Raw genomic sequence first — 72089 nt, forward strand, 5'->3', positions numbered from 1 at the left:
ATCATCTGCCTCATTGCATAATGCGGTCGAAAATTTACAAACGCAAGAAAGTGTACTGTTAAACTAGGTATAAAAATTGCTAAAAACTGAAAGCGCCTCAGAAATTTACAGGTTAAATCGAACAAAACGGTAAAAATAGAAATAACCATCGTAATTATAAAAACATATTATTATGTCTAGACGCATACAAAATTATCCTTGATTTATATATAAACAAAATTCGTTAATTAAAATCAAATATTCATTAAAATCTAGCAAAAAACTGCCAAACATTATGTTTCAAAAAATGGCTGAACCATGGCGTTCTTTCATTAATGGCGGATTTGACTCGCGACCTAAATTGCACTACATTTTAACTGATTTGGACAAGGACACCCCCTGCCGACCTTTAGTATAACCTATTTTTACCTTGCACACCTCGAATTTACCTATTGGTATACCTAATACGTCCTAAAGTAAGCGCACTAGTCTTGACGACAGACTCCCGACGACCAGTCGTCGTCGTGAACACGTCTTAATCTGGTGGATATATGTTAATATGGTGGATCTGGTTCAATAAATTGTTATTGTTAATATACTGTTTATAGAAAAACTAGAAAAACCAAGTGTAAAAAAGTAAGGTTATGTTATGCAATGTAATATCTGTCATATTATAGTCATATAAGTCAAGATGAGTCAACTCAGATAAGCACTAATCAGCAAATTTTTACGTCGTTTTGTAGTTGGAAACTAAACAACCAATTGTCGAAAATTTACTTTACGACGTTGGATAGTCGTCAACGTTTTTTAGTAAATTACAGGTATCTTATAAAAAAAAACTTTGACGTCAGGTTAACGTATACAACTTTACTTAAGTACTACGTTGTTATTACCTACGTTGTATTGTCGTTCTCACCCTCCCGCAAGTACACGCAGCAATCTACCATATACCTACTGAGAAAACACCCGACGTCTCCTGAACGTTGGGTTCGATACTAATAAATACTCTGTAATCCCCGACATTGAGCAGTCGTTAAATGTCTTCCAGTAAATTACATTTTAGTATACAGGGTATTTCATTAATAATTGTCCATATAGTAACTGAAGAAACCTTAGCACAAAATACTAAGATTTAACCTAAAACATTTAAATAAAATGTGGTTCCTTACTGAGTTACAGGGTGTTTTATCTAAAAATTCAAAAATTATTTTTGCTCAGAATTTTAAAACTATTCGACGTATCCTTTTTATACTTGGCAGGAAGTATAGGTATAGTACAGACTACTAAATTATGTTAAACAGACGTTTCTGGCTATTACCAGAGGCGTACGACGGAGGAAAGTGAATGGTTGACCCTTTCCAAAGTCTACGCCACTGGCGAAATTGCTATTTTAGTTCAATTCTTGGATTCTCCAATACTTTCTATGAAAATAATATACCCTTCATTCGTAACGATAAAGTCATTAATTTTCGAGATATTTGAAGTTAAAAATGAAACGACACGGTTATTTTCATTAATGTATTGTGTCGCTTCATTTTTAATTTCAAAAATCTCGAAAAATAATCATTTTATCGTTACGAATGAAGAGTATAATATTTATATAAAAAGTATTGGAAAATAAAAAGATTACACTAAAATAGCAATTTCGTCAGTGGCGTAGAATTTGGGAAGGGCCAACCAGCCACTATCCCCTGTCGTAAGCCTCTGGAAGTAGCTAGAAACGTTTGTTTATCTTAATTTAGTAGGGTGTACAGTACCTACACTTTCTGCCAAGTATGATAAGGATACGCCACCTGGTTTTAAAGTACTGGGTACAAATAATTTTTAAATTTTAATCATATGAATCATATCGTAAATTAATCAAAATAACTGGACCGTTTCATATTTAACTTCAAATATCTCGAAAACTAATGACTTTATCGTTAGGAATGAAGAGTATATTATGTACGTAGAAAGTATTGGAGAATCTGAAAATGGCAATAAAATAGTAATTACTCCAGTAGCGTAGAATTTGAGAAGGGTCAACCATTCACTATCCCCTGTCGTACGCCTCTGGTAGTAGCTATGAACATTTGTTTATCATAATTTAGTAGGGTGTATAGTAGTCGCACTTTTTGCCAAGTATGAAAAGGATACGTCAAATAGTTTTAAAATGCTGAGCAAAAATATTTTTTAAATTTTTAGATAAAACACCCTGTAACTCAGTAAGGAACCATATTTTATTTAAGCGTTTTAGGTTAAATCTTCGTATTTTGTGCTAAGGTTTCTCCAGTTACTATATGGACAATTATTAATGAAACACCCTGTATAGAGGTTATACCCGACGTCAGCTTAACGTTAAACCTTAACCTAATAATTAACGTTGGTATTCTCAACGTTGGATTGTCGTTGTCGTCTTCCCGAAAAATAGGTCTACCATACTCGATAAAACACCAACGTCCTCTGAACGTTGGCACCTATCCTAAAAAATACGTTGTAATTCCCGACGTTGAGTAGTCGTTGATGTATGCCACTTAATTGCACTTATACTACAGATAGGTTAAGACCGACGTCAGCTTAACGTCAAACCTTATCCTAATAATTGACGTCGTTATTCCCGATGTCGGTTAGTCATCAGATTATATTACTTATTAGCAGCAACGTTGGTCCATAGGAAAAACAGACGTTGTCCTTGGTTAAGGCTTATTGTGAACCAATTTTGTCCTTAAATTTAACGTCCCATTAGGACAAAATTGGTTGCAGGTCGTAAAATTGCTACTTGGGCAGATGCATTATTTTAAATGCGGCGTTCACCAAAATTAAGAGTAGGATACTAAGCTCTAGGCTAGGATACGATGCGATGGTCTCCGTAGTGAACAAATCCTTAACTTCCGACCACCGACAATGAGTTCCGATGAAGATGTGTTAATGTCTTGGCTGTTGTTGGAAAGCAACGTTTTTAAAAGACGTAGAAGAAAACGTAGATGGATGCATAAATTTAATAAAGACCGATCTTTAGGAGAATTTAATATAAACAAAAATCTACATAACTATCATGATAAATTTAAGATCCTATTTTTTCGTCACAAGAATGTAAAATAATTCATAAGAAAAGCAAAAATACATTGCTTTATTACAAACTAGCCTTGTGTTGGCACGCATTAAAAAATATTCTCATATAAAAAGACATAGTAACACATAATAGGTAGTATAATAATTATACTTCCAGTTTTATCACAAATTGAGCAGTAATAAACTTCGGTTCTCTTTGTGAGGTTTTATACGGTTTTATCCAAGATTAATTTGACAATTTCAAAGACACGTAGTACCCGTTAGAATTTTATAACCAAGGTGAAATTGACCATCCCAATAAAACTATTTACCTAGAGGGACAGAATAGGAAACAATAATTGTTTCCTATTTTGTGCTAGAGGTATTAAATTTTATACCTATAAATAAAGAGATTTTGTAACCCTTATATTAAAGACAACATTATAAAATATCTATCTTGTAGAGACACATATTACAAAATTAAATATTAAGATTTGGAAGCTATTTATTGTTTATTCATTTCAAGAAATAGTTAAAACAAAAAATTAAATTACTTATATGCAAAAACCGGAATGAAACCAAACACTTCTCGATCTGAAAAGGAGAAGCTACTCCCGACGTCGGCCGATATCGGATCGGAGATAGACGGATCCAATGTAGGTGCCGTCATTTAATACCATGAGTTTATTTTTTAATCCGACGTCGGCCGACGTCGGATCTGATTTGATCTGATCGGATCGGAGAAAAACGAATCCAATGTAGGCACCGCCATTTAATACTCTGGGTTTATTTTTTAATCAGACGTCGGCCGACGTCGGATCGGAGAAAAACGGATCCAATGTAGGTGCGGCCTAAGTTATACCTACTATAATTTTATTTCTCACCCAATCTCAAGCTTTGAAAATGCAAAATGTTTTTTCTAAAGTGCATATATAAATGCATATTGCATAAAATATAATGAAGACATATTTGGTAAATTTTTAAGTGCATGTTGCATGCATATTTTAACCATTTCTTAATGCATATAATCCAGGCTCTGGTTATAGCCTTATTCTTTAACAATATCGCTGTAATAATATAGTTTCTAAACAGGTACATTATCATTGTATACCGGGTGTACCAATCAATATGTGCTTTTTTTGTTAAAGTTCACCACACCCTGTGGAATATTCTAGCATTTATAAAATACTGAAATTAAAACCAACTATAGCCTCAGGTTTTCTTAATATTCTGTGTTTTAGATCGTTTTCTCCCTTGAGATACGCAAATGAAATTTGGTGGGTTTTAAGAGGAAGTTATTGCGCATTTTTTGATATACAATTAAGAATTTTATATTTACCTTTGGCGTTCATACAGGTAATATGACCTGTAGACGCGCCAATGGAGAATATAAAATTCTTAATTATTGTACGTCAAAAAATGCGTACTAACTACATCCTAAAACTTACCATATTTCAATTGCATATCTCAACCGGTTTTAGTGCAAAAAATATATCGTCAGTTTGTAAGAAAAATTTCAACATCCCGTACATCAGAAACGAAGCATTTGCGGACATATGTTTATAAAGCAAACTGATATTATTTTTCCATGCAGAATTACCCCTTAAAGTTTGTCGCACATATTTAGAAACACCCTGTATTGATGAAGAACATGGCTAGTTGTTAAATTACCTAACTTTTTTATTATCCAACATAAGCGAATTAATAAAAAAACAAAATGTTAAGAAAACCTGAGGCTATAGTTTGGTTTTAATTTCAGTATTTTATAAATGCTAGAATATTCCACAGGGTCACGCGAACATTGACAACAAATGGTTTACATTTGATTGGTACATTTGATTGGTACATTTAAAATTTATATTGATTATATTTATTTAGTTTTCTATTATGTTTCGAATGATCCACAGTGAGAAAAGCGGACGATGCGTCCATTGTCAAATTGTGTTCATGTAAATAAATTAAAATAAGTGCAAAATAAAAACTAAATAAAATAGGTGTAAAATTATTAACAAATTATAAAGTAAAATTATTACAATATCTATGGAAAATTTTTCTTTAAATTTAAACAATTTATAGGTGTCGAAAAAAAAATTTAAAAGTCCTTTTTTGTACCAATTACATATTTTTAATATCACAGAACCCAACTTCTATCAAAATATTTATTTTTTTTTTGTGATTTTCAGATAGTTTTATCATTAAAATAAGTTGAACTGAAAGTATATTATTTGTTACAGAGATGAAAGCCCAATAGGGCCAAGGGTCCAAGCATGAGTAGTCAAGATGAAACTGCAAGCCTATTGGTAGGCCAGCCATCATTGACGAGTGCTTCTTCCCCTGCAAATTGTTCCAAACCAGTGCTGATGCGCCAGGAATGCACAACGTTTCTAGTGTCTTCGCATCATCCTCAGCTGTCGGTCTTTTCTGACAGTGAGGAGGACGGATCTCTTTGTCTGGAAGAGAACAGTACCAGATCTGTGCCTGACATTGAACTGCACTGCAGGTAAGTAAAATATGAACAAAAAAATACATATTTGTTTGTTTTTAATTGGTATGAAATATACTAACGTCAAATTAACAGTGTATTGATATTAGTCTAAGATACGACATAAGGTCGATCTTCACCTACCTGTTTATCGGATAAAAATTATTGGATATGTAATTTAGCATGTTAATAATTACAAAAAACAAGGGGTGCCCGATCTAATGTTGATCAAACTATAATTAATTAATAATTAAAAAATTACAATTTTTTTATAAATTGAAAAAAAAATTTGACCCGGGCAGATATTATTTCAGATTTTTTTATCATTCTAAACAAAAAATGTCTTTCGTAATTTTTCTCTAAAATTGATCGTTTTTGAGTTATTAATAATTTAAAACTGAAAAAATAACAAAAGATGACGATTTTCAAGGCTCAAAAACATAACTAAAAAATATTCTTTTTGAAATTAAGAAGTACCTAAATTCAAGCTCAAAAATTATTTTATTAGTTTCTGATAAGTAGGGAGCGGATTTATATGCGATCAATTTTGATGAAATATGTGCATTTATATGCAGTAAAAAATTACGAAATATGCGCAAGATATGCACAAAAATTCAAAAAATGCGCATTTCGAGAACCCACAAATTTTCTGTTCTATTCTATTCTAGGGGGTTCTTTTACAGGGGGGGCGGCAATCTTATTTATTATCTTTCAAATTAAATCGTTATTTTTTATACAATGCAATTTATTCACATTTTTTACAAAAACTGATACCAATAGTCAGGGTCGTGTCGTGCTATGATGCGGTGAGGCAGCCGCATCAGGCGGCATCACAAGGGGGGCGGCATAATCAGTAAAATCTAATATAATAATAGATAATACAACATTATTGGAGAGAAGTTTTGAAAATAATTAGACTTTTGGCCTCACAATGTTTAGCTTTTCGTGGAACAACTGATCATTTGTTTCTACATAATAATGGAAACTTTTTTAAGTTAGTATAATTGCTCTCGGAGTTTGATCCAGTAATGGAAGAACATATCAGTATAGTTCAAAGAGAGTCTGATACATGGTTTGTGACTTATTTAAGTAACAGTAGGCAAGATGAATTGATAAGTTTAATGACTAATATCTTAAACAAAATTGTCGAAATAACAAAAATCGCCAAATATTTTTCGATAATCGCCGATTGTATCCCAGACGTAAGTCATATTGAACAGCTCGTATTGACGATAACAGTTGTCGCTTTTAATTATTGTTAGGAAAAATTGGGAAAAGTTAGATATTGATGAATTAGAATGGCTTAGAGGACAAGGCTATGATAACGGGACCGATATGAAAGGAATAAGAAAGGGTGTGCAAAATAGAATACCTACTTAAAAAATATCCGAGGCGCTTTAGGTGCCCTGCGCACGCCACTCTTTAAAATTAGTCATAATTAACGCAGCGTCTTCTTCTATAGAAACAAGAACCTTTTTTGTATTAGATAAATATACAAGAACTCTTGTAGATGCACTTTTTTTCTGGTTCTACAAAGCATTGGAAAGTTCTGAAAAAACATGTTTCAAACTAACTCTAAAACCGTTGAGTGTTACTAGATGGTCAAGTCGAATAGATGCACTGAAATCTTTAAGATTTAAATTTTGTAAAATATAGGTATGATGCCTTATTCGAAACAATAGAAGACATCAAGAAAGATCCAGAAACTAAAGTCAAAGCACGAGGATTAGCAAAAACTACTTATTAAAAAATAATAAATTTATATTATGTGGTGTTGTTCTTTGGCATTTGGCTATTTCATATAAATTCAGTCTCGAAGATGTTGTAACATGTAACTATAAATTTGTCAGATTGTGTAAAAATGTTGTCAGAAACTACAGAAAAAATGAAAAGTTACAGACAATCTGGCTAAGACCAAATGAAAATTATTGTTAATGGAATTGCAGAAAATCTTGAAATAAGTTCCGAATTTCCAGCTGAAAATGAAATTCGAGCCAGGAGAAAAAACCGCAAATTTGATTACGAAAAATCTGTGGATGCGTTCTTAGCGGAGGAAGATAAATTTAAAATAAATAATGTTTCATCTATAGTTTAGACATTGCCATTAATTAACTTTTTGAATGGCCGATTTTCGCTTCTAGAAACTCATAATAAAAATTTTAAATTTTTAAATGATATTTTTAATGGAGGAAAATAGATGATAAAACACTAGAAAAATATTGTATGAATCTTCATCCGATACTTTCAATAGAAAAAGAATAAGAATCATATAGAGTCAAATGATATTCTAGAAAAATTGCGTGATATATCTCTAATGATTCCTTACTCCATGAAAACTTTTTTTAAGGTTTGGAGATTTTGAACTGTTTGTGCCACAATAACCTATGTAAGTTCCTTATACCCAAATATAGTTGTACCACTAAGAATTTTATTAACACCCCCTGTCTCGGTAGCTAGTGGGTAAAGAAGTTTTTCAAAATTAAAAATGATTAAAAACTATTTTCTAAAGTCCATAAGACAAACAAAACTAAAAAATATAGCACTCATTTCAATCGAGTCCTCACTAGCTGCTACTTTAACCAATGTGATTGACGAGTTTGCCAAAATTAAAGTCAGTAAAGAAGGGCAAAATTGTAATTTTTGTAAATGTTATTTAATGTTAATACATACAGTGGAACTTGGTTATAGCGTCATTGAAGGGTCCAGTAAAAAATGACCCTATATCAGGGTGACGTTATAAAAGAGGTAGAAAAAAATGAAATTTTAACCAGGCAAAATTTTATTACGGCATTATTCGCACTATTTTATTACAGCAGAAGATTTGACTCTTTATGATGGCACTGACAAATAATAAGAAATCATAAACTGCCAGGGTCACATAACTGTACACAAAAGGATAATGGGCCTTTCTCACATTCTTGGAAGAAGCAATGTCGCAAAGCTGGAAACGCATTGCACTTTATTCTTCAGAAAATGAAAAAACAACAACCTACTGCAAAATTTCATGACGCTATAGGCGAGGGTTACTTTATTTTTACCGCTAAAACCGGGTTTTTAATAATGTAATCGAATAGTTTTTGGCCGGACCTATTAAAAATTGACGTTACAACCGAGGTGACGTAACTACCGAGGCCGTAATATCCAAGTTCCACTGTATTTCATTTAATTTAAAGTAGGTTTTGTCTTTAAAATATAAGTTGTCCTTCATTTTGTGTAGGTTCATTTAATAAAAATAAAAGTTAAGTTTCAATCATACTTAAGGGGCGGCATTTCAAAGACTTGCATCATATTGAAAATATGTACCGCACGGCTCTGCCAATAGTTACCTATTTAAAATAAAACAACAATATCACTATATATATCTTCGATTATAATTCACTACAATGTGTTTTCCAAATTTTTCACGAGGAAACATTTTCTTTGATCAGATAAAATATTTTTATAACTTGAAAAACTCCTTTCAATATCAACAGAAGTAATTGGGGCGCATTAAAATAACTTGAAGACGAAAATTCTGCACCAAAATCAATTTCAAAATTTCCATTAAAAATTTCGCATATATGTCCTCCAAAGTTTTAAAGCCGTTTAAAGACGGGATCCGATCTAAAGCATGAATATTTCAATTTCCGTTAGAAAATCGTAAATCTATGGTTAAATGTGTCAATTCTCTTAACAATAGGGGATTTAAAGAATCACCAGAATTATAGGTACCTACTACATTGGGATACAAATTGTACTAAATATAATAAAAGTAAATAAAATTCGGATTTCCCGGTAAACCATCCTTCATCATTTTAACATCCTACAATCATTTTATAACGGCGTTCTATAAGCACTATAAGTACTTTGCGTAAAGATCGGGTATTTTCTAAGAAAAAATGAAAGACAGTGAATGAACCGTCTCTCTTCAAGTAGTTCTCGAATTAATAGATACGACAGCCTGTGCGGTTAAATATTTTGTGTCGAATTAAAAAATAAAATTTTATTTTTTGACTTAAATGTTTTTAAATATGCACAAAATCATGTTTCTTTAAAAACATGCAAAATTTAGTAAAATGCTCAAATATGCGAAATATGCATGCAATATGCATTTAGCATAAAATCCGCTCCCTACTGATAAGTATTTTTGACTTTTTTATTTTGAAACATTGTTTTTAGTTGTTAATGCCCGTCTCCCTATAAGAAACCTTCCTAATTAACAATTTAAAAAAATGTGTTTTAGAATAAAACATGGCTAAAATTCTTATCGGGACCTGATAGTAGAAGGTTTGAACTTGAATTTAGGTACTTGATGATTACAAAAAATGATATTTTTACTGGTGTTTTTTACCCTTGAAATTTTTTTCAGTTTTAAATTATTTATAACTCGAAAACGATCAGCTTTAGAGAAAAATTACAAAATACCATTTGTGTTTAGAATGATCCAAAAGATCTTAAATAATATCTGCCCGAGTCGAATTTGTTTTTTAATTTATAAAAAGCATTAAATTACACACCCATAAATAGAAGAAGCAGAGGAAGGCCTGCAGAAACATGGAAGAAAGGCATAGAACAGTCTATGGCAGATAGAGCTATTGACGAAAACGAATGGGTGGATAGAAAACGATGCGAGAGAAATGTGGGATGCGGAGGAGACCGTAGGAACCCCACTACATATCAGAGCCGTGCGGTACATCTTTACAATATGATGCAAGTTTTCGAAATGCCGCCCCCTAAATATTATTGAAACTTAATACTAGTATTTATTTTTATTAAATGAAATTACACAAAATGAACGAAAGCTTTTATTTTAAAAACAAAACATACTTTAAATTAAATGAAATATTATGTATTAACATTAAATAACATTTATGAAAATTACAGTTTTATTCTTTTGGTTTTAATTTTGGCAAACTCGTCAATAAGATTGGTGTAGTCTAAAGTAGCAGCTAGTGACGACTCTATTGAAATAAGTCTTAATTTTTTTAGTTTTTTTTTGTCTTATGGAGCTTCGTAAATAGTTTTTAATCATTTTTAATTTTAAAAAACTTCTTTCCCCAAGCTACCGAGACAGAGAGTGTTAATAAAATTCTTAGGGCCGGTACTTTCGGCACCTCGCATGACAAAATTCCTCTAACCGGGTTTTAATCGGAACAGATAATACCGGCTCTTAGTGATACAACTATATTTGGGTATAAAGAAATTAGGTTATTTTGGCACAAATAGTTCAAAACCTCTAAAGGTTTCATGGAGTATGGTATCATTTAAGATAAATAATGCAATAAATCTTCTAAAAAATCATTTGCCTCTACTCTATATCCGATTCTTTTTCTATGAAAAGTATTGAATGAATATTTTCTAGTATTTTTCTAGTATTTTATCATCTTTTCCTTTTCTTATATTTCCCTCAATTTAAAAATATCATATAAAAATTTAAAATTTTTATTATAAGTTTCTAAAAGCAAAAATATATCAATCAAAGAATTAAAGGCAATTTTTAAAATATAGATGAAAAAATTTACTTTAAATTTATCTTTCTCTGTTGAGAGCTAATCCACAGATCAAATTGACGCATTTTTCTCTTGCCTCAATATTCGTTTTCAGCAGGAAATTCGGAACTAATTTACAAGATTTTCTGCAATTTCATTATCAGTAATTTTCATTTGGTCATAGCCAAATTGTCAGTAAATTTTCATTTTTTCCATAGTTTCTGACATTTTTACACAATCTGACAAATTTATAGTTACATGTTGCAACATCTTCGAGACTGAATTTATATAAAATAAAATATCATGCCAAAGAACTACACCACATATAAATTTATAATTTTTAATATATTTTACTAATCCTCGTGTTTTGACTTTAGTTTCTGAATTATTGTCGACGTCTTCTATTATTTCGAATAAGGCATTAAGAATTTAACAAAATTTAAATCTTAGAGGTTTCAGTGCATCTATTCGACTTAACCATTATTAGTACTCAACGGTTTTAGTGTTAGTTGTGAAACATGTTTTTTTCAGAACTTCCCAACGCTTTGTAAAACCAGAAAAAAAGTGTACAGATCTTGTATAATACAAAAAAAAAAGTTTTTTGTTTCTGTAGAAGAAGACGCTGCGTCATTTATGACTAAGGTGGCATGCGCAGGGCACGTAAAACACCATCGGATATTTTTCAAATATTCTGTTTTGCACACCCTTTCTTATTCCTTTCATATTAACCCCGTTATCATAACCTTGTCCTCTGAGCCGTTTTAAATCAAGAACTATTTTTTCCAAATGTGTCAAAATAAGTTGTGTTAAACCTTCATCAGTTAAATATTTTCGGCTGACACTTGATCCTATATATACTTTTAATTATTGAATGGCTCAATTTGTATTTTGATTTTACTGATTATGCCGCCTCCTTGTGATGCCGCCTAATGCGGCTGCCTCACCGCATCATAGCACCGCACGGCCCTGCTACATATATATAATTTATAAAAAAAAAAGTAATTTTTTATTTATTAATTAATTATTATAGTTAGAAAAACATTAGATCGGGCAGCCCTTGTTTTTTGTAATAGTTAACATGCTAAATTACATATCCAATAATTTTTATCCGATAAACAGCTAGGCGAAGGTCGGCCTTATATCGGATCATCTACTATATCTAGATAATATATTATTTGTAAAAATAAAATAAATTAGTAAATCACGCACTCTCAGTAATAATAACTATGAATTATACAGATATTCCATTTTATCTTTGCCCATGCGTCATGATTCATTTTCAAACAAATTAAATCAAAACATAAAGTAAAACTTACGTCGAAGTGTATAGTATATATGTATATACAGGGTGTCCCGAATAGATTGGTCATAAATTATACCACAGATTCTGGGGTCAAAAATAGGTTGATTGAACCTCCCATACCTATATACAATAGTGCACACAAAAAAAGTTACAGCCCTTTGAAGTTACAAAATGAAAATTGATTTTTTTTCATATATCGAAAACTCTCAGAGATTTTTTATTGAAAATGGACATGAATTATTTTTATGGCAGCAAGATCTTAAAAAAAATTAAAGTGAAATTTATGCACCCCATAAAAATTTTACGGGGGTTTTGTTCCATTAAACCCCCCCAAACTTTTGTGTACGTTCCAATTAAATTATTATTGTGTCACCATTAGTTAAACACAATGTTTCTAAAACTTTTTTGCCTCTTAGTACTTTTTCGATAAGCCAGTGTATATCGAGATATTTTGAATATTTGTCGAATCCACCACATATTTCTATATGGTTAAGTACGATTATAGAGAGAGACCTGTTATTAATCTGAAAATTCCACACCTGTAATTTTGAACCAATCAAAATACGTTATTTTGACAGATCACCATGGCAACGGAGGTATTTTATCGGAAATTTTTTGCTCGTGGGGTACCCAACAGCGAATTATAGTGGAAATTTTTTGACGTTTACAATAACAGAACATTTTTGACAGACTGGTTTTTATTTGTTTACATAATTTAGTTTTGATTCATTTTCTATCACTTGTAGTTACTCAAAACTTATGTAAAATTGAAGAATATACTATTTTCTATCTTGAAATGGTATTCCCATGCAACTACAATGAGTAGAAATTACGAATTTGAAAGCCTAAATAATTGCTGACAAAGCTATGGCGCGCTATTAATCTGTTCATGCAGCTTTGGATTTTCAAATGCAAATTTGGTGTGGAATTTTCTTACCGAATACCACGCGAAGTCAAATTAATATCCGGAAATTTTTTTTTGATCATGAATATTTTTAGAAAATTTCCCTCGTCTGCGACTCGGGAAATTTTCAAAATATTCATGATCTCAAAAAAATTTCCGGAAATAATTTGACCTCTAGTGGTATTACTAGTGAAAATTTATTCATAATTTACATTTTTAGGTATATTTTGAAAAAGAAGCTATATCTCGATAAAAGGTGACATAAAAAAAAGAATAAGAGGCAAAAGTCTTAAAAATACTGTGTTTAACTAATGGTACCACAAAAATAGTTTAATTGGAACGTACACAATCATTTGGGGGGTTTAGAGGAAAAACCTCCATAAAATTTTTACATAAATATATTGAAAAAGAAGCCGTATCTCGATAAAAACTGGCTTATCGAAAAAATCCTAGGAGACAAAAAAGTTTTAAAAACGTTGTGTTTAACTAATGGTACCACAATAATGAATTAATTGGAAAGTACACAAAAGTTTGGGGGGTTTAAGGGAACAAAATCCCCATAAATTTTTTATGGGGTGGACACATTTCACTCTAATTTTGTTTTAAGATGTTTCTGCCACAAGAATGATTCATGTCCATTTTCAATAAAAAATCTCTAATAGTCTTCGATATATTTAAAAAAATCGATTTTTATTTTGTAACTTCAAAGGGCTGTAACTTTTTTTATGAACACATTTGTACTAACGAAAGTTAGGTTCAATCGAACTATTTTGGACCCCAGAATGTGCGGTATAATTTATGACCAATCTTTTCGGGACATCATTGTGTAACATTGTGTAACCTATATAATATACAGGGTGTCCCGAAAAGATTGGTCATAAATTATACCACAGATAAAAAATAGATTGATTGAACCTCACTTACCTATATACAATAGTGCACACAAAAAAGTTACAGCCCTTTGAACTTACAAAATGAAAATTGATTTTTTTTTCATATATCGAAAACTCTCAGAGACTTTTTATTGAAAATGGACATGTGGAATTTTTATGGCAGCAACATCTAAAAAAAATTAAAGTGAAATTTGTGCACCCCATAAAAATTTTATGGGGTTTTGTTCCCTTAACCCCCCCAAACTTTTGTGTACGTTCCAATGAATTATTATTGTGGCACCATTAGTTAAACATTCCCCCAGGGTAGCGTATTGGGCCCGGTCCTATATCTCCTTTATACATGTGATCTACCAGAATTCGATAACTACTGTTTAGCTACCTTTGCCTACGACACCGCCATATTAGCAGTAGGTAAAGATAACGTAGAAACAGCCAATAAACTACAAAATGCGATAAGCAAATTCCAAAAATGGACTAAGACGTGGAAGATTACATTGAATGAAAGCAAATCAGTACATGTTGATTTCACTAATAAAAAAATTCTGTACGCACCAATAAAAATTAATGGACAAGACATTCCGTATGCCAACACAGCCAAATACCTGGGCTTAAGCCTAGACACGAAGCTTCGCTGGAAAGCCCATGTAAAGAAAAAGAAGGAAGAATTAAATATTAAATATAAAAAATTGTACTGGCTACTGGGAAGATACTCAGGGTTGTCAACGTATAACAAGATGCTAATCTACAAACAAGTTATAAAACCAGTATGGACGTATGGTATCCAACTGTGGGGATGTACAAAAAAGACAAACTTGAAAATAATACAAACTTTTCAAAACAAAGTATTAAGGGGCATAGTTAACGCACCCTGGTACATCCGTAATGACGATATCCACAAGGATCTACGAATGGAGCCCGTCGACAAAGAAATCCGAAAACACGCAGAGAGTCATGAAAAAAGACTTCTTCTCCACGAAAATATTGAGGCCATCCAGCTCCTGGACAACTCAAACCAGAAAAGAAGACTGAAGAGGACCAAACCTCACGAGTTGGTGTAGTGTGCGACAAAGCTAATAGCGGAGCATTGCGCGACTAGTGTGCAAGCAACGTGTTGGTGTAGTGCGTGATAAAGTGAAAAGCAGAGCTTTGTGTGATAGTGCGCAATCAAAAAGTGCGCCAGTAATAATAAAGACAACTAAGAAGACATCAAAGGGTGACTCTTAGATATTAAGTAGTTAGTAAGATAGGATAGATAAAAAGTTACTCATTGGTCAAAAACCAGATTGTAGCACTTAGCAAATAAAAAAAAAAAAATTAGTTAAACACAATGTTTCTAAAACTTTTTTACCCCCTAGTACTTTTCCGATAAGTCAGTGTTTATCGAGATATTTTGAATATTTGTCGAATCCAGCACATATTTGTGTATGGTTAAGTACGGTTATTAAGTTAAGTACCTATTAATAATCTGAAAATTTATTTATAATTTACATATTTAGGTATATTTTGAAAAAGAAGATACATCTCGATAAAAGGTGACTTATAAAAAAGACTAAGAGGCAAATGTCTTAAAAATACTGTTTTTAACTAATGGTACCACAATAATAATTTAATTGGAACGTACACAAACATTTGGGGGGTTTAAAGGAACAAAACCCCCATAAAATTTTTACGTAAATATATTGAAAACGAAGCCGCATCTCGATAAAAACTGGCTTATCGAAAAAATACTGGGAGGCAAAAATGTTTTAAAAACGTTGTGTTTAACTAATGGTACCACAAAAATGAATTAATTGGAACGTACACAAAAGTTTGGGGGGTTTAAGGGAACAAAATCCCCATAAATTTTTTATGGGGTGGACAAATTTTACTATAATTTTGTTTTAAGATATTTCTGCCATAAGAATGATACATATCCATTTTCAATAAAAAATCTCTAATAGTTTTCGATATATTGAAAACAGTCGATTTTCATTTTGTAACTTCAAAGGGCTGTAACTTTTTTTTATGAGGGCATTTGTACTAAGGTAAGTTAGGTTCAATCGAACTATTTTTGACCCCAGAATGTGTTGTATAATTTATGACCAATCTTTTCGGGACACCCTGTATATACACATCGACGTACGTTTCACTTTATATTTTATTGAATTTGTTTGAAAATGAATCATGACGCATGAGCAAAGATAGAATGGAACAACTATATCTAAAATGTAGACCATAAAAAAGTTTATTGCCCTATAATCACAAAGTCCACCAGTGGGAGATGACATGGTCGTGATGAATACCGATTTATCCGTCGCGTTTGTCTTCTTCTTCTTTTGTCTTCTTCTTTTGTCTTCTTTTTTGTCTTTTGTCTACTTTTTTGTCTTCTTCTTCTTCTACCTCGACTTCAACCTACGGCGATGTCTTTTAATTTCTTGTGCAGATGATTATGTATCGTGTTTCTTTTCATAGTGTTCAATTTCATTACATTCTTTCTATTTCTCTGAATTGTTTATTGTAAAAAACAGAATTTGGTACGCCACTGCCACTTGTAATGTTCATTCAAATTACTTAGATATGGAACACATTCTTAATATTCCATATTCAAATGAGCACTATCTTAATTCATTGAATACTTGTGTTAATAGTCCAGGGCGCATCTGTAAAAATATGAGTACATTTGGATGTTGAGAGGTGACTCATATTTTTTTTGCAGAAATTGCTTGGAAATAACTCATATAATAATTTGAGTTATCCGTCCACTCAAAAAAGTCCGGAACATTGTTTAAATAATCAAAATGTCAAAAAATGAAGAAAAAATCCGATTTTTTTCTTGGTTTTTTTTATTATACTTAACTTTAAAATATTCATTTCCGAGAAAAGTTGCACTGACATAAAAGTTGCGTAATTAAATTTCATACAAGATAGGATTGGTTAAAGAGTTTAAAAATTGTCAACCTTGTTGCAAAATAGCAATAATTGCGAAAAAAACATAAAAAACAAGTATTCGCATTTTACTTTTTTCAACTATCTATTATAGACTTAGGACCTTCATAGTTCACCCGGAAAAACTTTATGATATAATAAAACAATACTGTAAATTTTATTAAGATCGGTTTAATAGATTTTTGCAAAATAATTTTGCAATCCAGCTTTAGTAAAAAAATTCAATTTTTCAAAATGGTTCAGGACTGAAAATAAAGAAGATAGCAAGTTGAAAGTTTTTACATATAGAAGAAATTTCATTTGCATTTTGCAAAATTAAAATCGGTTAACTAGCACGGCGTCAGGAATTTTTTTAAATAAACATTAATTTTCGGTGCTACCCTCAGGACAGCGGATGGCTTGGTAATGAGCTAAACCCTAAAGAGTGGGTTTGGCAAATTAAAAAATATGGTTAGGGAGCTGGAGCTCTTTGAAAATGGCATCATGTAATTAGTTTTTCTTAAATACCTCCAGAACGCTTCTAGTTAGAAAAACAAAAATTGGAACACACATATTTTATCTTCCAGAGATAAATCGATTTCATTTATTGCGAATTTATAGTACCGGTCATAGGCGTCCGTTTTGGGTAGGGTAACGATTATTTTATCGCATAACTTTTTTTCTTTAAATTTTAAGCATTTTTCACTTTGGATTATTAAATTGTGAGGTATGCTAGTACTAAACGGTACTCTTGTTTAAGTCGGTAGGACAGACCGTTTTCTAGAAAAATCGATTTAAAAATTGTTTGTCTCTTTAATTTGAAAAAAAAAAATTGAAAAACATTTTCAAAAAGAAACGGTGTATTTTACCAACTTAAAGCAAGAGTAACTTTTACTACTAGAATATCTCATAATTTAATAATCTAGTGTCAAAAATGCTTAAAAATTAAAGACAAAAAAGTTATGCGATAAAATAACCGTTGACCTACCTAAAACCGACGCATGTGATCGATACTAGAAATTCGCAATTAATGAAATCAATTCATCTTTAGAATATAATTAAAGGTATAAGTTTTCGTTTTTCTAAATAGTTTTTTTTATTTTTTTAATTTAAAAAACGAAAAATTTTCAAATCGATTTTTCTAGAAAACGGTGTATCCTATCGACTTAAAACAATAGTAACTTTTAGTACAAGAATACCTCACAATTTAATAATCCAGAGTCAAGAATGCTTGAAAGTTAAAGACAAAAAAGTTATGCGATTAAGTAACCGTTGCCCTACCCAAAACGGACGCCTATGACCTGTACTAGGAATTTGCAATAGATGGAATCGATTTATATCTAGAAGGTAAATTTGTATGCCAATTTTTGTTTTTCTAAATAGAAGCATTCCGGAGGTATTTAAGAAAAACTAATTACCAGACGCCATCTTCAAATAGCTGTAGCTCCCTTAGGAAGCGTTTTCGGACTAAGTGAATTGGGTTAAATTGTCTTAAAATTATCTGAGGGATCTCCTGTATTCGTTTGTCTGTAGAGTTTCTGGACACCCTGTATAATATAGAAATATAGATATAACATCTATTTTTGGATGAGGAAAAATAATTGATTTCACGACCGTCATTGCGACCATCATCGCTTCGGTGAAATAAATTTTGTACGTATGTATATTATGTGTAGTATGTATATATAAATTGTGTAGAAGTATTTAAATTTAAAACTAACGTAAAAGCTATTTTTGAATGGGGAAAAAGGATTGATTTCGCGATCGTAATCGCTTCGACAAAATAAATTTTGTACGTATATATATTATGTATATTTACATATAAGTAATATATGTAGAACCTCGTATATAATATCGGTATCGCACCGATTTTTTGATGGGAAAAATAATTGATTTCGCGACCGTCACCGATTAGTCAAAATAAATTTTGTATGTAGATATATTAGGTGTATGTGTTTATATATAAATAGTGTAGGACGCACGCAACGCGTATATAGGTAAAACACTTAGTTTTGCATTGGGAAAAAGCACTGAATTCGCGACCGTCATCGCTAAGATGAGATATTAGTAATTTATATAGGTACTATAGGTTGAATTGCGTATAAGTTCGACTGGTTATAATGATTGGAGGAGGGATAGAGTGTGTACCCGAAGTAGCTTGCAAAACAAGCGCATGGGGGGGCCACACTATCCCTTCTACAATCATTATAACTGATTAGTGTTTAAACTATTTTTGAAGTCAAAAGTTATGAAATAAGGGGTCTAATGCTCATAATCTTTTTGAGGGTTTTATTAACTACCGTTTGTGGGTGACCGGTTTCGGCGTTTACAATTTGTACGCCATCATTCCATAGCCATCATCGCCATAGATTATGAGCATTAGACCCCTTATTTCGTAACATTTCACAATGTGTTCATACCAGCAGCTAGTTCATCATTTGAAAACTTCTTTAGCGACATTGTGCACGTTTTGGATGGGGAAAAAGCATTGAGTTTGCGACCGTCATCGCTACGGCAAGATATTAGTAATTTATATACTGCAGGTTAAATTGCGTAAAAGTTCGACTGGTTACAATGGTCGGAGGAGGGATCGAGTGTGTACCAGAGGGAGCTTGCGAAGCATGCGCATGAGGGGCCACACTATCCATTCTCCAATTATTATAACTGATTAGTGTAATTTGAAATGAAAACTTCTTTAGCAACGCTCTGCACTTTTGGGATGGGTAAAAAGCATTAAATTTGCGACCGTCAACGCTACGGCGAGATATTAGTAATTTATTTATTATAGGTTGAATTGCGTATAAGTGCGAACGAAGTTATAATCGTTGGAGGAGGGATAGACTGTGTACCCGAAGGAGCTTGCGCCGCAAGCACATGAGGGGCCACACTATCCCTACTCCAATCATTATAACTTGTTAGTGTTTAAAGTATGTTTGAAGTGAAAGCTTCTTTAACGATGAAGTTATTATGTAGGTTTCACTTGACCGGTTTTCACTTCTGTAGTCACTCCCCCGAGTGCTTTATTTTTTTTTATTTTTCCATTTTGAAAGTTAAATTTAATTTTTTGTCTTAGATTAATAATTAGTATTTTTTCTGATTCAGAAAATGTTTATTGATTTTTTAAGGTGTTTGTGATTTTTAAACATTATGAAAGTTTGTACATAGAAAAAGCTTCAAATGACAAACATTTTGGCGCAAGAAAAATTCACCTATTGTTTATATTTTTGTTGTAAATGGCGCTCAACTTTGAAAGTCTCGGAAACTATCGAACATAACCTAACTTTTTTAAAGAAGCTTTTTTTAAAGGCCTTTACAATGCGCTTTTATAAATTTAATTTGATTGCGTAGTTTAAAAGATATTTTATTTGTTTATAAACAAAAAAAGTAATGTTTATTTAAAAAATTCCTGACGCCGTGCTAATTAACCGATTTTAATTTTGAAAATTGCAAATGAAAGCAAAAGTTTTCTTCTACACGTAAAAAACTTTCAACTTGCTATCTACTTTATCTTCAGTCGCGTAAAATTTTAAAAATATGAATTTTTTTTGCGAAAGCTGGATTGCAAAATTATTTTGCAAAAATCTATTAAACCGATCTTAATAAAATTTACACTATTGTTTTATTATATCGATACATTTTTGGCAAAGTAACGTAAGTGACATTTATGAAAATCATGCTTTTCCATTAAACTAACGCTATTATTGTTCAGAAGGCACTATCAAAGTGTAGTAAGCCTATACATATATTATGTTTAAAATAATTCTAGGCTTGCTACATTTTGGCAGTACTTTCTAAACAATAATAGTGTTAGTTTAATATAAAAACATGATTTTCGCCAAAAATGTCACTTACGTTACTTGGCTAAAAATGTATCGATATCATAAAGCCTTTCTGAGTAAAATAGGAAGGTCCTAAGTGTAGCATAAATTGTTGAACAAAGTAAAATGCGAATTCTTGTTTTTTTTATGGATGTTTTTCGCAACTATTGCTATTTTACAACGAAGGTGACAATTTTTAAAATGTTTAACTAATTCTATGTTGTAGTAAACTTAATTACGCAACTTTTATGTCATCCCAACTTTTCTCGGAAATGAACATTTTTAAAGTTATAATAAAAAAAACGAAGAAAAAAATCGAATTTTTTCTTAATTTTTCGACATTTTAATTATTTAAACAGTGTTCCGGACCATTTTGAGTGGGAGGATAAGCCAATTATTATTATATGAGTTACTTACAAGCAATTTCTGCAAAAAAATATGAATCACCGCTCAACATCTAGCTCAAAACAGATGTGCCCGGGACTATAAACAAATGATGATGTACCATTAACCAGTACACTTTTCCTCGTCATAGGTGTCGGTTCGCTAATCACAGACACAACTGGCCAGTGATTTTGGTAGGTAATTTTTTTGTTTTTGGCCAATTTTGGCAAAATTACTAACTATTTAGTAATTATTAACTATTACGTAATTATTTGTTTTTTTGCCAATTTTACCAAATGGCAAAATTATTTACTAATAACTAGCCAATTGTGTCTGAGTTTAGCGAACCGACAATACGTTTTTTCTAAGTCAGGATGAGGTGACATGCATTTAATTGTTATACAACCCGTGTTGAGCTTTGGTATAATGTCCGTTTTCTACAACATGAAGTGTGAACAATTTTAAAAAATATTTCGTACAATATCGAAAAGTTCCATCAAGATACACTTTGTCACAATTACACATAAATTTTAAATTAGTGTCACACGAAAATATCACAATATTTATGATCAGTAGCCAAGAGAAACGGTTCATTTTTCTTGTTTTTAAATTTAATGTTTGTAAAATATCTAACGCATCAGAAATACAGGTTGGTAAACGCGGTTGGATTTGACGTCTCTTGTAATACATATTATTTCTTACGTAGGTAATGTCTTTTCTTGTCAAATAATCCATAGAACTGTTTTCCCTTATTACAGAATGGATAATTTTTGATGGCCGCTCTGTGATATCTTCTATGGCTTTCCGTTTGCTTGCCGTACTCAAAATTTGTCTATTTAATTTCTTTATATCATTTTCATGATTGTGCACTGTTTCTTTTCGGGAAATTGTATTATCTACACTTAGCGTAAACAATTTTGCGTTACATTTATTTACTGTACAGGTCCAAAACTTTTCACCACTTTTAAGCACTTTTTTTTCACGATACTTATAATCATCCAACACAAGTAACGAGTTTCCCTTTTCACTTAAGATCATTTTAATTTCACTCATTTTGACTACCTTTCAAGACAGCTCAAAATAAACTAAATCTAAAATAATATTTTATTATTAAATATTTCCTTACTCACTAAAATCTCGTTAGAGAATCGGACCCTCATTAACCCTAATTACCTACCTTAATTCTCTAATCTCTCGTACGGTCTGTAATTCGGTGCACTTATTTTGGCTGTTCAGGTAGCGGTCCTCAAATCGAGAACACTGGTAAAATGTATTTTGAATTAAATAAATTGCATACATTCTTCTTTTTGTGTCAAATAATTTAATTCAAAACAAATTATTTTGGGCACATAAACAATTAGCTTAATGCTTATATTACTCAATAGAAAATTAAGTAAACTTTCAAATGTGCTAGCTACTCTCATTTAAAAAATCATCGATTACGTCATCCGCCCAGATGGATGATGTCACTAGTATGATATACATATATGCCAACAACTCATAATTTAAAAATAAAGATCGAACTGTCTCCGGATTTTTCTCCAAAGTGGCCTATTCTCGAAAAAATGAATTTATTCCATATTTTTGAACCTCTCTACAGGGTGTCCCAGACTAAATTAGCCACGCTATATCTCTTAAACGAATAGAGATTTTCGAATGAGACAAAAAGTGATATATTCTACTTGTAATACGCTTTAATATGGCGTAAAAAAATCATCCCCTAAATATTCATCCCTTAGTTACAACCCCCAACTTTAATTTTTTTAATAGCACCCTGTATATTTTTTTATAGTTTTGGATGTGGTCTTTTATCGTCTATTCAACACATTTTTTGAAAATAAAATCGGTTCGTAAATAACCAAGAAACTATCAGTTTATTTTTGTTAATTGTGTGTCCCAGACTAATTTATCCAGGCTATATGTATTTCTTAAACGAATAGAGATTTTCGAATGGGACAAACACTGATCTATTCCATTTGTAATACACTTTCATATGGCGTAGAAAAAATTCATCCCCTAAATATTCATCCCTAACTTACAGGGTGCTATTAAAAAAAATTAAGTTAGGGGTTGTAACTAAGGGATGAATATTTAGGGGATAATTGTTTTTCTACGCCATATTAAAGTGTATTACAAATGTAATAGATCAGTGTTTGTCCCATTCGAAAATCTCTATTCGTTTAAGAAATATAGCCTGGATAAGTTAGTCTGGGACACACAATTAACAAAAATAAACTGATAGTTTCTTGGTTATTTACGAACCGATTTTATTTTCAAAAAATGTGTTGAATAGACGATAAAAGACCACATCCAAAACTATAAAAAAATATACAGGGTGCTATTAAAAAAAATAAAGTTGGGGGTTGTAACTAAGGGATGAATATCTAGGGGATGATTTTTTTTACGCCATATTAAAGTGTATTATAAGTAGAATAGACCACTTTTTGTCCCATTCGAAAATCTATATTCGTTTAAGAGATATAGCGTGGCTAAATTAGTCTGGGACACCCTGTATATACCTACGCATGTTTGCCGTGTTTTCTGTTGCATATTATATTCCTATATCTAATTACATATTTATATCATGATATTATCAGAAGATCGACAAGATCTGCAGTGTAATAAGTTTACATCCAAGTATTTCATTTTCATTACAATTTTGTTAGTGTCAAACGCCTAAGTCAAGGACAATACCATCAATTAAGAGTCCAAATGGATCTTTAATGTAAACACGAGTGGTTTATCAATTACCGTTTCAAAATTAAATCAACACTATCTCCGTCATGTTTTTGCGACCCCCTTTGTAATTGAGAACAAAGAGGGGTTACCATAGGCCAGGTCCTGACGCATAACCATAAATTAACGTCAACAAGCCGACGCACAAAAAGTGTATTTACCCTGTCTGTAATTATATGTCAAATATTAAGTAGATTAGATGTTATTTTGGTAAGCGGTTCAAGGGAATTCGAGGCGAAAGTAAATTATGTTTTTTAATAGGTGTAAAATAAAAATAAAATCGCTTTTTGAGTACTACAAGGATAATTGATTAAGAAAATACACAAATTGTGTCAAAAATATCAAATGTGGCTATAGGAAAAACATTCAATTACTTAAATCCAAAAACAACACGTCATAGGTATTACAATGAATAACTTTTTCATTTGGTCTAAAAGCTAAAATCACACTTAAGGTTTCTACATATTATCATGATCATGCACTCATCGTTTCCAGGACGTAGCGTTTAGTTTCCGAAAAACATTGATTTTAATGGTTTTAAATATGAACAATAAATAATTTATTTATAGAGTGTTCTGAAATGCCTATGACAATAAGAAGATGCAAACTAGGCAGTCAATTTTTAATTAAATTACTTCATAAAGAATCTAATATTATAATTGAAAAAATTCATCGACTGTCAATACAAGATTTAATGAATAAATAGTGGCAAAAAAGAAATCACCTTGTATAGCAGAATGCTATAGACAATTGGCTAAGTACAAGGAAAATATTCACACTACATCAATAAACCTAAGCTATACCTATAAATTCGAAGAAACGATGAAAATAGATATAAATTTCCTTCGAGATTATTCGAAATATCCAAATCAAATAAGAAATCTAATGTTTGAAACAGATATAAAAGAATTAGTACCAAATTCATATCAAATTTACACCGACGCATCAAAAAGCAAGGAGGGAACAGCCTGTGCAATATATGATCCACAAGTTAAGTATAAAAAAATGGTAAAATTAAATATAAACAAACATATATTCGGCGGAGTTAATAGGTATACTAGAAGCCTTGAAGTATTGTCAACATATTATCACAAATTCAGAAATTGTTATAATAAGTGACCGTAAAAGCGCTTTGTCAAAAATAAAACACCTGAAGATAACTTCCAAAGCAAATTATATTATTTTGGAAATAATCAAAAATATTAACAAATTAAATACAGATCTAAAAAAAATATGGTTATTGTGAGTCAAAGGACACAGCGGAATTATGGGTAATGAACTCCTGGGTTCCTTAGCTAAGCAGGCTCTAAAAGAAGGGACATATTTATATTGACTATGTACACCTGAAGAAATTAAAAATATTAGCACTAATATATATAAAATAATCTGGAGCAAAGAATTTGAGGAAATTAAAAGAGGTATGTACTATAAAGAAATTCAATGTACAATACCATCAAGACCATGGTTTTCAATGACAACTCTTCCAAAATACGCAGTGAGACAAATATGCCGTTTAAGATTTAACCATGCATTGATTCCAACAGATCTACATAAAATTCATTTAAGAGATAATCCATATTGTCAATGTGGAGAAATAGGTGATGTTGAACATATGATTTTAAATTGCCCTCTAATACAAATAAATATAAGTATGTTTATAAATAAATTATACAGCTGTAAAAATATAACACATCCAATAAATTTAACATATATATTAACACAAATTAATAATACAGAATTAATGCAATTATTTATAGAACATATTAAAAATATAAAAATCAAATTATAAACTAACTAACGTAAAGACTGAAATTAAAATCTATTATAATATACAGGGTGTTTCATTGGAAAACGGAAATACTTTAATGGTGAATAGAGGTCACCGAGACCGTTCTAGATATAGTACATTTTTTGCCCTACCGACTTTTATAACTGAGTTACAGGGTGTTTTATCGATTTTGCCCATTTCTTTCCTAAGCCATAACTTTAGAACCACCCTGTATATTGTTTTGATATTTGGTACACATATGTCTCATTCAAAACCAAAACGACCGACATACTAACCATAAGAAAATTCCAGGTCCGGCTTAACAAAAAATTATAAAGTAATTGTGACCTTAAAACAACACCCTGTATATTGAAATTTTGAAAATCTGTTTGCATATTTGAAAAGAGCACAAAAAAGTAAGTTTAATGGCTTGCTTCAATTTTTCGGCCAGACAATTTTATGACTTTCATTTTGAAATTATATTGAATTTTTTAAGAACTTTGACATTAAAAAGCAGATATTATTAACTTTTAGTTATAAATTATTAAAGTTAATGAATAAATACTCATTTTAAAAATAATCAATACTTATTTATCACATTGGAACGTCCCAATTATTAATGACAAGAAAAATCCAGGCCCGGATTAAGCAAAAAATATAAAGTAATTGTGATCTTGAACCAACATCCTGTATATTGAAATTTTAAAAATTTGTCTGCGCATTTTAAAAGAGCATGAAAAACTGTGATTAAAGGCTTATTTTAATTTTTCGGCGTTGATTTAATTACATTAATTTGAAATTATATTGAAATTTTAAAGAACTCTGAGATTAAAAACCAGGTATTGTTAACTTTTAATAATAATTTAATGTTAATGAATCAATACTTATTTTAAAAATACTTAATACTTATTTACTACGCTGGCTTCATATGTTCTCTGGATTTGTAGCTATATGCACATCATTAAAAATTAGAATTGCGAGAATTGGGATATTTTAATGATTTAGTAAAGAATTAAAAAAACTGCTATAACTAATAAAACAAAAATTCGTTACAATTCAACAATTTAACATAAATTAAAAATATTTGAACTATAACAGTTGCTTAAATTGTCCGCCATTTTATTCGATGCATTTCCTTGCTCGTTTTAAAATATTTCGAATCGATTTTCTAGGTACATTGGGATTGTTCTTCATTTTTATGGTAGCTTCTTGTGACCTTGACCCAATTAATCAATATGATTTCAAAATTGCCGTAATTAAATTATCTGCTAAAAAATTTGACATGCACCTTTTAACGCAGTTTTTTATGCTCTTTTAAAATACACAAACAAATTTTCAAAATTTCAATATACAGAGTGTTGTTTCAAGGTCACAATTACTTTATATTTTTTTTCCTATCCGGACCTGGATTTTTTTTGTCATTAGTAATTGGGTCGTTACAATGTGGTAAATAAGTATGGATTATTATTAAAATGAGTAATTATTTATTAACTTTAATAATTTATAACTAAAAGTTAATAATATCTTCTTTTTAATGTCAAAGTTCTTAAAAAATTCAATATAATTTCAAAATGAAAGTCATAAAATCGTCTGGCCGAAAAATTGAAGCCAACCATTAAACTGACTTTTTCGTGCTCTTTTCAAATATGCAAACAGATTTTCAAAATTTCAATATACAGGGTGTTGTTTTAAGGTCACAATTACTTTATAGTTTTTTGTTAATCCGGACCTGGATTTTTCTTATGGTTAGTATGTCGGTCGTTTGGGATTTGAATGAGACATATGTGTACCAAATATCAAAAAAAATATACAGAGTGGTTCTAGAGTTATGGCTTAGGAAAGAAATGGGCAAAATCGATAAAACACCCTGTAACTCGGTCATAAAAGTCGATAGGGCAAAAAATGTACTAATGTCTAGAACCGGCTCGGTGACCTCTATTCACCATTAAAGTATTTTCGTTTCCCAATGAAACACCCTGTATAAGTAAACCTTTGTTTTTGGCTGATGTGGTATTCCCACTGACCAGTGGTCATTCCTTATAAAGTATGTAGAATAAATAGGATAGAAAATGTTAAGTAGAGAGGTATAGGAAAATATATTGTAAAATAAATGAGCAAAATTGGTGAATCGGCGAATGAGGCTTGAAGGGCCCGTAGTCATACAACTCCAAAGAAAAAAAATATGAACAATTCATACTGTCCGGAACGTATCGTGTCATACACCTCTTTGTAAAATCAGGTTTTTTACGCTACGTGCCGGAAACGATGAGTGCATGATGATATATGTAGAAACCTTTAGAGTGCAGTACGGTAAGCATCTAAACATTCCGTATATGTATTTGGCACCTAGGAGTTTTCTATTGGTTCTTTGCGGCACTCGGCCATATTTCAACTAATAGGCGGCGAGGTGCCAAACGCGTATACGGAATGTTATTCCGTGCGAAGATCATATACGGAATGTTAAATAGTCTCAGACAGCTAAAGACAACTTGTTATTAGAGTTAGTTAAAAGCGGATTGATTTTAAAATACTTGTTAATGTATTATTAAATAAAAATAAAACAATTATTATAGTAGTTGGAATGTTATTTGTTGCGAAATTCATATTCGGAATGTTAAATATTCGTAAACCAAAAAAGACGACTGTTTATTAAAGTCAGTTACAGAAGACTGATTTTAAAATATTTTGTTAAAGTAATATTAAATAAAATTAAACAATTATAGCATATGGAATGTTATTTGGTGCCAAATCCATATACGGAATGTTAACTATTCGTAGATAAAAAAAGACGACGTTAATAAAAAGTCAGCTAAAATGAGAATGCTTTTTAAATATTTGTTAATGTATTATTAAAGAATTAAACGGAAAATTAAAGAGAAAGAAAACAATACAGTAGGAAATAAAACAAAATATATTTGCAGAATTAATACAAACAATATTAAAAAATGTTTTAAAACTAATATTTACGAGAAATTTAATGTCCTTTGTCATTGTTTCGCCAACTGTTTAGTTGCATTTATTTGGTTTTCTGCGATCTTAGACGAAAGATTGTGACGCATTTTTAACCTTTTTTAGAAGGTTCATCTTTAGGTGGTCGTCCAAATGCTACTCTTTTTGATCCTCTAGTAATTCCCATTTTTCTTCGGCTCATTGATGTTGGTTACACTCTTCTATTGGCTTTGTGTCCAAATCGCCTTGCCGAGAAACTTCCTGCCGTATTTAGAAAACTACAAGACAAAAATGAAATATTTGGAACGGATACATCAACAAGTAAAAGTTAATAAAAAATTTTGGCTTGTTAAAAGGTATATTAGTTTAAAAAGCCCTATAGGGCTACAAACATAGAAACAAAACGTTTTCGCTCTGTAACAAGAGCATCATCAGTGTTACCTAAAATAAGTATAACCATATTAATTAAGCAAAATGTTAAAGTTAAAATGATGACCAAGGTAAAAGCCAAGTTTGGTTATACTTACAAGAACATGGTGAGCCAACCAAAAAATACAAAGGTCAAAGCCTTTCAAAACAGACTAAAAGTTTTATATAGTTGCTAACATGGCAAAATCCAAAGGATGGATAAAATTCCTATGGCTACGGCCCTAGGGCAACATATGACTCCCACACGTGGTAAGTGGGTCAAAAGGTAACTTTAGGTCATTATGTTACAACAGGTGACAGGCAACTAAGAGATGAGACTTCAAAAGCGAATCTGTGTGATGTCAGGGCAACGATTGTCAATGGAACTTGAAGTTTTATGAAATGTTGGTTACGCAGCCACTAAATTTAAAGTTGTTTATGGTACAAGCAATGATAACAGCTAACATCAGTGTGTTGGAATAATAAAAATACAAGAGTTAGTGAAAATAACATACATGAATGCATCAACATTAAAATTATTGCACGAAAGTTTATCCCAGATTAAAACCAAAACGGCTTGGGAAAGTTTTCTAAATACGGCAGAAAGTTCCTCGGCAAGGCGATTTGGACACAAAGCCAATATAAGAGTGCAACCAACATCAATGAGCCGAAGAAAAATGGGAATTACTAGAGGGTCAAAAAGATTACCATTTGGACGACCACCCAAAAGATGAAACTTCTAAAAAAAATTAAGAAGGCGTCACAATCTTTCGTCTAACATCGCAGAAAACCAAATAAATGCAACTAAACATGGCGAAGGACATTAATTTTCTCGTCAATATTACTTTTAAAACATTTTTTAATGTTGTTTGTATTAATTCTGTAAATACATTTTGTTTTATTTCCTATTGTATTGTTTTATTTCTCTTTAATTCTTTAATAATACATTAACAAATATTTAAAACCCAGTCTCATTTTAACTGATTTTAATCTACGATTATTTAACATTCCGTATATGAATTTTGCACCAAATTACATTCCATATGCTATAATTGTATAATTTATTTAATAATACATTAACAAATTATTTTAAAATCAGTCTTCTTTAACTGACTTTAAGAAACAGTCTTCTTTTTTGGCCTACGAATATTTAACATTCCGCATATGAATTTCGCAACAAATAATATTCCAAATACTATAATTGTCTTATTTTTATTTCATAATACATTAACAAGTATTTTAAAATCAATCTCCTTTTAACTGACTAATAAAAAGTTGTCTTTCTCTGTCTACGAATATTTAACATTCCGTATATGAATTTCGCACCGAATAACATTCCGTATACGCGTTTGGCACCTCGCCGTTTATTGGTTGAAATAGGGCCGCGTGCCGCAAAGAACCAATAGAAAACTTCTAGGTGCCAAATACATATACGGAATGTTTAGATGCATATGGTAAGCTAGGGCAATGCTTTTCTTATGGAGATTAAAGCACAGCGTTGTCGGCCTTCTCCAGCTGTCGATTCCTCATCGTCGCACAGGACCGGTTCGGATAAAACGCATCTACCGGTAGTACCAGTACAATCAGGGCCCCCGCTACCATATGTGCAAAGTGTTCAATGCACACGGGCGGCATCCTTTAGGGGCGCGAAACCCCGGGGTCAAAAATTGCAAAAAAAAACAAAAATTAATTTTAAAATAATAGTTGAGAAATATAAATAGGCCAAGTATAAACAGGAGAAAACGAGTAGAAAAACAGAATACTTCGGCGATATAATTAGAGAACCTAAATACCTTATAATACAAGGAAAAGTGTAGGGAAAAAGTTGGATTGGCCGAAAGAAATTATCATGGACACGTCACCTAAAGAAGAAGAAAGTATAAATACACACGAAATTTTATTAGCATATCATCCAGTTACTACAGATTCTTATGTGCGAGAACATGTCAGGAGTCAGGCATTTTAATTTATTTTTTTATGATTTTATGCCGTTTGTTTCATTTTGATATTTTAGTCTTCAAATAATAGTCTATGTACTCACGATTTTTGCTGTGAATTTTAAAGAATTGCTTGTATTGACATGAAATTTGGCATATGCATAGCTAACATTTCAAAGAAAAAAGTGGTATTGTGCTGATGTGCCAGGGCTTTTGCGCTGAGAGTGAGTTCAACCCCTTCTTGGGGGTGAAAAAACATACATTCAAAATAATTCCGGAATTGGATGAACTGACTAATTCTAAGCAACTTTGGTTCAATCGAGTTTTTCACCAATTCAATACTTTTCGAGTTATTTTCGAGTAAATATGTTCATTTTTCAACAAAAGAATTACGTTTTTAGAAGGTTTTTCGCAAATAACTCAAAAAGTAAGTATTTTATCGAAAAAAAAATCTCTCAGCTAAAATATAGCTTACAAAAAAGTAAAAAAGATGTCTTATATATGAAGTCTGTAAATCCAGTAGAAGCAGAGTTGTAGCTAATGAAAAGTAGGTTCGTATTCGTCAAATTCCAAATCAAATTTTTCTACGTGAAATGACCAAAAAATGAAGCATTTTTCGGGAATAACTCATTTCAACTTCTTTAAATTATTTAAAAAAAGCTATATTTTTATTTTTTTAAAAGTTTTTAGCATCAAAAGGAAATAAGTTCAACGCTCAAAATAAAGTTGGTCTCTTTTTAGATAAAAAAATCGTAAAAATCACCCCTAATGAAGGGGAAACATACCAAATGAAATTAATCGTTATCGCTTTAAAATTTACTTTATATTATATGTATTATTATATGATCTTTAAGTTTCATCGGTTCAAAGAGGTCATTTTTGAAAAAATTTGGTTTTAAAGAATGACTTTTTAATTTTGAAAAAAAAATCCATTTAAAAGAAACTTAAAAATTATTATTCAAAAATCTCAAAAAGTAAAAAATGTTGGTTTGACTTTTCTGAATATGTTGAATTTTTTGTTTTCCTATAAGACAAAAATTGGGTAAGATATGGCTGTTCGAAATTTGCATACACTTGTGATTAGTAACTCGTTCAAACCCTTTTAACTACAGCCTTTTCAAAAATACACATTTTGAACCCATAAAACTTCAATCATATAAACAATACATAAGTAAAGTAACTTGTAGTTTGGGATGCTAATTAGGGGGGATTTTCACGATTTTTTTACCAAAAAAAGGGACCAACATTATTTTGAGAGTAACGTACTTATTTTTAATGTTATAAACAAAAAAAACAAAATAAAGCTTCTTTATGGATGCTTTTCATTAGATTCAACTCTGCTTTCTACTGGATATAGAGACTTCATATTGTACATTTCTTTCACTTTTTTATGAGCTATATTTTTGCTAAGAATGTGTTTTTCGATAAAGTTCTTACTTTTTGAGCTATTTCCGAAAAACCGTCTAAGCTGTTTTATTCTTGGTGAAAAATGAACATATTTATTCGCAAATAACTCGAAAAGTATTGACTTTTGTAAAAACTCTGTAGAACAAAAGTCGTTTAAAATTAGTCATTTTATTACTTGCCGGACATTTTTGGACGTATGTTTTTTCACCCCTGCGCGAGAAGGGGTGAAACTCATATTCAAGTTAAAAGCACAATCAGAACAATATCACTTTTTTCTTTGACTTGTTAGCTATGATGTGTATGTCAAATGTCTATGTCTATTCAAGCGGTTCTTTAAAATTCGTAGATTTTGTAATATTTTACCGTGAGTGAATGGACTATAAAATAAATATGACTTTTAAAGTTTATAATAAACTTCAAAAGTTCATCCAAAATGCCTTAAAGGGCGCCAAAATCCTTTTTTGCACACAGGCGCCAGTAACCCTTACGGGGGCCCTGAGTACAATATTTTATATCATGTATACAGTAGAATAAAAAAGCATTGATGAATTATTGTCAACGAAAAGTATAAATTTTGCGTATAAAACGTCAACATGGCATATTAAATTGAATCATATTCGTAAGAGTAACATTTTCTTTTGTAAAAGTTCCGATGCAAATTACCATCATTAACATAATCACCCAAATATGGCCATAAACTTGTTTGTCATAATTAGTATTTAATAATAATAATAATATCGTATGTAATTTTGACGGGGAGGTCCATTCGGACAGGTCCCGGCACCACTTGCATCTTGAACCCTGTTTGAAGTAGGTAGTGTCGATGCTCACACTAGCCCAGGAGACTGACGGCTTAACGTACCCTCCAAAACACGGTGAACGGCTCGTATCATTTTAAAAAATGAAAATTCCGTTGTTGATGCCGAGAATGGAACCCGTACCGTGGTCTATGAAGCCAATATCTAGCCGCTTATCTACGGCCGTCCACATTCATCATCATCATCATCAACCCGTACGCGTCCACTGCTGGACATAGGTCTCCCTCAGCTCTTTCCATCTTTCTCTGTTTTGTGCTGCTTGCATCCAGTTGCCGACAATACGTTTCAGATCGTCAGCCCATCTGGTTGGTGGTCGTCCTCTGCTCCATAGTGCTTCTTCTCGTGGCCTCCACTCGACAATACGTTTTGTCCATCGGTTGTCTGACAATCTGGCGACGTGTCCTGCCCAATTACACTTGAGCGACGCGATTCTTTCGATGGCGTCCGATGTTTTTGTTCTACGACGTATTTCTTCGTTTGGGATTCGGTCCCTCAGGGAGACACCCAACATCTGGCGCTCCATAGCCCTTTGAGTTATGCGAATCTTGTTCACTACCTTTTTTGTGAGTGTTAATGTTTCCGCTCCATAAGTGAGTACAGGCAATACACACTGGTCAAAGATTTTCCTTTTCAGGCATATGGGTAAGTCCGATTTAAATACATAGCTCAGTTTACCAAACGCTGCCCAGGCTAATCCTATGCGACGTGGGAGCTCGCACGTCTGGTTATCTCTTCCCAATCGAATTTCATGTCCCAAGTACTTATAAGATGCACTCTGCTCAATATTCATTCCATCAAGAACAATATTATGATTTAGCACCAGATTAGTCATTATTTGCGTCTTGTTGATGTTAATCTTTAGTCCGACCTCTAAGGAAGCGTGATATAACTTGTTCAACATTATTATTGCATCATCCATACGATCGGCTATAAGGACGATGTCATCTGCGAATCTCAAATGACTGAGCTTCTCTCCATTTATGTTGATACCATATTCGTTCAGATCTGTCTTCTTAAAACTGTGTTCTAAAAGGGTTGTGAACAGCTTTGGTGAGATGGTGTCTCCTTGCCGTACTCCTCGCTGTATACAGAATTTATTTGTTTGTTGATCAGATAGTCTTACGCTAGCCGTTGCGTTGTGGTAGATATATTTTATCATGTTAATATAGCGATAATCTATTCGGCATTCTGTCAATGCTTTTAACATTTTCTGCTGGTTTATGGTATCGAACGCTTTCTCGTAGTCCACGAATATCAGTGCCAATGGTTTGTTGTATTCCGCAGACTTCTCGATTAAGTTTTTTATTACCAGTAAGTGGTCGTTAGTGCTGTATCCGGATCTGAAGCCAGCTTGTTCTCTAGGCTGATAGAAGTCTAACTTAGCCTCCAGTCTCTTTTTGATAATTTTTGTGAAAAGTTTATATATGTGTGATAGCAGACTGATAGGACGGTAGTTTTTTAGATCTGTTATGTAACCTTTCTTGTGCAATAAAACAATGTCTGCATTGTTCCATTGAGAAGGCGTTTTTCCTTGGTAAATGCATTCGGTGAAAAGTTTGGCCAAAACCTGGATAATTTTATTTCCACCTTGTTTGATTGCCTCGATCACTACTCCGTCATCACCAGGGGATTTATTATTTTTCATTTCTGAAAGTGTCTTTTTAACTTCGTATGGTGTTACTTCTGGCATTAATTCTGATCCCTGGTTTGTGATTTTGGACAGGAGTATTAGTATTTAATAATCTCCAAGCATTCAATTTGCAATTACGGATGGGTATGGATGAATGCTATACAACACACCTGATTAATTTACTCCAGAAAGCAGCGACTGGTTAATAGGCTCTAGTTACCAATATTGAGAGAAGTCAGCAATAATAATATATCAACATTAATAACGTAATATAAGTTCAGGGACACATAAGATACTTAGACTACTCAGACACAGGCAATAAAGATTATAACTCGATATTAATCCGAGGTTACAACATGACCCTCAGAATTTTAACTCAAAATATGGCCATTTGCCCATAAGATCAAGGTTGTAATTGAATGTAATTAAAATAACGCTACACCTAACAGTACTTAGAGTTTATTGTCTAAATAATAATATATTATACAACGAGCATTTAATGATGGTCATTAGGATGCGAATATCAGCGAAACGAGTATCATAATGGAAATTAAATGGGAGTAGTATACATGATATTCTCTACGATTATTTCTTTATTATTTATTTTGTAACACAAACAAATTAAGTAGTTATACATTAATTATTTTCTTGAGACATTTTTATTTTGAATATTACAAGTATTAAAATGACTTCGTATTGTGCATTGCGCATGTGCCACCTCGCGATTCTATTGGTTAAAAATCTGTATTATAATGAATCCCATTATGAGTATGAATCTTAAGTTGCTGAATCTGTTTCTGCGGTCAGTACCGGCGCTAGGGTATAAGACGCCTGCCTGCAACACTAGCATAGGCGCCCTTCCGTTTTTTAATTAGTATTTTGTATAGCACCGGCAGAAAAAAAGCTCAGTTTGACGCCACCCAAAACAGGGGCGCCCGCCTGCAGTGCGTCCCTTGCAGGCCCGTTATCGCCGGGCCTGTCTGCGCTATATGTTCCCATTTTTCATTCAACGCTATTTTCAGTTCTTTAATCGTTTCTGGCAATTGTTGCCTCTTTTTGATATTTTTCTCTAAAATGTCCCATACATGGTCTAATGAATTCATGTCAGGACTACAAGCGGGCCAATCCAAAACTGGAATTCCGACAGTACCCTTCACCATATCAATCCTAAATCATGATTTCCAAAGTTTATACATTGTAAATTATGATTCGGGAGTGCTCCTAGTAGCATTTAACGTGTCTTGATTTGTTTATTTCTACTGCATCTTGAATGTAAATTTATTATAAGTACAAACATCTAATTTCATTTATAGATCACAAGTAAACAAATTACTGATAGTCCGAGCATAAGTTAAAAAACTAAATTAGAATTACTAAACGTTGTCTGTTGTATTTAATTTCCACTGTAAACTATGTAATAATTCAGTTAAAACCCCTTGTATTCAACACCTTTAGCTAAGTTTCATAAATACATAATCTAGTTTAGTAAAAAGATAAAGTGTTTCTTATTGTAAATAATTGACATTTTATCAATTCGTTTAAAATTATTCCATATTTCAATAGATTTCAGAAAAACATTAGGTACAAATAATTTTTCGTCTATTTAAATTTTTTTTTAAATAAAATGGGTTCGTAAGTAATCAGGAAAATATAAGATTATTTTTGTTAAATTAATCAAGAAAGTTGTTATTTTCTGATTCTACATGTAAGCCTTGCCCGTAAAATTGTAAAATTTTCAGTGACAATAAAGCATAATATTTCTTTTCTAGATAAGCATAATATTCGAAGAAAAGTAAATGGTGGAGAGCAGAAATACAACGTAAAGTGAAAGAGAAAAAGTATGGAAACAGTATCTAAAAACCAAATCGGAGGACGATTACGAACAATACAAAATGGCCAGAAACAACATTAAACAAGAAATTAAAACGGCAAAAAAGAAGTCTTGGGAAGATTTTGGACACAAAATGAATGAAAACTATTTTAATAACCAGAAATTGTTCTATGGTACATTGAAACAGCTAAGACAAAAGAAAACACATAGATTAAGAAATATAAGAGATAAAGAAGGAAATATATATTAACTACAGAAAGAGAAATAATGCAAAGATGGAAGCAGTACTTTGAAGAACTAACAGAATGGAAACAATATCAACAAGGAAGAGAGGAAGACATGATCGAAAATACAGAGGAAATGCAACAAATAACAAAAGAGGAAATTGCGGAAGCCATTGACAAATTAAAATTGGGAAAATCTCAAGACCAAGATGAAATCACAGCTGAAATGTTAAAGTACATAAGTGAAAATTCAAAAGAAAAATTCCGAGAACTACTAAATGAAATAATCACAGCAAAGGAAATACCATCTGATTGGAAAACAGATATAATAGTACCACCGTTTAAGAAAGGATACGCAAGAAATTGCGGAAATTAGACGGGTGTTACATTGACAAGCGTTCCTGCCAAAATATTCAATAGTATAATTGAAAAAATGCTAAGGGAAAAACTAGAAATAAAATTAGAAGAATCTCAGCATGGCATCAGAAAAGGAAGGAGTACCCAAGATCTGATTTTCATATTGAGACAAATAGGAGAAAAACTCTTGATGAAAGGCAAAGAGATACATATATGCTTTATTGATTTGAAAAAAGCTTTTGATAGAATAAGAAGGGAAGATATATGGAAATGTTTAAAGAAAAATGGAATAGAAAAGGATATGATAGAAATAATTAAAGCCTTATATAAAAATAATAAAATAAAAATAAGGACTCACAATCAAGAATCTGATGAATTCCAGGCAAAGATAGGACTAAAACTAGGCTGAGTACTAAGTCCATTACTTTTCTCAATGGTACTAGATGACGCAATAAAGCAATGCAAGGAGAAACCTAAAGACATGATATTGGGAAAATCGAAAATGAACAATGTACAAATACAATAATTACTATTTGCAGATGATATGGTACTGTTAGCTGACACGGAAGAGAAACTGCAACAAATAATAAACACTTATAAGAAAAATGAACATGGAAATAAACACCGATAAAAGTAAAACAATGGATAAAAATTAAGGTAGAAGGACAAGTGTTGGAACACATTGGCGAAGCGTCCATGTAACCACTGCTACCATTGGTAACAGTTAAAAATCTTGCAATAAATATTTTATGACTGTTATGAAATAATTCCATTTATATTTTTTACCAACAGAAATATTTGTTAATAGTATCTAATTCAGTAAATAGCCAACTAGACGCACGAAAATATTGGCGAGATATGTGAATCCATTGCACGTTATTATATGCTGTTACCAATACTGGCAGTGGTAACGCAGGAGAAACCTCGCTATCGCTCGAGACTAGCTCGTTTCTGAAAATATTGAAGGAGCGACGGCTCTGTTAGAGACGGCGCGCGGGCACGCTGTGTATATCAGTATTGTAACCATTTTGAGGATTGGTAACATTAGTTTAGTACCTATTACAGATTACAGTGTGCGTGCATTTAAATATGGAAGAGTGTTGCTACGTATTGCGTAATTAATCAACTATTTGAAAAGTTATTCTCCTTGTATATTTTTTTTATATAATTTTGAAGAAAAAAAAAGGATATTATTGAAAATGGAAGAATTAAAATATAAACAATAGTTTTCAAAATGTATTCTTTTTCCTACTTGTTCATTTTTTTATGTTAATTTTATGGTAGAATAATATGTTTAGTTTGTTTATTATTTATTGTTATACCTGTTACATATACATAATTTATAATTACATACATATAATTTGGGAATAGTGATTTGTTTAATTTTATCCCACAGGATTGAAAACAAAAACTTATATTTGGGAGGTTCAAAATAATTTTTTTTAAATAAGATATTTTTACATCTGGTTTGGTAACACTTTAGAAAAAGTCACGCGTCGCCACTGTTGGAATAAGTAAACAGCTACAACTACTTAGGTACAATTATTGAAGAAGATGGTAAAATACACAAAGAAATAAACAATAAAATAGGAAAAGTAGGGACAATCTATATTACATTAAGAAATACGTTCTTTGGAAAGAAAGAGGTACCCAAAGAAGTCAAAATACAAGTGTACCAAAAAGTGGTTCGACCATCAATCGTCTATGGAAGTGAGTTGTGGATGCTAACAAAGAACAACAAAAGAAAAATCAAAGCTACAGAGATGAGATTCTTGAGAAAAATAGAAGGGGTCACACGAAGAAACAAAATAAGAAACGACACAATAACTCAAGCTCTAAAAATAAAACCCATAGAGACAATTATAGGGGAGCGACAGTTAGGATGGTTGGGCCACATCCATAGAATAAACGACACAAGAATAACGAAAAAAGTATATGAAGTCAGAGTACAAGGGAAAAATAAAGTAGGTCGCCCAAGAATGAGATGGGAAGAACAAGTTAGACAATTAGTAGAGAAGATAGGACTGCAATGGAGTATGGCAAAACAATTAGCTCAAAATAGAACAGCATGGAAAAGAAGTATCAAAGAAACACCACAATATAAAAACATATGGACAGAAAGATGGGTCAAATAAATAATTTATCTTCATTAGAATTGTATTGTTAAAATAAGTATTGTATAATTATTCAAATGTATTGAAATGTAGATATTGAACTAGTTGTAAACAGCCCAACACCGAAAGGTACGAATGGGCTTAACTGATTAAATAAAAATAAAAAAAATTATTTTCTAGTCTATTTTTTAAGGCTATCTTGATTAAATATTAACAAAAATAAAAAATAAACTGATATTTTCTTGATGACTTACGAACCCATTTTATTTTTAAAAAATCTGTTGAACAGCCGATAGAAGATCACATCCAAAACTATAAAAAAATGTACAGGGTGCTATTAAAAAAATTAAAGTTAATGATTGTAATTAAGGGATGAATATTAGTGGATGTGATTTTGGATATGGATGTGATAGTGGATTTTTCTCTACGCCATATTAAAGTGTATTACAACCGGAATAGATCAGTTTTCGTCCCATTCGAAAATCTTTATTCGTTTAAGAGATAGCCTGGATAATAATATAACAAAAATAAAAAAATAAACTAATATTTTCTTGATTATTTAAAACTATAAAAAATATAGAGGGTGCTATTAAAAAAATTAAAGTTAGGGGCTGTAACTAAGGGATGAATATTTAGGGAATATTTAGGGGATGATTTTTTCTACGCCATATTAAAGTGTATTACAAACGGAATAGGTCAGTTTTCGTCCCATTCGAAAATCTCTATTCGTTTAAGAGATAGCCTGGATAAATTAGTCTGGTACACATAACAAAAATAAAAAATAAACTAATATTTTCTTGATTATTTAAAACTATAAAAAATGTACAGGGTGCTATTAAAAAAATTAAAGTTAGGGGCTGTAACTAAGGGATGAATATTTAGGGGATGATTTTTTCTACGTCATATTAAAGTGTCATATAAATGTCATACAAACGGAATAGATCAGTTTTCGTCCCATTCTAAAATCTCTATTCGTTTAAGAGATAGCCTGGATAAATTAGTCTGGTACACATAAGAAAAAAAAAATAAACTAATATTTTCTTGATTATTTAAAACTATAAAAAATGTAGAGAGTGCTATTAAAAAAATTAAAGTTAGAAGTTAGGGGCTGTAGCTAAGGGATGAATATTTAGGGGATGATTTTTTCTACGCCATATTAAAGTGTATTACAAACGGTATAGATCAGTTTTCGTCCCATTCGAGAATCTCTATTCGTTTAAGAGATAGCCTGGATAAATTAGTCTGGTACACATAACAAAAATAAAAAATAAACTAATATTTTCTTGATTATTTAAAACTATAAAAAATGTACAGGGTGCTATTAAAAAAATTAAAGTTAAGGGCTGTAACTAAGGGATGAATATTTAGGGGATGATTTTTCTACGCCATATTAAAGTGTATTACAAATGGAATATACCAGTTTTGTCCCATTAAAAAATCTCTATTCGTTTAAGAGATATAGCCTGGACAAAATTAGTCTGAGACACCCTCTAAATACTATTATATTAGCATTCCTTTCTTTTTTCTCATCTTCATTTATTATCATAAGTTTTGTTTTGTTGGGATTCATTTCCATTTTTAAATTCTGTATCTTTTAAAAACTTAAATGCAATAAAGATGGTTTTTCTAAAAACCAAAATTATTCAACGCGGAGTAAATATAATCATAGGAATATAAATATAATCATAGGAAGTATACACACACCCAAACTTATATGGAATCACCATGTATTTCAAAGCGAAGAATAAAGGTTTTTATTGAAAATAAACAAATATACAGGGTGTTTCATTGGGAACCGGAAATACTTTAATTGTGAATAGATTTCACCGAGGCGGTTCTAGGTATACTACAGTTTTTGCCCTACCGACTTTTTTAACCGAGTTACAGGGTGTTTTATCGATTTTGCCAATTTCTTTCCTAAGACATAACTTTAGAACCACCATGTATATTTTTTTGTTATTTGGTGCACATGTGTCTCATTAAAAACCCAAACGACCGACATACTAATCACAAGAAAAATCCAGGTCCGGATTAACAAAAAATTAGAAAGTAATTTTGACCTTAAAACAACACCCTGTATATTGAAATTCTGAAAATTAGTTTGCATATTTGAAAAGACCACAAAAAACTACGTCTAATTGTTTGCTTCACTTTAATTTTGAAATTATATTGAATTTTTTAAGAACTCTGATATTAAAAAGCAGGTATTATTAACTTTTAATTATAAATTATTGAAGCTATTGAATAAATACTCATTTTAAAATTAATCAATACTTATTAACCACATTGGAACGACCCAATTATTAATTACAAGAAAAATCCAGGTCCGGATTAACAAAAAAACATAAAATAATTGTGATCTTGAGATAACACCCTGTATATCGATATTTTCAAAATTTGTTTCCACATTTAAAAAGACCACAAAGATCTGAGTTTATCGGTTTGCTTTAATTTTTTGAGAAGGAAATTTAATGACTTTAATTTTGAAATTAAATATATTGATACTTTTAAGACTACTGAAATTGAAAAGCAGATTTTTAAAGCACTTTTAACAATAAATTATTAAAGTTATTAAAAAAATATTCATTTTAAAAATAATTAATACTTATTTACGACTTTCGAATTACCCACTTACAAATCACAACAAAAATCCAGGTCTGGATTAACAAAACAATATAAAGTAATTGTAACCTTGAAATAACACCTTGTATATTGAAATTTTCAAAATCCGTTTGCACATAGGTATGAAAGAGCACAAAAACCTAAGTTTAATCGTCCGCTTCAATTTTTTGGCCAGACAATTTAATGAATTTAATTTTGAAATTATGTCGAAATTTTTAAGGACTCTGGAAACTCATAATAAAAATTTCGATATACATACATAATTTCAAAAGTAATGTCATTAAATTGTCTGCACAAAAAATTAAAGCGTGACATTAAACTTAGTTTTTCGTGCTCTCTTCAGGTGTGCAAACGTATTTTAAAAAATTTATTATACAGGGTGTTTTTTCAAGGTCACAATTACTTTGTATTTTGTTGTTAATACGAACCTGGATTTTTCTTGTGATCAGTGAGTCCTTCTAACGCAGTAAATAATAACTGATTATTTTTAAAATTAGTATTTATTCATTAAATTGAATTATTTATTATTAAAACTGCTTTCTTTAAAAACTTGCTTATTAATTTCAGGGTTCTTAAAAATTTGAATATATTTAATTTCAAAATTAAAGTTAATAAATTTTTGCACAAAAAATCAAAGTGAACCGATAAACTCGGATTTTTATGGTATTTTCAAATGTGCAAACAAATTTTGAAAATGTCAATATACAGGGTGTTGTTTCAAGGTCACAATTACTTTATGTTTTTTTTGTTAATCCGGACCTGGATTTTTCTTGTCATTAATAATTGGGTCTTTCCAATGTGGTAAATAAGTATGGATTATTTTTAAGATAAGTATTTATTCAATAACTTTAATAATTTATAATTATAAGTTAATAATACCTGTTTTTTAATGTTGAGTTCTTAAAAAATTCAATATAATTTCAAAACTAAAGTCAAAAAATTGTCTGGCCGAAAAATCGAAGTGCACCATTAGACTTAGTTTTTTGTGCTACTTTCAAATATGCAAACAGATTTTCAAAATTTCAATATACAGGGTGTTGTTTTAAGGTCCCAATTACTGTATAATTTTTTGTTAATCCAGACCTGGATTTTTCTTAAGATTAGTATGTCGGTCGTTTGAGTTTTGAATGAGACATATGTGTACCGAATATTAAAAAAATATACACGGTGGTTCTAAAGTTATGGCTTTGGAAAAAAATTAGCAAAATCGATAAAACACCCTGTAACTCGGATATAAAAGTCGGTAGGGCAAAAAATTTAGTATACCTAGAACGGCCTCGGTGACATCTATTCACCATTAAATTATTTCCGTTTCCCAATGAAACACCCTGTATAAGACAATCGGATAGTACAGCTCGGTACGGTATAGGTTATTTGCTTGAGTTGCAAATTTAACGAAAATAAATAAACTAACTTTTGCGCTAAAAAACGAAAATATGCCTGATGTGGGGTTACAGAACTTACAACAAGGAAAGATTATTGGTCTTGTGGAGAAAGTAATGTTCTCAAAGGGACAAAGCTGTAGAGCTAGGCGTAATACATGGCGTTCTGTACAAAACTTATGCTAGGTAACAGGAACTAGGAAATCTCAAAAATAAAGCAAGGGAAAGTCGCCAAAAGTAATAACGGCTCTCCAAGATCGTTTAATTGCCCAATCACTTGGAAGACACCCAACGATTTCTCACCTGCAGCTCCAAAGGCAGCTTTTGGAAGCTACAGGTGTAACTGTTTCAGTTGAAACGATAAGAAGAAGAGTTCGTACCAAGAAGTATACAGCAGGAGACAGTTATGGGTTCCCGAGTTATCCAGGCAGCACAAGATTGATCGCCTTAATTGGTGTCTTCACCACGAAAACTGGAACATTGGGAATTGACAAAATATGCTATTTTCAATAAAAGTCAGGATTTGTGTAGAATAAGATGACCCATGAAATCGTGTACTTAGAGGTCGAGGAAGATAAGCGAGAACGAAAACTGTCAAATCTGTTCACAAATATACAAGGGGAAGTGTAATGTTCTGGAGAGGATTTGTGATCCGTAAAAAAACTCCTTTAATTTTCATCCAATCAACTTAAACTGCTCACAGGTATGTTGATAACCTGTAGTCAGGCTCTGGAGGGGTGCAACAGGAGAAAATTTTATTTTATTGCATGATAATGGACCTCTACATACCATTATAGTGACTACAGACATCATTAAAGCAGAAGGTATCCCTTGTTTGGAGTTGCCTGCTTGCTCAACCGAGCTGAATACTATAGAGTATTTGTGGGATATGCTTAAAAGCAAAATTAGAGCTCGCCGGGATAATCCACAAAACATCACACAGCTAGTACAAGCTGCTGTTGAAGAATGGAGCAACCTACCACAACAAAATGTTGATAATTTGATTAGGAGCGTGCCCACGCAAACTAAAGCTTACATAAGTACTAGAGGTGATAACACTGACTACAACAAAATACAAAAAAAAAATAAACACAATTTAAACATAATTCGGAATACATTGAAATTTTGTATGCTATTGACTTTAAAACAACTACCTTCAATTTGTTTTTTAAATACTTTATTGTTTTATTTAATTGTTATGTATTTGTTATTAAATTTCTTTAAGATAAATATTGTTTGACTTCTTATGTTTGTTTTTTTAAACTCGTACGAAATAGTAAGAAATATCAGATGATTCCATATAAGTTTGAGTGTATGTATATCGGCATAGCTCGCAACAAGGATGAAAAAAAAAACAAAATATGCATAAGATGGAATGCAACCATAGACACGTGTTTCTGACTTATTAGTCGTCATCGGTATGGTATAACCAAGTTAGAATAGGTGTATGTTAACTTGGGAAAAGATCACTACAGGAGCAATGCAACCAATTTGTGGCTGTAATGTTAGAATACAAAAAGCTTAGTAATTGCCAAAGAACCAATAAGATGCAAATTGGAGTTAGACAATCAAATTATACAACAAGTAATGACTTTCAAATATCTGGGAATTAATCTATCAGCCGACAACAATATCGAAGAAGAGATAAAAGACCAAATAATTAAAGCCAGTAGAACGGCCGGATGCCTAAACGACACAATTTGGAAAAACAATCACCTAAGATTGGAAACAAAGGCCCGAATATATTATAAGTCAGTTATTAGGCCAGTTATGACTTACACGGACGAAATAAGACCAGACACAAGCAAAACACGAAGACATCTGGAAACCAAGGAAATGAAGATCTTAAGAAGGATTGCTGGAAAAGGACTACAGGATCGGGTAAGAAATGAGGAAACGCATATGTGGGGTAGACAATATAAATACCTGGGTAAAGAACAGAAAAGAAGAGTGGAATGAGCACATAAGCAGGATGTGTGAATCAAGGATAGTAAGAATAGCCAGGGACAAGTCACCGTTAGGCAGGAGAAGTATAGGACGCCCAAGGAAAAGATGGAATGACAACTTAGGGGCAGAATGAAAGGCACCGTTGAAGAAAAACAGGCAGTACTGCCTATATAAAAGAAGAAGAAGAAGAAGAAGAAAAAGAATGTTAGAAGACTTTCAGGATTCGAGAGCAACAACTAAAACATCCACGGAGGAAGCTACAGCTACCTGAGGAAAGGAATGCCATACGTCTAGAACGTTTTAAACAATCAAATACAAGGAGAGGTTAACGCGAGTTAATAGTAAAATCATAGGAAGTATATATCGGCATAATGGTTACATTGCTCGTATAGTGATCTTTTCTCAAGTTAACATATACCTCTTCTAACTTGGCTATAATATACTGATGACGACTAATATGCCAGATACACGTCTCTATGGTTGCATTCCGTCTTATGCATATTTTGTTTTTTTTTCATCCTTGTTGCGAGCTATGCCGATATATACTTCCTATGATTTTACTGTTACTCGCGTTAACCTCTCCTTGTATTTGATTGTTTAAAACGTTCTAGACGTTTGGCATTCCTTTCCTCAAGTAGCTGTAGCTTCTCCCGTGGATTTGTTAGTTGTTGCTCTCGAATCCTAGGGGTCCTCTAACATTGCAGCCACAAATTGGTTGCATTGCTCCTGTAGTGATCTTTTCCCACGTTAATATACACCTATTTTAACTTGGCTATATCATACTGATGACGACTAATAAGTCAGAAACACGTGTCTAATGTTGCATTTCATCTTATGCATATTTTGTTTTTTTTTTCATCCTTGTTGCGAGCTATGCCGATATATACTTCCTATGATTTTACTATTAACCTAGATTTAACCTCTCCTTGTATATATATATACATACATATATATATATATATATATATATATATATATATATATATTCCAATGTTTTCCAATGTTTTCCAATGTTTAGATTTTAATATTCAAAAAATTTTTATTGGTTTTAATTAATTTATTCAAATGTGTATTGTTACAGTTTTTTGTTGTTCAGATGTTTTTTGTGTTTTATTGACAATAATTTTTAAATCACAACATGTTTCCCCTCTGGAGGCTTTTCTACATATTTTTTAAAAACGTAGCCACATTCTCAATTTTGTAAGTCGAAATTTTCAATTTATATTTTGTAATGTAGCTCACCAAAACAATCTTTTAGCTATCACTGATGATGGTATCAAATAAATACCGAAATATTTGATATTTGAAAAAAAGAGTACTCTTGGCTCCATTATTCAGCTGCTTTCCCATTGATCCTTTCCTTTGTGTATATATATATATAAGGACAGCAAAAAAGAGAGAGAGAGAGATAATGTTTCAATACATTATAATCGATTGTTTTATGGTGGTTGTATTATTTTTGTCGATTCAATTAATCTGTTTTACGATGCTATCGTTCATTCAATTGAAGGGCAATAAAAAATTACACCTTTGTGTGCAGTAAATGGTTTTCCAACTTGAAAATTGTCCCGTATTTCATTCTGTCAACAACTTTATTATTAATAAACCCATCGAAGATTTGAGGGTTTAATATTTTGATTCGTTTATTCTTTACCACATTGACGATACATCACTGAAATTCGTCTGATAACACAGTTCACTGATTAGTAATCCCGAAGATTTGGAATAAAGCAAAATTCAAAATTGACACAATTATTTCCATTCGAATAGAGCTAAAGATGGAAAACTGATAAATAAAAATAGTTCTACAATGCTCATAATGCCCAAACATGCGCTAAATAAAAGGACGATTTTATTTTTCTCCGTTCGTCGTCAAAAAGGTTTAGGATGTAATATTATTGAGCGACGACCTATTCGAGAGGAAATTTTATTAGGGTCCTTTTTATTGTCTTTCAAACAATAATTCGATGTAACTGCTTTAAAACAGATATCACAATATAATAAAAGGGGCCAATTATTATTGAACCAATAGCAAAATGTTGCCGACGGCAGCAATTAAAATATTACGGATACAAAAATTAAGACACTAAAATATTCATTAAGGTAGGTTGTCTTTTTAGTTTTGCATATAGCAATAACAACAAAACATAATATATAGACTTAAAGTACTTTATTGCTTTTCAAAATATGCCCCACCAAGATCGATACACTTGTGCATACGTTATTACTTTTAAAAGAAAGAAAAAACAACCGGAAAAACCGATTATTGCGGAGTAAAAACCGGTTTTAGGTTATATAACCGGTAGGTTTTTCCCATCCTTACTATGAGTAAAACATTGTATGACAGAGTTTTCACTAAAATGAATTTACGTTTCGGTGCTCCACACGGTCAGATACAAAGACATGCGATGATTTTTATGAGCGAATACGTGCTGCACAATCAGAGGACGATAAGAATAAAATACTAGACGGAAAGTGATTTACATCAAAGTATGTAAAGGGACTTTAGCTCTAGACTGTGACGTAACTATAGGGTGGTAGAACTGGCAAAATGCCACGAGCTCGAGACTGCGAACTCGAAAGTGACCTAAAACTTTTGACAAAATTTATTAAAAAACATAAATTTTATTTTAATCTTATTTAAAGTACTGAAAATCAATTAAAATTAGACACAATCAAATGTTTTTTAGAAGATAGACAATATACTCTGATACAAGATTATAATTGTTTGGTACAAGATTAGAAATGGGAAAACCCTACCGGTTATAACTTAAACCGTTTTTTTTACACCGCAGTAATCGGTTTTTCTGGTTGTTTTTTTGTCACGGTTATAACCGGTTTTTTCTTATTAAAGTAATAACCGGTGAAAGACCGGACAAGTCACTTCTGAAAAAAATTACAAATTAGAAAAAATGGAAGTTTTTTTTATATATTATAGGGTTTATAGGTACTCCTATATTTGCAGTGAAACGTCTATAAGCAGATATAAAAGTATCTATTAGCTAGACAGCTAGTACATTATATTATTCTCAACGTTGGATTGTCGTTGTCGTGTTCCCGAAAAATATGTCTACTATACTTAGTGTGGCCAACTCCAATTCAGTCGAACTCAGGACAAAGCTGAAAAAAATTCCTGAAATCCGGGACTTTTCAATGAAAATCGGGCCATTTTAAAGCCATTGAGCTTTATACGCCTAACACCATACCCCCATACCTTCCAGTAGTTGTAACCCCCCCCCCCTTAGGTTACGCTGTTGTTTAATATCATCGTTTTATTGATTATTTAACATGTTTATGTTGACAATGATATTTTTGTTGGGATTAAGCGACAATTGGTTGTAATGATAATTGTTACATTTATGTTAGTTTTTGACGTTTCCAGTCCCAATCCTGAAATCGTTCTCAAAAAAAGGAAATTTTTGATGTGGTATTAGTATTACAAAGATCACTGAACGCTAGAATGCTGGGAAAGAGACCGGTTGGAAAGTCTAGAAAGCGGTGTGAAGACACAGTAAACAGCGACGCACAAGCACTTTTAGGAGTCCGTGTATGGAGAGCAGCCACAGACAAACAAGGGTGGAAGCAAAAAATAAAAGAGGCCAAGGCTCAATTTGGGCTGTAGTGCCGTAGAAGAAAACAAATTAGTATTACATTCTAGAAATTGTCGACTTTTTTGCGTCCCACCAATTCAATTTGATGTGAATTCTTAAAAGAATAACGTATTCAAAATTTCAAAATAAAATTTTACCAAAAGGTTGAAAATTCGGATGGCCCGGAAGTCTTGTCCGGGACGCCGGAACACGACTTCGTAATTCGGGCCATGTCCCGGATTTTTCGGGCTAGTTGGTCACACTAACCATACTCGATAAAACACCAACGTCCTCTGAACGTTGGCATCTATCCTAAAAAATACGTTGTAATTCCCGACGTTGAGTAGTCGTTGATGTATGCCACTTAATTGCACTTATACTACAGATAGGTTAAGACCGACGTCAGCTTAACGTCAAACCATATCCTAATAATTGACGTCGTTATTCCTGATGTCGGTTGGTCATCAGATTATATTACTTATTAGCAGCAACGTTGGTCCATAGGAAAAACAGACGTTGTCCTTGGTTACGGCTTATTGTGAACCAATTTTGTCCTTAAATTTAACGTCCCATTAGGACAAAATTGGTTGCAGGTCGTAAAATTGCTACTTGTGATGTGATCTGTCTTTAAAAAGACAACCAAATGCAACGATGACGGTAAAATTCTCGCGTTTAACGATTCCATAGTAAATCACGAGGGAAAACCAGGAAAAAAAACCTCGTGATACTATCCCGACATCGTAAGCATTTAGCCTTACATTTAAGTTACCTTTAAAAAACTAATACCAAATTCTGACTTTAATATATTTAAATTATAAATAATATTAATAATACATAGGTATACAATACGTAATACTAAAATATAAAATTTGTACTAACTCGATATGTTATTGACTTACTAATCGTGGTATTTTCTTTCTATTAACTTCCTCTTTCAGTATGGGCACAATATAAAGAGGGACAGTAGAACCACTCTCCGAAAAATTGGAAGTAAAATCTGTAGTCGCGCATGGCGACCGCGCAATGTTTGCAGTCGCTTTTGCCCCACTCTCACATTGCTAGTAGCATAGAAACGTACGAATTTTAACAGGGAAAACCCGCATCCACCACTGGTGAATTACCAATTGCGTACTGCCGGTATTACTTCTTGAGATCAAAGCGCCGACAGAGGAGTGATTTTACTGTGGAACCTCTATATACTGTGGTATGGGTAACCACATCTTACTGCATTCTACCGAGGAATTTGCGACACAATTGGTTTCATTTAGCATAATTAGAGCCGCTTCTTTGATTTTTCTCTTTTTACTATCTGATTCTTTCAGGACTATACTTGAATCTCTCCACTGAACTCTATGTTCATTATCCCATGCATGTTGACATATTTGAGATCTATCAAATTCTCTATTTTTAATATAAGACTGATGTTCACTTATTCTAACGTTTAATGGTCTTGATGTTTCACTTAAATAAAATTGTTCGCATTCACAAGGTATTTTATAAATACAATTTTTTGTTCTTTCTTGTTCGCTGTTAAGTTTAATTTTAGGTAGAATAGATCTCAATGTGTTTGTTGTTTTGAATGTTGTTGAAATGTTGAATTTATTTCCTATTGTTTTAAGTTTCTCGGATAGTCCTTTTATATATGGTATTGATATTTTTCTTGTAATATTTCTTGTGGATGTTATAGGATCCCGTTCTACGTTGTTCTGTTCTATTCGATCCAGTCTTGACAATTCCTTATTTATAAACGATAATGGATAATAATTTTTTAATAAAACAGATGTTAACAATGGTTTTTCTTCTAACAATGAATTTTCGTTAGAAAAAGTAATTTTGACTCTATCGTATAAGGATTTAATGATTCCCTTCTTAACGTTGATGTTGTGATTTGATTTGTAATTGAGATATCTGTTGGTGTGTGTTGGTTTTCCATACACCTGAGTCTCATATCCAGTATCCTTCTTTGATACTAAAACATCGAGGAAAGTTAGAGTGTTATTATATTCCGTTTCCATTGTAAATTTTATTGTCTCTTCTTGATCGTTTATAATTATAAAGGAAAATTTAGGAATGTATCCAACAATTCTGATCTATGAGGCCATATTGAAAACAAATCATCTACATATCTCCACCATACCGTGCGTTTTAAATTTTGTTAGAAATGATATTAGTTTCGAAATCCTCCATAAATATATTAGCCAATAATGGAGATAAAGAAGAACCCATTGCTAGACCAACATTTTGTTTATAGAATTCATTATTTAGTTGAAAATAGGTATTATTAGTACATAATGTCAATAACTCCATTATAGCTGATACATTTAGTTTTGTCCTAGTTGCCAATGTATTATCATTTTCTAATTTCGTTTTGATTATTGATACATTCCTAAATATTATAAACGATCAAGCAGAGACAAGAAAATTTACAATGGAAAAGGAATATAATAACACTCTACTTTTCCTCGATGTTTTAGTATCAAAGAAGGATACTGGATATGAGACTCAAGTGTATTGTAAACCAACACACACCAACAGATATCTCAATTACAAATCAAATTACAACATCAACGTTAAGAAGTGAATCATTAAATCCTTATACGATAGAGCCAAAATTACTTGTTCTAACGAAAATTCATTGTTAGAAGAAAAACAATTGTTAACATCTGTTTTATTAAAAAATGGTTATCCATTATCGTTTATAAATAATAAGGAATTGTCAAGACTGGATCGAATAGAACAGAACAACGTAGAACGGGATCCTATAACATCCACAAGAAATAATACGAGGAAAATATCAATACCATATATAAAAGGAATATCCGAGAAACTTAAAACAATAAGAAATAAATTCAACATTTCAACAACATTCAAAACAACAAACACATTGAGATCTATTATATCTAAAACTAAACCTAACAGCGAACAAGAAAGAACAAAAAATTGTATTTATAAAATACCTTGTGAATGCGAACAATTTTATTTAAGTGAAACATCAAGACCATTAAACGTTAGAATAAGTGAACATCAGTCTTATATTAAAAATAGAGAATTTGATAGATCTCAAATATGTCAACATGCATGGGATAATGAACATAGAGTTCAGTGGAGAGATTCAAGTATAGTCCTGAAAGAATCAGACAGTAAAAAGAGAAAAATCAAAGAAGCGGCTCTAATTCTGCTAAATGAAACCAATTGTGTCGCAAATTCCTCGCTAGAATGCAGTAAGATGTGGTTACCCATACCACAGTATATAGAGGTTCCACAGTAAAATCACTCCTCTGTCGGCGCTTTGATCTCAAGAAGTAATACCGGCAGTACGCAATCGGTAATTCACCAGTGGTGGATGCGGGTTTTCCCTGTTAAAATTCGTACGTTTCTATGCTACTAGCAATGTGAGAGTGGGGCAAAAGCGACTGCAAACATTGCGCGGTCGCCATGCGCGACTACAGATTTTACTTCCAATTTTTCGGAGAGTGGTTCTACTGTCCCTCTTTATACTGTGCCCATACTGAAAGAGGAAGTCAATAGAAAGAAAATACCACGATTAGTAAGTCAATAACATATCGAGTTAGTACAAATTTTATATTTTAGTATTACTTATTGTATACCTATGTATTACTAATATTATTTATAATTTAAACATATTAAAGTCAGAATTTGGTATTAGTTTTTTAAAGGTAACTTAAATGTAAGGCTAAATAGTTACGATGTCGGAATAGTATCACGAGGTTTTTTTTCCTGGTTTTCCCTCGTGATTTACTATGGAACCTCTAACGCGAGAATTTTACCGTCATCGTTGCATTTGGTTGTCTTTTTAAAGACAGATCACATCCCAAGTAGCAATTTTACGACCTGCAACCAATTTTGTCCTAATGGGACGTTAAATTTAAGGACAAAATTGGTTCACACTAAGCCTTAACCAAGGACAACGTCTGTTTTTCCTATGGACCAACGTTGCTGCTAATAAGTAATATAATCTGATGACCAACCGACATCGGGAATAACGACGTCAATTATTAGGATAAGGTTTGACGTTAAGCTGACGTCGGTCTTAACCTATCTGTAGTATAAGTGCAATTAAGTGGCATACATCAACGACTACTCAACGTCGGGAATTACAACGTATTTTTTAGGATAGATGCCAACGTTCAGAGGACGTTGGTGTTTTATCGAATATGCTTAGTGTGACCAACTAGCCCGAAAAATCCGGGACATGACCCGAATTACGAAGTCGTGTCCCGGCGTCCCGGACAAGACTTCCGGGCCATTCGAATTTTCAACCTTTTGGTAAAATTTTATTTTGAAATTTTGAATACGTTATTCTTTTAATAATTCACATCAAATTGAATTGGTGGGACGCAAAAAAGTCGACAATTTCTAGAATGTAATACTAATTTGTTTTCTTCTACGGCACTACAGCCCAAATTGAGCCTTGGCCTCTTTTATTTTTTGCCTCCACCCTTGTTTGTCTGTGGCTGCTCTCCATACACGGACTCCTAAAAGTGCTTGTGCGTCGCTGTTTACTGTGTCTTTACAGCGCTTTCTAGACTTTCCAACCGGTCTCTTTCCCAGCATTCTAGCGTTCAGTGATCTTTGTAATACTAATACCACATCAAAAATTTCCTTTTTTGAGAACGATTTCAGGATTGGGAATCGAATCGTCAAAAACTAACAAAAATGTAACAATTATCATTAAAACCAATTGTCGCTTAATCCCAACAAAAATATCATTGTCAACATAAAAATGTTAAATAATCAATAAAACGATGATATTAAACAACGGCGTAAGCTAAGGGGGGGGGGGTTACAACTACTGGAAGGTCTGGGGGTATGGTGTTAGGCGTATAAAGCTCAATGGCTTTAAAATGGCCCGATTTTCATTGAAAAGTCCCGGATTTCAGGAATTTTTTTCAGCTTTGTCCTGAGTTCAACTGAATAATTGGAGTTGGCCACACTAAGTATGGTAGACGTATTTTTCGGGAAGACGACAACGACAATCCAACGTTGAGAATACCAACGTTAATTGTTAGGTTAAGGTTTAACGTTAAGCTGACGTCGGGTATAACCTCTATACTACAATGTAATTTACTGGAAGACATTTAAAGACTGCTCAACGTCGGGGATTACAGAGTATTTATTAGTATCGAACCCAACGTTCAGGAGACGTCGGGTGTTTTCTCAGTAGGTATAATATGGTAGATTGCTGCGTGTACTTGCGGGAAGGTGAGAACGACAATACAACGTAGGTAAAACAACGTAGTACTTAAGTAAAGTTTTATACGTTAACCTGACGTCAAAGTTTTTTTTATAAGATACCTGTAATTTACATTGACATACTGAAGCATCTACATACGAAGACATATAATCATTTTATGATGTTATTTTGTGCAACAACTATTTTATCAGCCAATTTCTACTGCAGACAGGAACATCTCTTGGAAATGGCAAAACAGATACTAAATGACTATATTGAACTTTTTGTTTCACTTTATGGTGATGACTCGATTAGAAGTAATGTACATAACTTGTGTCATGTAGTTGATGATGTGAAAAGATTCGGCTGTCTGCCTGAAATATCTACATACAGATTTGAAAATGAGTTAGGTGTCATTAAAAACTTATTAAGAACTGGTAATAATCGACCCTTGATACAAGTTGCTAAACGCTTGGGAGAAGTTACGGACTATGATAAACCAAATCTTATCCATCCAGAGGCTATTTTTAAATCGTCCACCAGATTAAGGCGTGTTCACGACGACGACCGGTCGTCGGGAGTCTATGGTCAAGACCAGGTTGTTTGCGCTTACTTTAGGACGTATTAGGTATACCAATAGGTAAATTCGAGGTGTGCAAGGTAAAAATAGGTTATACTAAAGGTCGGCAGGGGGTGTCCTTGTCCAAATCAGTTAAAATGTAGTGCAATTTAGGTCGTGAGTCAAATCCGCCATTAATGAAAGATCGTCATGGTTCAGCCATTTTTTGCAACATAATGTTTGGCAATTTTTTTGCTAGATTTTAATGAATATTTGATTTTAATTAACGAATTTTGTTTATACATAAATCAAGGATAATTTTTTATGAGTCTAGACATAATAATATGTTTTTTTTAATTACGATGGTTATTTCTATTTTTACCGTTTTGTTCGATTTAACCTGTAAATTTCTGAGGCGCTTTCAGTTTTTAGCAATTTTTATACCTAGTTTAATAGTACACTTCCTTGCGTTTGTAAATTTTCGACCGCATTATGCAATGAGGCAGATGATTAATAAAATAATTATACAAGTCACTTAGGTTATATTCTGAATAGAGTAGGAACCTACTTAAATAAGTATCAACAGGCCGTCATGCATCTTAGTTTCTGATGATTTAATATCCTCCAAGATTATTAACCTCTTTGGTAAAAATGAAGTGTGTCGGCCGTACTTCTGTGGTAGAGAGTTTTATACTATTACTTTACAAGACCAAAGTCCTAAAAACTAACGTAATTTGACGATAAAATATCTCGAGCTGAGAAGTCGAGAGGGGGACGTCGAGGCAACCCGTATTTCTATTCCCCACTTAGGTGCAAATAGCGGTTTTCTGACCGTCGCGTCGTCGCCACGTCTCGTATTAACGTTGGGCATTTAATCCAACGTTAAGACGTCGTAATATTACGTCCAATTGCTTCTTGGGATGCTATGATTTTTTTGTGACGGATATTCTTGAGTTGGGATTGATTTCATGTAATCGAATGAACTATCTTTTAGTAAAGTCGTCCCAGGAACGCAACTCATAAATATTGGCGATATCATTTTAAAGCCTTCTATTTTATAATGTATAATATACGTCTGAATTGCCAATATAAATGAGTCAGATTAAATAAATTATTAGAAGAATTTTTTTACTTAGCAACAACATTTTTGTTTATTTTAGTAGTATTTTGTATTTTGACAACGAAACCCGATTTGGGCTTCGAAACGTTAATAAAATCATTTTTTTTTTGGTAAAACTGTGGCTTATTTCCCATTAAAAGTAATTTATAACAACGTTTTTGTTACTGTTTTTTTTTTCTGCAAAAACACGCTTCAACTTGAAATGTTATAGGTTTGTAGACACCTAAAGGAGAGTATAGACGAGTATTATAACACCCTGCTAAAAATTAAAAATTATTTTTAAACTTTTTTTCTGTTTCCAAAATTATGCGATACATTTTGTGATTAGTGTACTAATCAAATTGTTGATTGTTTAGCTGATGCTACTCCTTTTAATTTTTCAGGTTAGACGTGAAAGGATGCAAACAAAACCTCTCTTCAAACGTACCAACAAGAAACAGAAGTTCTTCAAATGCATTTCAACTGGCTCCTTACACGTCTGCGTCTCCTAGGGGAATCCTTGAACGACGAACTTCCCAGACGTTGGCATCGAACTTAAAAATTGTTCGTTCAGTTTCTCGGGAGAGCATTAGGTCTATCCATCACTGTACGTGCCCGTGCCTCAGCGCGCCGGTAAGATGCCACTACCAACTTTTTATTAGATTAGTTTGCCACAGTATAATATTTGCAGGAAATATATTTCCTAGTTTCATTTCAACGGCGCTCTTCAGTAACTGTCGATGAATAAGACATAAAAGAACGGTAGTTAAGGGTGATAAAGGTTGGTAACTTTGATAATTCCTAAAATAGTAGCTACTCAAGAATTTTAAACCATTTAGGCGCTTATAAAGACATTTCTATTGAAGTGGAACTGTTTCTTCAAACAAGACAATCCAACAAGTAATGTAAAAATCTCTGTGAACTATGATTGCTATAATATCTTTTTTTAAGGTAATAATCCCATTCAAATAGATACAGTATTGTATAGATGCAGTTAGTTTCTTGATTTGCAATTAACCAGTGTAAATTTCAAGACAACAACGTCGCGATGTTTATATTTAATTAATTTGTTCGACTGCACCGAACTAAGACCTCTGATTTGCAATTAACCAGTGTATATTTCAATATCAAGTCGCAGCGTTTTAAAATTAATTCATTTGTTCGACTGTAAGCCCTTTACCGCTGCCTGGCTATCGCATCCAGTATCCAGTATTGCAAGAGAAATTTTTGTAAATTTACTAAATTTGACACAAAATGTACTAAATCAGCGCATTTTGTACATGAACTTAAACTTGAACAGATCTTAAACATGAACACTTGTTGTTTAGTGTTATTTGACCATTGATGCGGTGACACACTTAGTTACAAACATACAAATAAGTTTAACTGAAAATGATTACAACGGCACGATGTTTCTAGATGTTAAAGATGCGTATGACAATGTCAACTGGTTCATTCTACGGGAAAAAATGATACAATTACAAATCTCTCAAGAAGTTGCTAACACCATATGCAAATTGTATATAGACGGGCAAGCAGGACTCAAAGGATGTGATGGCTGTCCAGTGAAATACCAACCTGCAAATTTAGGTTTGCCACAAGGATCTGTTCTTGCACCACTACTCTTCAATACTTATACCACTAATTTACACTTCTCCATATCTACAGCAACTAAGATACAAGATGCCGATGATTTTATTGTTTATACACGTAGCAAACACCTTGATGAATGCATCAATCGTTTGAACTCCAGCACAGAACTCTTTTTAAGATCCATAAATGATTTAGGACTACAAATCTCCGAGGAAAAATCCAAAGTCGTAATCTTCACCAGGCATAATGTGAAACCGATGCAGAAAATCAAAATAAATAAATAAAATAGAATTTTCAGTGGATACCAATACCAAATACTTAGCAGTTATATTAGACAGAAAACTGACCTGGAAACCACATATTGAACAAATAGAGATAAAATGTAACAAAGGACTAAACTTCTTAAAATCCATCATGCGAACTTGGCTTGGAGCAGAACCTCAAACAGCACTAATTTTCTATAGAGCTTACATCAATAAAATTGATTATGGTTGTACGCTTTATGGAACGGCAAATAAAACTAGTCTACGTAAGCTGGACATTATACAAAACAAAGCACTTAGACTATGTCTGGGAGCAATGAAATCTACACTGGTTCAACCATTAAGAGCTGAAGCAATCGACCTCCATTAGAACTGAGAAGATCATATTTAGCTGAAAAAATGATTATTAAATCACTAAAGAAAAATTTACCATTCATTAGTAGCATATACAAGTTAAACTAATACGACTTAACTAAGCCTTTTTGGATACATAAGAACTCTCCTCCTATTTGTGAAGCATTAAGAAACGTGACCCTACAACCACAAACAAAGGTAGAGATCGATTACTTTGTTCACTTTGTTGTATGTGATGTAAATATACCCCATTACTCGGAATTAGCATCATCTAATAACATAGTTATTAAACAAATTTTGGACCAACATCAAAACTATGTCACAATATACACTGATGGATCAAAAAACACTGACGGCACCGGTTGTGCCTTCGTAATACCTAAACGTATACAAAAAAACTATAAGCTACATAAAAACACATCTATCTTCACAACTGAGGCAATAGCAATTCTAAAAGCACTAGAATATGACATGTACAACAGGAAGAGGAACAGCATGCCATTATCTTCTCCGATTCACTTTCAGTTCTTAAAATTTTAAAATCAAACTTAAACACAACTAATGATATTATCTTTAACATCCAAACAATTATTAAAAAATTACAAGGTCCGAATAAGTTTATAAAATTCTTCTGGGCTAAATCACACGTAGGAATAACAAACAATGAAATTTCAGATAAAATTGCCAAAGAAAGCAAAGAAAAGCACAGATATATTGCTAATTAACTAGAGATGAACAAATAAACATATCAAAAGATAAAATGATGAGAAAGTGGTCCTACTTGTGACAAGAATACACCTTTACAAATCCAACACGTTACACCAGACTAGAAACAAAATTGAGGAAAAAACCTTGGTACAGTAAGTACGATTACAATCGCAAAAGCATAACTATTAGTAGAATGAAGTTTGGTTACGCATATTATCCAGCAAACTAACATAAAATCAAAATACTTGAGAGTGATCTTTGTGAAGTTTGTAATAAAATCGGTGACCTGGACCACATATTTTTTGATTACCTAAAATATAGGGCTCAGTCCAATGAGCTTTTCAGAAAACTTCTACAATTGAACATTGAAAGCCCATATAACATAATGTATCTTCTTGCTTTAAACAGAAAAGAAATTTACGATTGTTTGTTATATTTCGTCAGAACAACAAAAATACAAATTTAAAAATACCTTTTGCTGCTACCTTATGTTTTTCCTTAATGTATATATACCTTATCTATCCGAGTTACATCCTTGTGTTAAATCCTTGTACTCTCTTTTACAAAATTTGTATCTGGCTGTGTGGGTTTTACCTTAAGGCCAAAAAAAGTGTTATTTGAAGCAAATTTCTTATATCAAAAAATTTTAGGTTTTTATAGGAGTAAATAAAATAATAAATAAATCAATGATATCGGATTTGTGGATACACATCGGATTGCATCGTTTGCTTGCAGAGGCACGCGAAGGTGCGATGTGCGATAATCAGCGGCAAAGGGATTACAACCGAACAAGTGAATTAATTTTAAAACATCGCGACGTTATATTGAAATTTACACTGCTTAATTGCAAATCAGAGACCTCAGTTCGGTGCAGTCGAACAAATGAATTAAATATAAAACATCGCGACGTTGTCTTGAAATTTACACGGGTTAATTGCAAATCAAGAATTTAACCTATTGCATTGAACCAATAGGATAACTTTATGCTTAAGCACTCTTAACTTAAGCATAACTTAAGCACTCCTGTATAAACGTTCCAAAATAATTTAACTACTATAAAATCAATGGGAAAATCCCAATAGTTGGCTGTATACCATAGTTTAAAAAAACCTATACAGAAGTAAAAACTTCAAATTGTATTTTGGTATAAAATCGTTTATTTAAAAACTATCTAAAAGTCATCCACATGGATTGCAAAACGTTTTCGTTCTGAACAGAGCATCTTCAGTGCATTCCGCAAAGTAGTTGTAACTAGCACACCAATGAAGGTGGTAACTTCATAATATATGGCTTACATTATAAATTTTAATAAAATAAAAAAAAATTAATAAAAAAAAATTATAATGTAAGCCATATATTATGAAGTTACCACCTTCATTGGTGTGCTAGTTACAACTACTTTGCGGAATGCACTGAAGATGTTCTGTTCAAAACGAAAACGTTTTGCAATCCATGTGGATGACTTTTAGATAGTTTTTAAATAAACAATTTTATACCAAAATACAATTTGCAGTTTTTACTTCTGTATAGGTTTTTTTAACTACTATATTTCTTAATAATTCGAAAACTATTACTGTTTAAATTATAGTGACAGTCCCACTTTTAAAGTTTTTTATTTTAAAATTTTGTTTGAAAATAATCTGTAAGCTACATTATAATGTATATGCTTATTTATATTTTATTATGTTGTCACATATTGTAAAGGTCATAAAAATCAGGTATTGCAATGATAACATTTACTTATTTACTCCATGGCGTTACAACTATTCGTGGGTTTACATTCTCCACGTCCATACCTTAAGGTTTCCTGCTATATTATCTCGCCACCGGAGTTGAGGGCGTCCACGTGGTAGGGATGACGGTTGTTGAACAAAAAACCGGTTTTCGGTTATACCGTTTTTTTTTACTTACGGTTTAACCTGGCGGTTATAACTGGTCAAAAAAACCGGTTGTTCCAAAAACCGGTTTTCGGTTTTTTTAATCAAAAGCAAATATTCAATAGGTTATAATGATACATTTGTATTGCATTTTAGTTTGCTCAATTTTCCTCCCGAAAAATTCCCCAACCAATTCAACCTATAAAAATTTTTCCAGGCGCTTTCAAATTACCCTAATACCACTGCTGCTGCCGCTGACGGAAATATTGCCCGACATACGATATCGATGCGAGTGAGGTGTTCACATCAGTTCCTTGCCAATGTCCTCAACAACTCATTACCGAACGACTCACAAGAATGGAATGTAACGACAGCATCGTCTTGCTCCCTTACTCACTTACCGCTTTGCCGGCGGCAAGTGAGAGAGAGAGAGAGAGAGTAGCTGAATGTGAATACTCACTCGTATTCGCGCTGCCTCTCCTTTGACTTCCGCCACAACAACCGACTTTTTGGGCATCGTCGTGCAATGGCAGTAGCATGAGCATGATCAGCGCGAGTAAACTATTTACACATTCACGCTGCCCACTTCCCTGTCAAACGGGACTGAGTGTAATACCGCATTTATACTCAGTCCTGTTGGACAGGGAATTGGGCAGGGAAGTGGGCAGCATAAATGTGTAAATAGTTCACTCGCGCTTTTGCTGCTCATGCTATTGCCATTGCACGCCCATACCCAAAAAGTCGGTTTTTGTGGCGGAAGTCAAAGGAGAGGCAGAGCGAGCACGAGTGGGTATTCACATTAAATTATTCTCTCTCTCTCTCTCTCTCACTTGCCGCCGGCAAAGCGGCAAGTGAGTAAGGGAGCAAGACGATGCTGTCGTCATATTCCATTCTCGTGAGTCGTTCGGTAATGAGTTGTTAGGACATTGGCGAGGAACTGATGTGAACACCTCACTCGCGTCGATATCGTATTTCGGGCAATATTTCCGTCAGCGGCAGCAGCAGTGGCAATAACTGAGTATAAATCCGGCATGGATCCGATATAAAAATGGGCGAAAGTACCCCAATCTTTGATTCGTCGCTCGTTGTAGACGGCGTCGGCGTATATTGCGTTGTCAATAATTGGGATATTCCCAAAAGTGATGATCCTACCGATCTACCGAAATATCCCTTGGATCTCTCGAGTTTAAAAAAATATCTAAATGACATATTTTATTTAAAAATAAATTCGATAAACCAATTCATTATTTACTTCTCTATTGCCATCAAAAAATTTCAGTAGGTAATATTTTTTAACAAGTTTGTATATGTATAATACCTACCTACCCTTTATTTCCTAAGAATTATTTATTGGCTAAAAATTACATAATGGAGATTTCTAATCGTATTTCGGTATTCACATTTCATACAAGAGTCTCAAGTATTCAAGTATAAACAATTTTTTAGATAATGGTTGAAATATCGATTTCAAGCACTTACTTTTTTATGTAAATATTATCATCTAAATCTAAATAACTATTCCCAAAATTGTTTCATAAAAGCTGATGTGACACTTTCGTCCAGTTCTCTATTAGTAAAAATAAAAGTTGAATTATGGTTGTTTGGGTTAATTGCTTCGCATATTATTTATAATACATATTATATGATTGAGATCGAAAATAGATGTAAATTTCTTTATTTTCCTCTAAATTAATTTTTTTCCCACAGGCAACTTATTCGGTTTTTCACCGGTTATTACTTTAAAAAGAAAAAACCGGTTATAACCGGGACAAAAAAATAACCGGTAAAACCGGTTGTTTCGAATTAAAAAAACCGGTTTTAGGTTATAACGTGTAGGTTTTTCCCATCACTACCACGTGGTCTTCTTCCAGTGGGGACTGCTTCCCATACTAGCCTTATTGTTCTTTCGTCAGAATGTCTCGTAAGGTGTCCTACCCATTGGAGTCTTCTAGATCTAGACTTTATTATTTCTTTTATTGTGTGAGCATCTGGATATAGTTCTTCAATTTCTTTGTTAGGTCTTATCCTATATTATCCTGCTGCTCCAGCAAGCACAGGCCCAAAGATCTTCATTAGGATCTTTCTCTCCCATGCACGTAGTCGCTCTTGTTATCGTCCACGTTTTGCTATTATACATCACTAGTGGTCGTACGTCCCTTTTATATAATGTATCTTTGTATGCTTTGTTAGTTATTTCGTTTTCATACGGTTTTGAAGCGGATAAAGACATACGAAATTTTGCGAGCTTTTTGTAAAATAATTGTAAAAAAATAAAACAGCTAAAAAATCTTAGAATATGCTAAGTGCCATCACAAAAATATAAAATATTGGGGTAAGTAATAATTAAAAACACAAAACATGTAGGTTCTAAGGAGTATTGGGATTAAATAGGTCTTCATAAAATGTTCTATTTTCTTTCTTCAAATAGGGACCATGGCCAACAAGTTTTTTTTTCAGAAAATCTACTCTGGCAGGTCAAGTTAGGAAGAATCATTTCAATAGTTTTAATTGTAACATTTTTCTTTAAAACCTTTGTTGATTTCCAAGTTTCCAATTCATTCAAAGTTTCTCGTATTTTAACTAATCCCGGATTTTGTCGGTTAATGTTGATCCATTGAGCTTTTGAAATTTGAAGCTTGGATGTACTGATTGAACTTTCAGAAGCAACTTTAAAATCGAAGAAATCCTCACGGTTAATTAATGTAACCAGAAATTGTGTTTTCTTTACAGCTGTTATCATCATTCTTACCAAATTAATCCATAGGTACCTCACACTTCTCTTGCTTTTTTCGCTTTTAAATTTGGGCGAAATCCCTGTCGCAACTCATAAATGAATGACCCGATACTAGATACTTGTGATTTATCTCATCGAAATACCCCTCAGAAACTAAATAAATCCATAAAAACAGTAACATTTTATTTTTACTCTCCACGTCCTGTTATACTAGACGGAGAGCTAGAGGCGAGAAATCATCGTCATAAGTAATATGGAGTTTGGCATGTGAAATGTGTCTATTGTATATTGATAACTATGACCCCTTTCAGGCTGACACCTCAGTGGATCCAGGAAGTAGCAATAAGGGATGAAAGGGGAAAGTTGGTGCAGTCATTAAATGTTTTCACCTTCAATTTTGTTAAACCTCCATCGATTAGCATGAAGATTGGTGAGTAGTTAGAGCATAACTCAAGAAACAAAACTGATATGGTGCCAACGTGCGCTTTTACCCTGGGGGTGGATGCCACCCCTTCTCGGGGGTGAAAACTATTTTATTAAAAATAACCCCACTAATCGATAGAGGGACAAATTTTAAGCAAAATTTGTTACTTCTAATTATTAAAATAAATCAATACTTTTTGAGTTATTAAAGATCAAAAATTTGAATTTTTCGTGAAATAAATGCATGATGTAAAGCGGTTTTTCGTGAATAATTCAAAAACTGTAAGTTTTATCAAAATAGTTATGATTACCAAAATTGAAGATAATAACAAATAAAAGAGATTTGTTATTCGAAAAACCTTTGAGAATTAATAAAAAGTGAGCTATAGGTGATGGAATATATATTTTTTTCGGCTAGTACCCAAATCTAAGTATTCAAGCTCAAATAACGGTAAAACGGTGCATTTTATAAAATATATTTACTGAACACTTGTCAAAGTACTCAAGAATACCTATCAAGTGAGCTCCAGATGAAGTTTATAACATCAAAGCTAAGCAAGTGATGATGAAAATAAGAGAACCCTTGCGAGTTTTTGGGAAAAAGTGAAAATTAAAACATACGCTATTTATATAATATTTATTTTGAAATTAGTTAACAGAATAATTTTTAAAGGAATTTCGGGAATGAAGTTAGGATTATAATTTATTATCAAGTTCGTTTTATTACAATTTAAATATAACAAGTTAAAAATGCGAGCATTATTATAACGAAAACTTTCTTATGTATTTAAATTCTTAATATGGAAAATTGCTATTATGAAAAGTTGTTTAGAATTAAAAATTATGTTTAATGTGCAATTATATCCTACTATTTAAATATTGTGAGCTATAAAGGCACTTTACTGAGCGAATTTCTTGAGCGAAATTCATATTTTTTACACATTGACTAAAATCGATACAATTTTATATAATCTTATGTTTATGATTGCATCTTGGATTTTAGACCGTGCAGATCTTTTTATGAAGAATAATTTTTGTTCGTAAAATTAATAATAAAAGAGTTATAAATGAAAATGATGATTGGTAGCTATCTCTAATTTGAGAAAAAAATTAAATATTTTCTTTTTATTAGAAGAATGTAGTTAATAGTTACATTATTGTAATAATTATTAATTATTTAATTATACTAATAACAACTATTGCATATATTAGAACTCAGTTTTTAATTCCAAACAATTTTTCGTAGTGACAATAATTTACAACAGTGTGAAAAAAAGGTACTTTAATCTTGAGCGAAATTCATATTTTTTAAAATACCTCCTATAATATCGATAAAATTTGCTATCTGATGATTGAATCGTAGGTTTTAGACAATGCAGAACTTTTTATGAATTATAACTTTATTTCGTAAAATTAAAAATAAAAAAGTGTCCCGTAATATATGTGTCCAACTTAAGTAGACACACTGTATATTATACAATATAATATACATAATACATAAAATCATTGGGTAGACAGCACCAAAAATTTATAACCTGCCATTTAACATTACTTACATTAAAATTAATAAGTAATATTTATTTATTTGATATTTCAATTCTTTCACAGTTTATATGAAGTAATATATTTTTGAAATAATATGTATGTTACTAAAATATTATTTTTATATTATTTCGATATTTAATCGAATTTTTTCTATCGATATAAACTTAGTGGCAGTTCTGGCCAGGGGCAGGGGGGCAGCTGCCCCCCCTTCAGTTTTTACAGTACTTTTGTACTATAATTTTCGTTAAAAAGGCACGTTATCTTGTTTATTCACCGGTTGTGTTCCCTTACCCACCACTTTTTTTGGTCTAGAACCGCCCTTGTATAAACTGAATATGTACAGAAACTGAGGGTGTCCAATAATGGGCACATTTGACATCATATTAAAATACATTTTTGCTATATTTTATATAAATGTTTTAAAACAATTTTAAAAACTTATATAAATAATATAATAATTAAGCTCCAAATTTTTGGAGCCTAAACTTTGGAAAATGTTTGTAGCGTAATGTTTAATGGTATCAACTATTCCGGGAGCTCATTTGATACATATTTCTAAGTACTTTGACAAGTGTTCAGTAAATATATTTTATAAAATGCACCGTTTTTCCCGTTATTTGAGCTTGAGTACATAGATTTGGGTACTAGCCGAAAAAAAAATATATATTCCATCACCTGTAAGTCACTTTTCATTAATTCTCAAAGGTTTTTCGAATAAGAAATCTCTTTTATTTTTTATTATCTTCAATTTTGGTTATCATAACTATTTTGATAAAACTTACAGTTTTTGAATTATTTACGAAAAACCGCTTTACATCATGCATTTATTTCACGAAAAATTCAAATTTTTGATCTTTAATAACTCAAAAAGTATTGATTTATTTTAATAATTAGAGGTAATACATTTTGCTTAAAATGTGTCCCTCTATCGATTAGTGGGGTTATTTTTAATAAAATAGTTTTCACCTCTGAGAAGGGGTGGCATCCACCCCCAGGGTAAAAGTGCACGTTGGCACCATATCAGTTTTATTTCTTGAGGTATGCTCTAACTATTCACCAATTTTCGTGTAAATCGATGGAGGTTTAACAAAATAGGAGGTGAAAACCTTTAATGACTGCGTTAACTTTCCCCTTTCATCCCTTATTGCTACTCCCTGTATCCACTGAGGTGTCAGCCTGAAAGGGGTCATAATTATCAACATACAATAGACACATTTCACATACCAAACTCCATATTATTTATGACGATGATTTCTCGCCTCTAGCTCTTAGACTATACCCTCATGCCACAAAATCATGAAGCCAGTGTTATTGTCCCCTAGGTGAACACAAAGGTTGTAGTTGGAAAGCTGTCGCATAAAATACATTTGACTATGAGTTAGAGTTGGCAATGATAAGACCTGCTGTAGATCCATAGAAACTGTCATGGTGTCACTCGTGGGTTGCTAACAATTCTGATGGTCTTTTCTCGTTGCTTCTACAGCTGCTTCAGCTTTTCGGTGGTAAAGTTCTAACTTAAATTGTGCATCTTTCTGTGTGGGATCTTTTGTTTGCATGTGCAGTAAATCACAGGTAGCACAGGTATCCGTTCTAGGCTTACGAAAGCTTACATTGGGAAAATTCTTTTTGGAAATTTAAAACTAAAACGATAGCTCACTGCAGAATCAGGATTAGCTTCCTTAAACCCCAATTAAAGTCTATTTATATTGAGATCGGAGCTCAGATACTATTTCTCGCTTTTTAAACGATTGTAATGTCCCACGTCTCTGGGAAATTTGTTTATGTGCTCGATAACCAATGCTCTATCTTCCGGCATGAACTTTCTAAACTGCAGTTTATTACCTCACCTTTCCTTATAAACTGAATCTCTTTTTTTTTCAACTTAGCTAATATTTCAATTTGTCTTGGAGTTATTCCAAACACCGCGCAAAATGTCTTCCTACACACCTGTAACATGTTGCCTTCTCCGTTGGACAATGTGAAGGAAAGCGTAACCTGTCTCTTACTCTCTTCTGGTCTCTCATAATTTCCATACCTTCTTCTCTTGATAGAACACAGATGGATAAAATTCATAGCATACGTATTTTGCCGTACATTCCTTGTCTCAATGCGATATAGTAAGTAGTTTTCAAGTTATTTGCGTTTTAGTGAAAGTATACTTGGATTCAATAAGATTATGTATTTTATCGCCAACCGTCGCTAAAGTCATTTATTATTGTACTCATTTGACGCCATTTGCGGCAGTAAAGTAACACTTTATTGCACTGAAAGGAGAATGTTACTTTACCTGCCGCGATTAATCAAATTAACCAAGATTGAATGTAAGTGGTCGATGGCAGTAATCGATTATTTATTTGAGTGAACTTAAAATTGATTTACTTTAATTATTGAAAATATTGTACACAATTTACGTTATTATTAATTAACTTTATGCCAAAAAGTGAAATTCTGTAGTATTTTGCAATTATATTCATATAAAATTAATCAAAATTTTACCGATTTAGTAATTATTCAATATTGATAACTATATATCGATTAAAAATCGAAAGCGGCATGCAGAAGTCACCTGTCATCACTGTCATAAAAAATTTAAATTGAAAATGGTATTTATTGTAATACTCGTAAAAGTGTTAAAACGTAATCAAATTATAGTACAGTAGTGCTGCTTTGGAAATGGAAGATATTACATGAACGCCACCTGAAATGCGCAAGAAATCGTTAGAGGCAGTTTCAGAGCTTGTCCCAGCAAAATCCATCGAAAAATACAATAGGCAATATGACATATTTGAAGCATGGCGTGAAAAAAATTGTATTACCAATTATAGTGAAAGTGTTTTACTAGCATATTTCTCTGAATTGCCTAAAGAATATTCTCCATCGACTATGTGGTCCTATTATTCAATGTTAAAGGCAACTTTGACCACAAATAAAGACATAATACATATATAAGCAATTATAAAAAACTTACAGCTTTTTTGAAACAAAAAGGAAGGAATTACATTCCCAAAAAATCAAAAACCCTGCCGCAAGAAGAAGTGCTAAATTTCTTATTAAATGCACCTGATAACGATTATTTTTAATGATGAAGGTAATTCAACAAAAATAAAATTACTATTACATAATATATTGTACGTAAAGTTCTTTTTTATATCCTTGAATCTACCATGATTTATGTATAATGTCTTTTCATTTGATGTCAATTATTTTCTTTCCATTTTTTACTTGCCTATTTGTTCTTTTTATACCTAATATCGGCCGTGCCTAGCAAGTGGTTGCGTAGGCTAGCGGTATGTGTATCTAGTTACGGACGTGTCGGTACTTGGTTCGAATCCCCCGTAAGGAAAACTTTTTTGTTTAATATTAATGGTTATTGACATACTTAGACTATTATAAGGACTAAGTACACACACTCTTTTTTCATTAGAAGGATATAATTAAGTAATTGTTAAGTAAGTGTTAATGTTTTTTATGATTGGCGATAAAATTTTGTATGCACCACGTCAGTAAAGACTCTTTACTGACTTGGTACATAAATAACTATTAAACACATGTCATAATCTTATTGAATTTAGTTTAAAGTACATAGTCTTATGGAATCCATTACCTTTGAACGTAAATAACTTGAAAACTACTTACTTTATCGCAATGAGGCAAAAGGATGATGTTTATGTAAAAAGTAACAACAAATCAAAAAACAGGCTGAAATTATTATTACGACAGTGGCGTAGATTGTGAATGGGGAAAGGGGCGGAAATGAATTATATATCCCTACAGCACGCCTCTGGTAACAACGGAAAACTATCTTTTAAGACTAGTTAAAGTAAGCTACCATGTGTAAACTTTGTGTCAAGTTTGAACAAAAAATATTAAAAGGTGCTTGAACAATAGGCTAAAATCATTTTAGAATATTTGTAATAAAACACTCTGTATCTCGGTAAGGAGAAATATTTTATTTAAGTGTTTTGGGTTGAATCTTCGTATTTTGTGCTAAGGCTTCTCCAGTTAGGATATGAAGAATGGTTAATGAAACACCCTGTATATATCTCTTATTTTTTGTTCCTGATACTCCTTCTTTTTCTATTTTATTAATTTTCTGGTCCCTGTTCTGGTCTGTGTAAACCTTTCACTGTTACTGTGCGAGAGATTTTGTAGCATGCCCCTTCTAGCCATGATTTCTTCTGTTATGGATTTCAGACAATCGTCATCGGACCATCTTTTTGCTTTTCTCGTTTTGTGTCCTAGTATTTCATCTCATACGCTTGTCAAAGTTCATTTTATATGTTTCCAAGCAGACTCTATATTATAATTTTCTATCTGTGTTAGCGGTATTTGTATAGCCTTTTGAAATTTCTGCTCTGTCTCATTATTCCCCAGAACTTTGGTATTCCATAAGTTGACTATTTCTCAATTAGTAGTACGTTCTGTCAGTTTTTGTTCATATTCGATTTTTCTCTCTTTTAGTTCGTCTATACTTTTTTGCTTTTAAAAAAGCATAGACGAACTAGTTTTTGTCTGTCGTTTATAAGTTTTTTTCTCTCTGTCTACTGTATCTAATATTGCGTTTCACTCGTTTCTCGTGCTCATAATATGTATATACAGTGGAACCCCGATAAGTCGGCCTCCGATAACCTGGAAGTCCAGCTAACCCGGATCGATTTTCATCAGAGAAAACAATCATTTTTTCACTTTGACCAAGTTTTTTACCAAGAAATAAACAATACTGTATGCAACTGTACGTAATTGAGATGTACTTTGCATATGAATTTCATGTTTTTTCGATTATAATGGAGTTTAGTTCTAAGTATACCGTGTTTTATTAATTTTTACCATATTCTCCGGCTAACCCAGATTTTCGATAACCCGGATCGGCCGCGGTCCCGATTAATCCGACTTATCAAGGTTCCACTGTAGTCTATTTCATTCTTTGTTGTCCCATTTGAGCATTGCCAATTCAATCTTCTATTTTCTGGTTTTTAAAGAATGCATTTTTTATGTATAAGTAGGTTGTTTTCTTTTGCATAAATTACTACTATTTTCCTCTATTATTTTCTTTCTCCTACTAATCCGTAGGCTCCTATTAATATTTTATTTGGGTTTTCTTCTTTCCCTATTTTTGCATTGAAATCGTCAATTAAGATCACATACATTGCTTTGTTTGCCATCATTGTTTCAATAACGTCTTCGTAGATTTGCTCTACTTCCTCATCTTCATAATCTTATGTTGGGGCATAGGTCTGAGTAATTTTGCATGTACAGTTACGGTCATAGAATACTTTACAGGCTTACGTATCTAGGAGCCGATTTTTTGAATTATTACCTCGTTTAAACCCACTTTTTACGTCAAAGTGACGTTACCAGTAGTGTACCTAGAATAGGTTGATTCAAATTAAAAAATAAAAATGATATACAGTAGAACCCCGAAAATCCGAACTAATTGGGGGGACAGCCTGTTCGGATTCCGAAAAGTTCGGATTATCCGAAAGTTAGCCTAACTATTAATTCAAATCTTTCATTGTCGTTGATCTTGAGTCGCAAAACGTTCTCGTAAGACTGTGGACAATATTTTTGGACTCAAGTTGACTACGAGAGAATCGAAGTAAGTTTATGTTTAACCTGTATAAGTAAGTCTGGCTAATTGTTTTATGCCAATGCCAATTATAAATAAAAAAACCTTTATAAGCACTACATTATTAATTACGTCTTCATTTTTAACAAATTTTAAATGCCAAAGTTCTATTAATCCTACATTGTTCAATTTTCTGGTTTTACTCTGTATAATAAACATGTTTTTAAGTTTTTGTCTTGAATTTTTTAATTTTTTTCACTTTCCGGTGGTTCGGATTTGCGGGGTTCTACTGTAAATAGATATATTTTACAAAGTTTAACAAAATGGAAAGTATAAAAAGAATATTTTTTGAATAAAATGGATTATGGTCTTAACAAGGAAGTCTGGTTTAAAAATACCGATTTTATTTTATATCTATCCCAAACTATCCAATCTTTGTTTGATTTTTCATATGCACATATATGGCTCACCTCCAAATCTGCAGCAACTTGTCTTAAAAACCAACCTTCTTCGAGTTTGGCGATTGCTCTTGCTTTTGCGCATCATTCAAATTTATTATAACCATTTTGGAGGAGTTTGATATCGTTATTTTATTTTTCAACACTCGCAAAATTTTTGACAAGCATTGACTTTTTGAAATTTTTTGACTTTGACATTTATAAAATCCGTACGACACTGCAAATTTACAGTATTACAATATAAAAATAAAGTGTAAACTATTCAGTGATCTTAACTGTACATATAAAGTTGGTTAAACGAGAGCTAAAACGGGAAGCTGCTACGTTTGGTCTAAATATAAATGAAAGTAAAACAAAATATATGGAGTGCACAAGGTCCAATCAACATGAAAATCTGAAGGTAGACCACCATACCTACGAATATATCTCCAATTTTCCCTACCTAGGCTCAATATTAAATGACAACAACAACACCAGTCAAGAAATACAAGCAACTCTTAGCGGTAATAAGTGTTTTTATGCATACAAAGACTTAATGAAACGTAAGTTACTGAATCGTGAGTCTAAGCTAATAATCTACAAAACAGTAATTAGACCAGTGGTCACCTATGGATGTGAATCGTGGACCCTCTCAACCACTGATGAAAATCAACTGAGAATATTTGAGCGCAAAATACTAAGGAAGATATTTGGACCAACCCAATGCAGCGATGGTTCGTGGAGAATTAAAATGAACCACGAACTGGATGAACTAATGCAGAGCGCAGATCTTGTTATGATTTGTAAAGTCTCACATACTAAGCTGGCTTGTTCACTTAGAAAGAATTCCAG

The 72089-nt window shown here is 32.3% G+C and overlaps 1 protein-coding gene across 1 annotated transcript; it reads left to right on the forward strand.

The window, feature by feature from the left end:
• Nucleotides 1–5249: 5249 nt before the first annotated feature.
• Nucleotides 5250–56646, forward strand: LOC126878612 (uncharacterized). Its single transcript, XM_050641428.1, has 2 exons — nt 5250–5509; nt 56142–56646. The coding sequence occupies exons 1-2, from the start codon at nt 5277–5279 to the stop codon at nt 56479–56481; spliced, it is 573 nt and encodes a 190-aa protein (XP_050497385.1). The 5' UTR covers nt 5250–5276; the 3' UTR covers nt 56482–56646.
• The last annotated feature ends 15443 nt before the right edge of the window (nt 56647–72089 follow it).

The sequence above is a fragment of the Diabrotica virgifera genome, chromosome 10 (genome assembly GCF_917563875.1).
Source record: "Diabrotica virgifera virgifera chromosome 10, PGI_DIABVI_V3a".
NCBI lineage: Eukaryota > Metazoa > Arthropoda > Insecta > Coleoptera > Chrysomelidae > Diabrotica > Diabrotica virgifera.

Bases quoted from the DNA above. Each gene is read 5' to 3' on its own strand.
- LOC126878612 (XM_050641428.1), top strand. From the start codon at position 5,277: ATGAGTAGTCAAGATGAAACTGCAAGCCTATTGGTAGGCCAGCCATCA. The intron at 5,510-56,141 runs GTAAGTAAAATA...TTAATTTTTCAG, and splicing joins GACATTGAACTGCACTGCAG to GTTAGACGTGAAAGGATGCA.